The sequence below is a fragment of the Pholcus phalangioides genome, unplaced genomic scaffold, assembly GCF_987345545.1.
Source record: "Pholcus phalangioides strain wild (caught in Gottingen) unplaced genomic scaffold, Ppha-v1.0 ptg000011l_1, whole genome shotgun sequence".
Lineage (NCBI taxonomy): Eukaryota > Metazoa > Arthropoda > Arachnida > Araneae > Pholcidae > Pholcus > Pholcus phalangioides.
This window is the reverse complement of record NW_028301604.1, coordinates 56845119-56917207: the sequence shown is the minus strand read 5'-3', so window position 1 is coordinate 56917207 and position 72089 is coordinate 56845119. Positions and strand designations below refer to the sequence as shown.

Genomic DNA, 72089 nt, shown 5'->3' with positions numbered 1-72089 from the left:
GAATAAATTATTTTTATTATTAATCATTTTTAATTCTGACTTTCATTTAGAAGATGAATCGACTAATTCTGGTGATTGGGGATTTTTTTTCTTGAAGGTATGATAGGCTAACAACTTTTCTAGATTAGAAATTGAAAATGAAAGATTCGACTGACTGATAGCACTTTTCATCTCTTTGTAAAAACCAGGTAGCAAAACGAGAGAATTCTGAATATTCTAAACAAATATGACAATTTCTGTTTTATTGGAAGCATTTGACTTTGAAATGCTGATGGAACTGTCAATGTGTTACCAAAAAATATTTATTAGTAAGGCCTGGTGAGTTGGTTTAGAACGTTTCTCTCATCCATATTTGTCTCTACATCCTTATATATCCAATGGGTTTTATCATTTCAATTAAGTCATATCTTTAATTTGCAAGCTCATTTTCAAAATTTAACTAAAAATTCAGGCCAAATTTTTTGCAGATTGCGATTTCTTTCATTAAATTTTCAAAATCACGTAAATCGAGGGATACATGTAACTGTAATTCGTTATTGAGGTCTGACGATAGATGAAAGTTTTCGAGCTGCTCGGAATTATTTTTTTTTCCGTAACTCATATAACTTAGATACTTTTTTATAATACGTTTGATGAGCAGTTAAGTTATATTAAGATATGCAATATGACTTAAAAATATTTCTGATTCTGAAAAACTATCTAGATTACTGATACGGAAAGCACGTTGAGCAGTAGAAATGTGCTTACAGACAGACAGACACATGACCGCTGACCGCCCAGAGAGACCATCTTGGGATGGTTTGCGCTCTTTCCCAAATTGATGGACGGTCTCGGAGAGAAATGTGTTTACATAAACCCATGTTTATTTTACCATCGATTCATTCACACAGAACTGCTATGCATCATTTCATTGACAGCTGTTGATCAAAGATTGTCTCTTGACGAATTCTTGCACTAGGTATTGAAACAAACGTTCATATACGCTTGAATAAGGAACATTGTCTTCCTTGATTAAAACGATAGATACGATAGTAAAGAAAAAAAGTCGCGAATGATGTCGATTGTTTTTCTTGTGTATGGGATGGGAAAAAAGAAAAATGCACGACCTCTTTTGACACATACTGTATATCGTAATTAATGGTTTGGTGAAGGACGAAAATACAAAAATTTTAGACTCGAGAAAAAACGTTTGGATTGCATCAACTCTATTAAAACTCATGTTCCCTGCTTCAAACCTATTATGGATGACAACTAGAGTATATACAGTCAAATCTCGTTAGTGCGTCACCCGGTTAATACGTTACTCCGCTTACCGGGTCACTTTTTGTAAGTGCCAATTGTTCTCAGGCAGGAATTGGCGCAGCTATGGCTTACTCCGCTTAACGAGTCACTCCGCTTACTAAGTCATATTTTTGCTCTCCCAAGAGTGACTCATTAACGAGGTTTGACTGTACATTATATAATGAAATACCAAATCTTTCTAGAAAGTAGTGGTTTCTTTCTAGGAAGGTTATTAGAAAATATATATAGATTAGTTAGAAAACTGTAAAAAGCTTTTGTCTCACCATAGTCAGTGTAAAAATAAATGAGTTCAAATATTGCATATTCTTGAAAAAGCAATTTCTCTTTTGATCAAGTTCTTTTCGTAATTCATTCTCTTTTCGTAATGCCGAGTGGAAATTTGATTTGTTTGTCACCAAAAAGAGTACACAGTTTTCTCCTTTACTTTATTTCACACTGATTTGAAGATTATTTACGCTACAAAAATTTCTATTCTACGTTTTCACAACGACACAGAAAAAGAAAAAAAAAATGTCACGGAATCCATTCGGGACAGAGTAGAAAAAAACAACTTTCATGGGCATTTAATTGCTCATCAAATCTCTAAAATGTCAAAATGTTATCTGTGCTGGTTGCGATCCTAATTGGGTGAAAAGAAATTTACTACGCATACCTGTCTGAAGTAGCAATACTTGTTTTTCCGCTAAAACTTCTAAAAACTTTCTGCTTGCAGAGTAGAGTAAGTATCGGGTGATTTATATGTGAGGTAAGAATCGTGGGAAAACGAATCGCTCTTTGGCTTACATATGATGAGATTCTTTTTCGGTCTATCTTTCTCGTACTGTAGCCTAATGTCTGAAATGCTACTTCGTAGCGTCTTGGTTTCAGGAATTAGTGCTTAATAAAATTTCACAATTATAAACTTTGAACACATACTTATTGAAACTAAATACATACGTTTCTATTAAATGAAAAGTATGGATCACATATAAACTGAAGAGCCAAAAAAACTGGTTCAAGCATGCGTATGCAAATAAAGAGATATGGAACCAATCAAAGTACGGCGCTGCGGTCGGCAACGCCTATATAACACAACAAGTGTCTGTTATAGTTGTTAGATCGGCTACTGCTGCTACAGTGGCAGGTTATCGAGATTTAAGTGAGTTTGAACGTGGTGTTATAGTCGGCGCACGAGAGATGGGACATAGCATCTCCGAGGTAGCGATGAAATTTGGATTTTCACGTACGGCATTTTAACGAGTGTACCGTGAATATCGGGAATCCAGTAAAAAATTAAATCTACGACATCGCTGTGGCCGGAAAAAGATCATGCAAGAACGGGACCAACGACGACTGACGAGAATCATTAAACGTGACAGACGTGCAACCCTTCCTCAAATTGCTGCAGATTTCAATGCTGGGCCATCAACAAGTGTCAGCGTGCGAATCATTCAACGAAACATCATCGATATGGGCTTTCGGAGCCGAAGGCCCACTCTTGATGACTGCACGACACAAAGCTTTACGCCTCGCCTGGGCCCGACAACACCGATATTGGACTGTTGAGGACTGGAAGCACGTTGGCTGGTCTGACGAGTCTCGGTTTCAATTGCTTCGAGCTGATGGACGTGTACGGGTATGGAGACAACCTCATGAATCCATGGACCCTACATGTCAACCGGGGACTGTTCAAGCTGGTGGAGGCTCTGTGATGGTATGGGGCGTGTGCAGTTGGCGTGATATGGGACCCCTTATAGTCTAGATACGACTCAGACAGGTGACAGGTACGTAAGCATCCTGTCTGATCACCTGCACCCATTCATGTCCATCGTGCATTCGACTGACTTGGACAATTTCAGCAAGACAATGCGACACCCCACACGTCCAGAATTGCTACAAAGTGGCTCTAGGAACACTCTTCTGACTTTAGATACTTCCGCTGGCCACCTAAATCCCCAGACATGAACATTATTGAACATATCTGGGATGCCTTGCAACGTGCTGTTCAGAAGAGATCTCCACCCCCTCTTACTCCTACGGATTTATGGACAGCCCTGCAGGATTCATGGTGTCAATTACCTCCAGCACTACCTTCAGACATTAGTTGAGTCCATGCCATGTCGTGTTGCGGCACTTCTGCAGGCTCGCGGGGGCCCTACACGATATTAGGCAGGTGGACCAGTTTTTTTGGCTCTTCAGTGTATAAACAACTGCTGTATAACGCTGACGTTAAATAAAATGTTTCCGTAAAATGAACGTAACAAAAAGTTTCCTTGAACATTTTAGAAAACCATGATATAGTACAAAGTACATAACCTCCATAATTTTGATTTGGCTATATGATGTCACACGTGCCATCAGTAGGATTCAATAACATCACATGACATGATAAAGCATTGTGTGTGTGTGTATAACACCGCAAATTTTGGTATAAATTCGATATACATTCGAATTCATCACATTTATCAGCATTATGTGTAATCCACCAGTTCGTATTGGTATAAATATTATCAATAAATTACTTAAATTTTCCAGACATTTCACATTGTCGTTCGTACGAGACGGGGACAGGGGTGGAGGGGGGGGGGTCCCCCCATAATGTTAGAAAACGAATGATTTATATGGGATAACATGCCTAAATCTATCACTTTTTGGGCCCCCCCCCCACTAGAATAAATTTCTGGCAACGGCCCTCATTACACATAAACTTCAATCTGGAGTGATGGATTTAATCTGTGATGTTGGTTATATGTGCACATCTTAACGAAGAAATCCTTTAACTTAAAAAACTTTAACAAGACTGATAAAAAATTAATTACTTTTAAAATTACTTAAAAGTAATTTTAAGTAATTTTAATTAAAATAAAAAGTTTTTATTTACTTAAAAAATTTATTTACACTTATTTTATTTTAATTCCCTCCCACACTTTATTTGATTTCTTCCGTATTCGTATTTTATCAAACTTATCAACGTAATTTGCGAATTGCGCATAATCGCCGGTAAATGTGATAAATGTAGTGAGATTTATCAAACTTACCGAGACGGTTGGTGATTATGCATAATAACCGATTTATCGCATTTACCATTACCTATTCGCTCTTTATACGGCATGGCACCCCTAAAGCGATAGCTTTAAATGTAGGAAAAACCCCTAATATGGAATGTTAGTAAGAACTCCTTGAAAACAAGCTATGATCTGTCTTGACCCCGACAAAAGAAACTTTGATCTGAGGAAACGATGCGACGAAAAAGTACAAGAAAGCTTCCATTGTTGAAGCCTTTACGCACAAAATCAAGTACGCGTGTGGAATCTTTATATATACAAGAATCCTTCATCACATTCAGTTCGCTCATTGAAGCAGATTCTAATTGCTACAAATCCCACTACTTTTAGAAACCGCCAACTTAATAAAGTCCGCTCCATGTACATACCTTAATGATCACGAAAAATGGGAGATTAGTTCGCAGTGGTTATCGGCTTAGCACCACACAAGAAGCGTGATCTCCACGTGCTATCCAAGGGTAACAAAAGGCTTGTACTGAGGGGAAAGAAAGACTGTCAGTAAAAGGTGGGTGGCTAGGAAGAGCCCATGCTAACCCGTAGATAATAGCAGGAATTGTAGCAGGTTCTAGGAGTTCGTGAATTGGCGACTTTTCTAGAGTGAGAAAAAAAAATCGGTTTAGTTTTTTTTTTGTTTTTTTTACGAAATATGGGAAAAAGTTGAGAACTTTTTAAACTTAGTCGTTTAAATTCCTGATAAAATCAAAATATTATTCGACGCAGCCCCGACGCTCAGTATTTGCAGGTAAAGAGTCTAAGCGGCTATCACAGTGGCATATTTAAGCAATTGGTGATCAAGAGTATTGAATTATAATGCGAAAAGAGAGTGTGGAATGATGATTTGAATAGCCCGCAGTCAGCGAAGCCATGTCCGCCTCTGCCAATGTTAAAAGCACACAAAAATCAAATACTTAACAACATTAATAACATTCTCCCTGAAACCCTAAAATTAAAATTTTTTTATCAATGGCATGATGATAATAAATCTCCATTTTCCTATGCGAATAGCACTTTATAAATACAAATACAAAAGCCGCAACAGGCCAACTACTCAACGAGGTGGCTAAAAAAAATGGCCATAAAAATATGGATGTCAAAAAAAAGTTTAAAAACTCAGAAAAATTCTGTAATCCAAAAAAAAGGGGGAAAAACGTGAGGGTAAACAAGAAACAGGGAAATATTCATGGAAAAAAAACAACTAGATACAGTAATAGTAGTTTATTTATCTATCAATATACAGGGTTTAAAATCTTTCAACACCCTTTATCTTTGAGCCGTTGTTAATAAAAACATACCTCTAGTTAGAAAAAGTATCTCCATACAGGGTGATTCACAAAAACATCGCCAAATTGAAAAGACCATCCAGACATACGATAATGATCTCAAATCACACAGGAACATAGGTGTGCAAACGCCTACTACTAGGAGTTGTTGCGTCACTCACTTTTAAAGCAATCCCGAACTCAGCAAGCATGAAATCGCAATTTTGACAACATAAATACGTTTGGGGCCACGCGTACACTCAGAATACTCGTTCCGGCATGTACCGATTCGTTAAAAATTCTGCATGTACAGCATGCTTGCTACTACTTAACCGTACACGCATTCTCCTTTGCGAAATTTCTGACGAATCGGTACATGGCGGAATGCGTGTTCTGAGTGTACGTGTGACCTGTAAGGTATTTATGTTGTCAGAGAATTGCAATTCCGTGCTTGCTGAGCACGGGATTGCTTTAAATGTGTGTGACGCAACAACTCCCTGCAGTGGATGGATGGCGTTTGCGCATCTATGTTCCTATGTGATTTTGGATTTTTATCGTTTGTCTGAATTGCCCTTTCAGTTTGATGATATTTTTCTGAATCACCCTATATAAGGTGCTTATTTATTTTAGATATAATATTTCTTCTTCTAAAGGCCGCATATATTCTAAGATGCAAAATTTGATTGTCTATACGCCCCCCCCCCCGGCGTCCTCTAACTTTCAATTAGAGAATTCTTGGCCTGTCTCTCTTGAGCCCAACAAAGAAGTCCATGTATCTAAGTGCAATATTTTCTGAGATATTCGAATTCAAATATCGCTTATAATGAAGAAAAGCAGTATATATCAAGTGACAAACTCGAGAGAAAAATCGAAACATTCTTTTGCAGCTGCAGTCTATTAAAACTTTTCTAAATTCCGAGACGCCCCCTCAACATTCAATCAGCAATATCTCAGTGATTATTGAACATAGAAAAAAAAAGTATTTTTTCTTATTCGGCTTAAAGAGATACATCCAAAACTTTCAGAAATTAAAAGACGGGGGACCGTATATAAATGAATTCTCGTGTCTGAGTACATACACGACCCCTAGTGTTGTTATGAGGCATCTAAAATGAGCGCATTAATTGAATACCTTATCTGATCGAATATATGTTCCTATTTAAATAGCTCAATAACAGAAATGGGCACCTACGTGAACAAAAATGCACAATAAACAATGTAATATGTAAATGAGTATGAAAAATAGTCCCCCCCCCCCACCCAGACCAATGGAAATAAAATACATTTTTGTGTGGATGACCATGATCCCACGACGAGAATTTGAAACTGAACACTGTAGTACATAAAAGCGAATGTAGAAATGCAAGCCTGAATCAGTTAGGTGGTACATTTATTTTCTGTTCATCTTGAGGTAATTATATGAAATTCAATGGGGTTCAATAAGATAATGTTCTGAAATTGCATCTCGATTTGATAATATAAAGGGTAACTTAGTCACATTGATAATCATTAGGTCTCGGAATTTTTTATGACTGCATATTTTTTTATGTTTTTTGCATATATCCTTCTTTTTACGCGATAGCGCATTTTTTCAGCAATTTTAAGGCTTTTTTCATGTTTTTCAAAATTTAAAGCATACTTCCATATTTTAAAGCATTATTTCGCGTATCTCAGCAGAACAATGTGAAGAGGGTTTTTCCTCAAGCTCACTGTTTACTAGCTTTATTTCCCCATAATTGGCAACTTTTTGATGATATTAGCAATAATATTGACAATTTTACTTTTCGCATCTTTTTGACAATGGTTGCCAAATTTTTGGTGGTATTAGCAACAATTGGCAATTATCGTTATCATTATTACATACATGTTTGATGCGAGATAATTGAGATAATATTATATTCCTGAAAACCTTTTTGCTGATATTAGAATAGTAGTTAGTTGAAAAATTGACTTTAAAAGTAGTCTCTTTTCTTTTGTCGCGGGTACCAGTTAAGACCATATTGTTCGCAATGTTTGTTTTTAGGTCGAGGAAATCAGTTTGATTACTATCGTGATTAGTTTTTTAAGATTTAATGTGTTAGGATAAACTTGTTGACTGATTTCGTGAAAGTTGTTGTAGTTGAAGATTATTAAATCATCAGTGTATCTGAAACCTGTATTATTGTGAGAAATTACATTTTTGTTGTCAGAGTAATTTAAGAAAATGTTTTGCAAAAGCACCTGAAAAGCTGGTACCCATAGGAATTCCCGCGTTGTTTGTTTATATAAACTAATACCATTAAATAAAAATAGTTCTCAAAAACACAGAATTTTGCAAATTCATCCATTCGTTTTTCAATTTTTATGCATTTGCTCAAAGTTATTGTATAGATATTTGCAGATGTTTATAATTTCATTACGTAGAATATTAGTGAAAATGTTTTCAAAATCAAAAGTCTCAATGGATTTAATATGATCAGTTTGGAGAAGATCCAAAACTTTGATATTGTTATTAGTGATGAAACTAGACTTGCTGTTATCAATTTCTTTGAGAATTCTGCGAAGCATATTGAAGAATTTCAAACCAATTTCATGATTGTAGCTGTTGGTATTGCATGTCACAAATCTGAATTTAATTGGATTTTTGTGAAATTTGACTGTAGCAAATAGATATGGAAATTTAAAATTATCATTTTCTATTTTTAGTTTTTTAAAATTGTCCAAGTTTCTTTTAAAGTCTTGTACAGGGGGCTATTTCTGAAACATTACCAGTACACTTATTTCGTTTTAATAAAATCAAAAATCCAAAAAAATATTCGTTATGTTTAAACAAGAGATGCAGAACATGTAAATATGCCAACTAATTGCAAATTGAACAAAGCAGTATCAATACTTTTTGTAAAAATAATCACATCATCTATCTTATTGCATGCCTCGAATGCAATTTAAAATATATTTGTCAAACCAGCAACAATCTTAATTTAAGAATTAATGAACACAGATCAGACATAAAAAATTTTGGAAAGAATTACAAAAAAGATTTTTAATTACAACACTTCAAAACCATAGTTTTGAAAATATATACGTCAGTGTCATTGATGAAGAGGAGGATGATAACTCTAGACTAGATAAAGAAAATCTACATATATGTGAATATAAAACGCTCTACCCTTACGAGCTCAATAGCAAAATCAATGGACAAAACATTCCAGATCTTGGAAAAACCTGTGTCTATAATACTTTCAACACTCTAACTGAAGTATGCATTAAAAGAGGATGTGTGTGTGTAGAGGTAAAAGGTTAAAGAATAAAATCAACATTGAAACCATGTTTGACGAGATAAATTACAACACCTATGATCTTTATTTCATCAATTTCATTCGTAAAAAAATCTTTTCTTTGAACAAATAATTTGGTTTGTTATGAATAAGTTAGAACAATACAAATTCAATAATGAATTTAATAGATTAATCATACATGACTTGATGAAATACAAACTGAAAATTAATAGTTTTGATAAACCTTTTAATACCATACTTAAGCAGGATACTGAATACTGTGTTGTTTCTTTCCGTGATAAAATTTTTGGCAAATTGAAATTACCTTCCATTGTACATAAACATAAAGATATTTTTCCTTTGAATAAAACATGCACACCTAAAATAGCATATAAATGCACAAAACCTATTAAAAGTACAGTTTGCAATTACAAAAACTTCTTCAGCAAAAATCTCAATGAGATAGAAAAAGAGCATTGTTATTGTAACGAAGAAATATATAGACCAACATTGACAAAGAATATAAACATATTATTACAGGAGATTTGTCTCTGATCTGAATATGTACGTAACATCATGAATCTTGGCACTAAATTCAGATTAAGTAAGAAAATTTCAAAAATTAGAATTTACAATACAATCTCCAATGAAATTAATCAATTCATTTCAAAAATATCTCAAAAATATATATGGCCTATGGAAGACTTCATGCAATGAAAATTTCACATACTCAAAGATATAAAGACCTTTTTCAATAATCAATCGTGGATAAAAAATTTCTACAAGAACATGTAACTGAATTTTATTAATTAACCAATTAATTACAATTTTTTGTTGCAAATGAACACTTCAAGTGCATTTTCTGGTAATGCTAATACTGCCGACTTAGAAAAGATACCAGCAACAACATAAACTTGGTAGAACATTTTGGCATAAGTAATGTTACCTCTCGATGTAATGACAATCCGTCTACAACGATATTTTTTCTGGGTCCGCAGAGTATCGTTATATCAAGGTTTCACTGTATATTCAAAACAAAAGTGCATGGTCTCATCAAATAAAAAATTTATTTTTTATTGACAAGCATATGAAATTCATTATAACGAACCTTGGTCCTTTTGTTTTTATTTCGAAGTTTGATTGCATAATCATTTCATTATGTAACCAAAATATTTTCATTTTATTTAAATACAAACACAAAGCATATTGCCCAATGAGGAGGCTAAAAAAGATGCCTATAAAAATATGTATGTCAAGTATAACTAAAATGCAGCAACCCAACATAAGAGAAAAAACAAAATATACATATAATATATATAATATTATTATATATTATTAATGTTTTAATCTGCTCATGTGTGGAAAAGATTATGGTTGTCTTTTCTAAGTAGGCCTATGGATAGCTTCTCGATTTATCCCACTATGTCTACCTATGTTTGAAATAAAATCACGTAATAAGTAAAATCCATTAGATTTTTGCCATAATTACGCTATTATTACATATGTTCTCAGTTTGTCACACGTTTACGATCGAACCCGTTTGTAGCCTCAAGTAACTTTTCACCAACTGCAGAGATTGCAGATGATACCCTGTAAGGTGTGAGGAAGACCACCGGTTGAGTAGTCATTGGCCATACTAATAATCATCCTCTGCTTCAAAAGTTCTTGTGTGTGCGTGTTGAAAACTATATTTTCCATTCCAACTCTCCATACGGAAGGATTCCATTGTTCAGGAAGTGCCCACCCTCTGGTCGTTTTCTCTTTCTCTAGTGTTCCTAACCTTTTTCGCTCCTTTTTCTTTCACCCCCCCCCCAAAACTTTCGCCATCATTTTCTCAGGAAAAAAAGAAAATGTTTGCTTATTTGCAAAACACGTCCCTTTGTTGGCTAAAGGGAGACTATAGAATCGGAAAACTTCTGCTACGCGCTTATTTTTGCACTGGTGTGTTTGCTCGTACATTTGATTCGTGTACATCACTCGAGTTTCTATAGCCAAGTAAGTCAGGTGTGTTCACATTGGGCGAATATACTTTGGCGTGCACTCACTCAGTGCAATATCCCTTTTTATTTATTTGCTGCTGATATTAGCTGACTTATTTAAACAGAGGGAAAAAAATTGTCAACACCGAACCAAGCCATTCCGTTTGGCTCATTTTCTTCATTTTTCATGAGTTTTCTCCAGTACATATTTATGACATTTATTAATTTCAAGATTACGGGATGTTTCATGAAGATATAGGAATGCGAATTATACACGGTTGATTCTCTCTCTCTCTCTAAAATTAAAGTAAAATATGAGAAGTGATTAGCAAAAATAAAAAAAAATGAAATTCAACTGTGCACCTGCCCACAATAATGAATGATAACGGAATATGTCAATTAGAGTAAAATTTGCACCTGCACCTATACATTAAATCGCGTGATTTAATATTTTTGGATAAATTTGAAAGATATCGATGACTGGAAAATTTTTAATTTTTTCTCCACATACATACTATTAAATAGCACTCTCTCAAATATTTCAAAGCTTTAAAATGATGCGAATAGTGGCAAAAATAACGATTTTCTACCATAGGCGGAGATAGACTTGGAAGTCTGAGGGTGTCCCCTAGGTTGTGTGTGTGCGTGTGGATTGGATTAGTTTAGTCATTCTCTTCAGCAGTCTTATCAAGGTTCTTAAAATGTTGTTACCAGTTTTGGTGGTGTTAGTTCAATATTTTAATATATACCCTTGCTCTCAATAAAACAATTTAAGTTTTCAACTCATCTTGGAATAATATTTTTAGAATCACAAAGTGACAAGATAGAAACTACCATGTGTACAACTATTAAATTACAAATTTATAACCGCACGGCCTTGGTGGTTCAACAGTAACGTGATATCATGGAAACAGTAGCGTACAAAGGAGAGAGCATTCCTTTTTTACAACAAAAAACCACTATAATCTCGGCCTCAAGGAGGTTTGAATACCCCTCTCCTGCTTACACCAGTGCATGGAAGAATAAACTATTTTATTCCGAAACAAAGCTCTCAGCTATAAAGATCCCAAGTAGTGTTATTCGAAAATATAATATTGAAGAGTAATTTAATTCTCTAAAATTTGAAGGGGTATTTTTGTAAAGAGAGGGGTATTTTTTAACCAGTGAGAAATAACTCTTTTAAAAAGTATTACCTAAAATTTGAAGGAGTATTTGCACCCCCCAACCAAATTTGGAGGAGTAAAATTGAATTTTGATGTGTGAATCACGCATCTAGATGCGTATTGGCGAACACCAATTCGAATCTGTATTCATTATTGTATCTGAATTTAACCTCACATTTTTAATATGAAATGTTAAAATATTTTCACATAATAGATATACGCGCTCTAATACATCCCAGAAAGTGCGAGAAAGATAAAATGTCTAAAAATCCAGAAGCATTGGAAATTTATTAATAAGTTTGTTTCAGATTCGAAAGAAGAATATGCCTGAGCTGAGAAAAATGTGGGGAAAATGTGTCTATATTTTTTCTAGTTTGTCGTTTATATCTACTCACGTGAATGCGGTGGAGAATCATATTGAGTTGCTAGTATTTGTGTTGTCCACAATTCGTTTGAGAATTCATTTATTTATGGAATCATATGTTATTTTTTAATCTTAAATTCAGATGGCTAAGCAAACAGATGTCACGTTTTCTTATTTTTTCTCGCTTATTCGAACTTTTGAGCTTTATATATACACTACTGTATTAAATTTTCTGAAATTACGTAAAAATCTTGAGCGTTTCGAAATGAGAGGACGGGAAGAAATCTCCAATGAAATGTGATTTAACTTCAAGGCTTCGTGTTTATTGCAAGCCCCATGGTAGTCCTTAACACTTTCGAAGAAAATAAGAGGTTTCTTCCTGTTTAACTACCTCTTCCTAGATGAAGAGTTTATGAGAAGGATGTACAAGCTTTGGGATGTTTATTATGATACTAGTTCTAAAACTCCAAGATGCCTTGGGTCACATTAGTCCCTTAAGAGTAGGCGGAAACTCTTTGTAAATCTTCAGGTCCTCAATAGCCGATGTGAGTGGCCAAAAGCTTAGCAGGGAGGTCTGATCACAGGCGTGACGTATCCAGGAGTCTGGCCCTCTTTTTGGGTGGATCCCTATACATCAAGTAAAAAGAGGGGTAGCAAAAAACTACCTTGTAGGCAATCATCCTAAAAGTGCAGGGATTGAATTTCACCAGCACACACTGGCAATATATGAAGAGCAAATGTGATCGTTTAGCTTCATAAACTTATCTGTATTGCTACAAACAACCAATGTTTCTTATTTCGCTCAGACCCTTCAGAATAGGTTATGACTATCATCTCATCTGTTTCACGGATGCTAATTAATCGGTATTCTAAAAAAAAACTTCTCCCTGACTTCAATCTATACAGCGTAATATATATACAAAAGCGTAGTTTATTTTCACTTGTACGAAATCGTCTAAGGTGCGACAAATTTCAAAGAAATCTTAGGTGCATTCACACAACTAGTATCATAGAATGATATTCAATACATATCGCTCACAGTGTTGAGAATATTAATAGATCCGGTGTCTGGTTGAAACGCTTTTCTATTTTTAAGTTTGAGTGCTTGAGTATTATGTGAGATCGTCCAGTAGAAATATATTCAAAGAGCAAACATTAATGAAGTTGTGTGACTCGGTGAATTTTTATCCCAGTGGAAAGGCTACTAAATGTATTAAATTACATTCGAACTCCATTTTAAACATATGAAAAAAAATCTCTAGTCTCGCTTGCAGAGACATAATTGAAATAACAACTTCAAGAGGATTGTGATGAGGATGAAAGAAACAAAGCTGTTCTTTTCTCTATCTATATGTGCTTTAATCATAAGCCATGAAATCGTTATGGTAGGAGCATGGTAAGTTATTATTTTTTCATATAATTGAAATATGTTTAACAATTTTTTATTTCCATTAACTTCTGATAGATTGATTTAATTAAACTAGATATATAATATTTAATTGTGTACAAAATTAGCATAAAATACATATTCATCGTACAGCTTTTACATGTAGTTGAAATAGCTATATATATGTTATAGATATCTCGTATCTCACTGATGATTATACAAAAAATAAATGGGTTAAATATAGCGTCAATATTACGATCAAGCAGCTCAGCGATCAAAATTATTTCAACATTTAATTTCAACATTAGCATCGTTATAAAGTCTCAAACTTGACAAAAAAAGGGATTAAATTACTATTAACGTATTAGGCTAACCAGCTGCTGTTAAAGTTTGTGAACATGAAGTATGCAAAATATATATAAACGCTATTTTAGCGCCACGAGTGATCTTACACATTATTTCATACTATTATTTCTTTTCACTTACTTTTATACACCGTACTTTGTGAAATTGCGTACTAATAGCATTTTTAGGGATGAAGTTATTTCACCTAATTTTTTAGTAGTTCCGAAATTACCGTTAAAATCTCTTCGAATTATTCATTCGTAGATTTCACATATCACGATTTGAATTTTAAACTCTGTAATTACTTATTCTATTCAGTTCAAAAATTATGTAAAAACCAAGTAGAATAAAATACAGATCTATAAACTGCTTACATCATTTGGTGCAATTTGTGTTACTAAATGAGACAAACATTAAGAGATAGAATCAGGTTTTTATCCCCCCCCCCATTGTCCTTCCCCTCAAATTTTCAGTTACATTGAATTATACGAGGCTAGCTAATTGTCACTACCGGCTACCTGACACCACTAATCTTGGAGACTACTCAACGTTTCATAGAAAACTGATAAAGTTGAACCTTTATCACAATCAGTTATTAAAATTATGTTTTTGAGGAGTTTCAAATTTATGTGTCAAGTGATTAAGAACTAAATCTCCGTGCGTTTTGTATGGAATGTACGCCAAATCTATACTTTCTGGGTCTATGATATCGCGATTTCATCGCTCTGTCACTGAGACTGATTAATTTGGATCCATAGTTTATAAATTGTGTTTGTACAAGTCTTCTGACAAATTCTTCTTCTTCCATTGATGAAGGTCATGACATCAGCTATTAATTTCTTGCTGAAACTCTGAACCTTACTAATATCATTAGGAGATCTATATAGGAATGCATTGCATTATCCACGTGTATTGAAATAATTCACATGTTTTTGTATTTACACACATTTTATACATACTTTACATAAAGTGGTATCAACTACATCAATAAGTTTTGAATTAAAATTAAATATTAAAATTTTTATAATGGTGATTACTAGCACATAAAGGTTTCCGACAGTTAAATCGATTTTTTTAAAGATGAACGTTGGAAATAAGGAAAAAAGAAGCGTCATTGATTTCAAGGATTAATCCGCTTCCGGGCGCCCAAATGCACTTGAAAGGTTCTGTGAAGTGACCGACCGGATTTATATTTGTCTTCTTGTAGTCCGAGACTGTCTCAGACACTGAAATGTCCGACACGAAGGTGATACTTCCGTAGGATATTGCTCGGTTCACCTTTGTTGTCTACTGTGCATAAGCTAGGTGAGCAGGTGATCTCACGCGACAAGTGCTTGTGACTGGTGCTGGCGTTCATTCTCTGAGATGGCAGTCTCTGCACCACTAGATTTAGCTTCCCTCGGCAATGCGTGAGTACATATTTCATTTTAATACAATCATTATTTTCCTGTATGGAACCAATTCCAATTTAATTACTATTCAAAAAGAAAAATTATATTTAAAAGAAACAAAGCATTCAAACGGACTATTTTTTAGCTATTATCCATACTGATATTAACCAAAAACAATGATCATCAGCATGCGAATGACCTATAAAATATTCCGTCAACGCACTGAAAAGTTACTCAATCATCTGTCAGCAAATATAAAATAGCTGTTTGACTAAAATGTTTAATGGTTTGAATCGGAAAATTTTAATTAGTTGCATTTATGTTTTGGAGAAGAACGTTTAAGTGTGATACTCTCTTATTTTGTTTTTATATTTTATATTTTAACATATACATTTTTATTGTAACAATCAGCATGGGACTAAAGTCCCTTTGGTTGTTTTGTTATGTGAATGTTGTTTTATTTTTTGTAATGAACTGCCGATTAGTTTTTAACGGGAAAAAAATTATGATTCTAAACTTCAACCAAGAGATTTTTTTTAAATCTAATAGAATGGAAATTAATCGGCATCATTCAAAAAAATTACAATTTTTATTTTCTTATATAAATTTTAAAAAATAAGAGCTGTACGATTGATATAATTTTTGTATATACAGGGGATTCCGCTTATAATGTTCCCTCTTAGAGCCCTGCTTAAAACGCTTATGTTCGTGGCCCAAACTCTTACTGATACCTATCACGATTTTCGGTTTTCCCGCTTACAACCCTTTTCCATGGTGTTTTTTTTTTTCTTTGGAAAACGTTAGAAGTGGGATCCACTGTATTAGGAACATCAAAAAGTTGGTGTCAACACATGTTTATTGTTGGAATGAGACTTGAACTTATAGAAATATATCAATGGCTTTGAATCTCGTCTATTTTTGGACTGACAATTAAATGGATCTGCACTTCGTTATGAATGTTTAGCGAGTTTATTCAATGCAATTTTAAATAGTGACTTTTAACAATATCATACGCAGGATTTTCTCAGAGAGGAGGGATTAAATTTTTCTTTTCATAGGTTTTTTTTTCGTTTTTTAATGCAAAAAAACATAATGTCGGCTTGGGGCACCCCCTCCCCGAGCCGAGCATTTTGTATGCCAATTACTTGATTTATTTTTAAATAGTAGTAATTTTACTTTATTTTTTTTAACTCTTATTGCGTTTAATATAAAGAATAATAAATAATGCGTAGATATTATCCCGCACTTCGTAAATATTTAATATATTATTGTGTGCGAAATATATATAGCTTCCGTGATTATATATAGCATTTTCTTTAACCCTATATATATGGTTAACCCCCATAAATAATATTAAAAAGTTTTTTCTACAAATATGGATGTAAATGGGCGCTGTTGGCATATTTTAACTGAACCAATGCATCAAAACAACAATTTAATTAATTAGAGTGAATTCTTTAATTAGTTTCAATGGAGAATTAGAGATAAAATATATAATATTTCTTTATTTATTCTTGTTCCTTAAGTCTCTGAATACGTAAAATTTCAGTAGCTCTCAAAAAATGATACCGAAAAGGAATCAATTTTGAATTAAAAAAAAAGTATTACATATATATATATATATATATGATAAACTTATATATATAACCGTATTTTGTACTGAAACGGCACTGAAAGATGTACTTTCTAATATAACAAAAAAATTGACAAAAGAAATTAGTATACAAAGTTTTTGACAACGTATTTGCCATGTATATTCAAATATATACGAGGCCACTGAGGATTAAACTTATGTATGAAACCTCTCTAAAACTGATTAAAAATTCTCTATCGTCCTCTGTTGAGAAAGTATCATACGCATTCCTTATGGGAAGTGTTTCATAAGAATTCAAAAAACAAAAGAAAAGAAGAAAAAAAAGAAATACATGCTTAAAGTATATCGACGGCCCAATATTCTGAGGGGCAACTACTCAAAATTCTATGTTTTGCGATACAATGAAATCTCAATATAACGAAACTCTGCGGACCAAGAAAAAATATTGTTGTAGAGGGATTATCGTTATATTCAGAGGCAACTTCATCAAATTTATGTTGTTGTTGTCATATTTTCTGAATTGGCGTTGTTAGTACTACTAGAAAAATACCACTTTTATGCATTTATTCACCGCAAAAAATCGTAATTTATAAGTGAATTGATTAATAAAGTTCAGTTAGATCAGTGGTTCTCAAACTTTTGTCACCCGCGGCTCTCTTGCCTAATTCATGGTTCATTTGTGGCTCCCCAGAATAGTTTGGTAGGTATTTTTCCACAAAAAAGAACCACTTCCAAGCATAAATAGGTACACAAATCAAAATATCCAGCTCGCCGTGACGTCCCTGACAAAGGTGGCGATGCCCAATTTGAGAATCGCCGAGTTAGATACATTGTTTCCTATAAGTTGTTTACTGCGTTATACTTTTGTGTTATACATTATACATATATGTTGCTACATAGAAAGTAGCAATACGAATTACTTCCTTAGCGCTTTCGGTGATCCCATGGCTTGAAAAAAACGATTTAATTTGACGCATTGAGAGAACGAAAGCAAGTAACGAAGTTAAAATCAAATTCAAAAATATTTTGAGCAAATTATTAAAAAATTTTGTTGTAATGATTTTAATAAATCTCAAAAAATATCGTTATAGAGGGATTTATCGCAGTAAAGGATATCGTTGCATATCGAGAGGAGTTTAACATTAGACTACAGGCAATTCCAAACAATATTTGAAAAAATGTCGTTGTAGAGGGATTTATCGTTGTATGGAGTGTCGTTGTTGCGAGGTTTCACTGTATTTGCATTTTAAAGATGCGCTTTCTATGTAACTGTAGGAATCAACTCAGACTTAATTACAGTAGGGAGCTCATACGCAGAGTTGGGAGTTGTTGCAGTTTTGCAATATCTGGAGGCATTTTCCACCCATTCTCATTCTCATGGAGTGTCGGAAATGTAATTTTCTGAGTTGTGGCTTTTTTTCTGAACTGGGTCGTCAATATGTATGATTTAAATTCAAAGTAGTTAATATATAAATGAAAAAATTAAATAACTCGTTTATATGATTGTTTTCATTTTTTATTTTATTTCAGGTCATTTAGCAATTTGCTGATGAGTGGAGTAAGTATTGAAACTGTTTGTATATTATCCATGTAATAATTTTTAAGCTTAAAATATAGTGAAATTATTTTTCATGTACAGTCGAAACCGGATTTAACACCACCATTTATTTCGCGGAATTTTGACGCTATAACGAGTTTGGCGTTATATCGAATCACAGTTTAAAACGTGTAAAGTCTAGAAAAAGGAAGATTTGTTCACTGAAAATTTCTGGTGCTAAGCGGTCGCTATAACGGGGTTCGACAGTATATATTTTTTGAGACTAAAAAATTTATATTTTTCGCAAAAAAAGATTTGCATTAAGCTAATCGAAACTTTATAACGTGGGAATTATTATTACATAGGGTAATCATTGCTACATAAAATTGCATTGACTTATTTAAAATAACTTCCATAAAAGGATAGTAACTTAATATCTTTTAAGTTATCGGTGAATAAGTTTTCGACTAATAGAAAAAAAAATTTCAGAGGTAAAAAAGAGAAATGAACGAAGGAACTGCTATGGGAAGACTTTTACGAGAGAGAGAATATGTCTCCATTTCCTTTCCTGCCGCATCAGTTTCCTGCTCGTTACCCCTCTTGTCAACGGTACTCTGTATATTCAGCACTACTTTTCATTGTAAGGTAAATCCTTGCTGACATAAATCTACCCGTTTTCTTGAAGTGCCAAACAGAATGAACCCACGGTCAGCACAATGCGAACAGCGAGCATTTTGGCAAAATCTTGAATAGAGAACAGGGATACCAAAGCAAGGTAATTGAGAGCTGCAAAAATTCTTATTCCCCTCCTTCTACCTTTTGAGTTTAGCTTTTTTTTTTTGACCACCTCTTACCTTAACGGCTATAGAAATGTTTTTACCAGAACTCCCTGTTTCTCTCTACAGTCAGATGTCTCAATCGTGTATTGGCAGTTGCTTAACTTTGGGTAGATAGAAAAAGAAAGATTGAATCTGTGCTATATATATAGGACACACACGGAGATACTCATAATGAACAACATCGATGATGTAGATTAATTGACTTTCTCAAAAATGAAAATGATATAGAATATAAAAAAAATAAGCTTACATTTATAATAGTTATAAGAAAAAAAATGGATTTACATTCCAATTCATTGCATTGCTCAACATTGATTTTTTTTCTTCTAAAAAATATTTCTGTGATTTTGGCGTGTTTTTGGGGCGTTGATTTCGAATCTCATTAGATTTGTCAGATTGGCTCTAGTTTTAGAGATAAAGGGGAAATCAAATTTAAATGGTAATACCATAAGCAGCATATAAATGACATTGGCACTGTGCGTACAGTACAAATACAGTAAATCATAGTCAAAGTGATTTCACTGATTTTGGGACGCTGATTCCGAATCCTCATTATTTTGGTCGAATTGGCTCTGGTTTTTGAGATAATGCATACTCTCAACAATGTGGCTTGTATGCTGCTTATGTATTACCATTGAAGTTTAATTTTCACTTTATCTCAAAAACTAGAGCCAATCTAACGAAACTCAATGCCAGATTCGGAATCACCAGTCCCAATATACCCTAAAACCATTAAAATTTCCTTAAGAACATGAAATTTTTTTTTTTGTCGAGAAGTGTCATTTATTATTGAAACATTGTGAACATTTAACTTTAATCTCTCAAACTCAGTCTTTTTAACGAAAAAAAATCTCTAAATGATAATATAATCACAAATTTTTTTATTCATATTTATTGACTTGAATATCAGAAGAAAATTGATAAATACAATTGCCGTGTGAGTTTTTGACACTTTATTGTAAGTATGCTTGCTTAGTTGAAATTGTTTCAATGATGATTCATAATTTTCTTTCAGGTCAACCACGTTTTTTCTGACAGTGTAGCCGCAGGAGCACGCAAAGCTGTTGAAGAATGCAAACATGTATTCAAGTGGTCAAGGTGGAATTGCGCTGTGCCAAATTCACCAATGAAACAGCCTGGTATGTGTTCAATTTGATAAGTACAGTGTGTGTGTACAGGGTGCATAGAAAAGTGCTTTTATCCTCGAATAATTCGTGCACCGTTGCGTTGATCCTAGAAGCATACTTTCAATTAGAAAAAGTATCCAAATAACGTCTAGACTTCAGAAATGTCATTCATATTGCAAGGGGTTGTATAGTGTGTGTGTGTGTGTCCTTAGCCCGACAAAATAATTCCATGTTTTCAAGTGATAGATATATAAATTCGGAAACCGCTGAAAATGAAGGAAAGAACCCCATAAACGAAAGACACGCTCATCCTGAGCTTCATGTGCTGTATTTGAATACAGTGAATATTTTTCAAGTGGTTTTGATTGGTATATTATATTCATATTTTTCGTATTGTGCATTTGAAAAATTATATTTTGTATGAATTACAATTTTTCTTTTACTTTTATAGCAACTAAGGAAATGGCTTTTTTGAATGCTATGGTGAGTTCAGCAATTGTTATATACCTGAGTCGAAATTGCAGTCTAGGACACTTTGATGCTTGCGGTTGCGATGAATCAAAAAAGAGAGGAGCTGTCCATAAAAATGGAGGTAAGTTCTATTATAAGGTAAAGTTCGTTTAAAACCGTTCATATCTATGATCATAAATTTACATTAACCCTTTAAGTAGCAGTGACGAGATATCTCGCCGTCTTAAAAGCCTCTTATTTTAGCATTGACAAGCCCAGATATCTTGCTAAGTTGATTTCTTAATGAAATACTTTTATTATGACCCCCTTAGTTTGGACCTGCTGAAAATCGTAAGGAAGCCTAAACCTACTTCATTAAAAAGATATGTCATTTTAGGGGGGGGGGGGTTCAGTGATTTCTGCTGTGCCGCTTAAAAGGTTAATAGACATTCAGTTTGAAATTGCCATAATTCATAAGTGGTATTAAAGTAACAGAAATATTGTCAATGAATATAATGCGAAATGCTATTCACAAATAATCGAAATTCTCTGATAAAGAACTTTATTAGAAGCTCATATCGAGATTTACCCTTAAATGCATATTTTTGCATATGTGCAAAGGGTCCTTTAAACGTTTATTACTGCAGCCAGTTTGAAGATAAAAATTCAGAATTGCCTTTGCACACATAAGGTAAGGTCATATTCTTTCCATTTTATATTTTGAATTTGCTGGTAGATGTTCCAATTAACGAAAACAACTTTGTTGCAGAGCATGTGTGCATGTGTGGCTGTGGTTTCGCTAATTTACTAATATGCTTTGTTTGCATTTAATTTTTTCTCTTTGAGAGAGAGGTTTGCAACCCGAATTCTTTTTCTTATTACAGTTGGAATTACAAAGAACGTAGTTATACATTTAGAAACTAATATTTACTTTTATACATTTGTTTTATATGCGATTTTTAGGCTCTGTACGTCCTCTTTGGACCTGTATAAACAGTACAATTCTAAACAGATTTTTTAAATTATTTTCTGGCTTTCTGTACGCGTCAATAACTATGAAAAAATTTATCAGCTCGAAAAAAAAATCATGCATTCAAGGGTTAAAAGTTAGCAATCATTGATTTGAAATGATTGGAATAATAGAAAATACATTCAGTCAAAATCAATAATTCATAAATATATTTAGAATAAAAAGAAAGATCAGCATAAAAATTTGTTTGAAATACTTGCCACAACAAAGCATGTTTCACAAAATGCGGTTTCTTTAAGTTATGTATGATTTGTAATTTTCCTTTTTGAAAAAGAAAATTTGAAATTTTCCTTTGAAAAAGATGAATTTATTCCTGTATTTTCTAATTTAAGTCTAAAATTAGAGAAATAATCTATTTGTATAATTATCACTGCATGTTTATTTTTATTTGGGTTATTCAGCCATAGTCCAGACCAGTGATTCCCAACGTGGGCGTTAACGCCCCCGGGGGGCGATGGAATGTTCCAGGGGGCGGTAGAAGCTACAGGTATAACATGCGATCCTATGGGTTTGATTGTGTTGGGAGGCGTTGGGAGAAAAAAAAATTTCTCAAGGGGCGATGGGACAAAAAAGGTTGGGAAACTATAGTCCAGACGTTAGAACAATAGTTTTAGTAGTTTTTGTATGCAACTGCGCGTAGTACATCATTAGTGGGTATAACTTTGACGGTTTGAGCATTGCTGTGAACTTTCTTTAATTTTTTTTCCAGTTGGGAACTTTTAACTATTTTCTTAACTTTCACGAAAAGCAAAGTGTAATCTTGCAAAATCCACATTCTTGCATATGAAATAAATTGGATAAGATAAAACGAAAAGTAATTTTCATTAAAATAGTGTTAAAAGTAATTAAAACCCCAAACTTCAGTAAGAAAATCCTCAGAGGATTAAAATTCCTCAATGAAATTCTAAGTAATTTAAAAAAAAGAAGTAAAATATGTGGGATCACGCTCTATTTCTCAATAGACAAGAACTCCATAGGTACAGAGCAGTGTTCTCAGCGTGGGGCCATATGACCCTCTTGGGGTCCTGGGATATTCTAAGGTGGCTATGAATGAAAATTAAGTGAAAAGAAGAGCCAGGGCTATTTCAAGAACATCACGACTTCCTGGAAGAGTGATAAACTGAAGCCTGTAAGTTGTTGGAATACCAGCCCACCAAAATAGAGATAAGTTATTCTAGAAGAACAGCAATACTAGATATTATTATGGGGTCCTCCAATGCATTTGAGGCTTATGGGTAGTGCTGGCTCAAGCATAGCATGTACAAAACAAAATATGGTCAGAAGGGGGTATGAGCGGAAAAGAGGTATGAAAAATACTGATGTAGAGATAAATATAAGCGATATATTTTGGTAAGTCTTTCACAAGATTCTATCATTATGATTGAACAAAATAAAGTGAGTGATCACCACCAATAGTGTACACGGGATTTTCTTCGTGGGGGTTTGACATTTTGTCTTCTTAAGGAGTATAATTAAATTTTATTTCAAAAATACATCGTAAACTTGGCTCAAGGGAGGACTTAACCCCCCCCCCTCCTTCGTGCACACTCCAATGGTCACCACTGACTTGTCTATTTTTTCTTTTGCTCTAACACGAAAAATATTATCTTATATGAGAAGTTAATGATAGCCAACATAAACTTTGTACCGTTGAGGCTCAGTTACACACACAAACACAACAAATATACATAGAGTTTGAATTTTACATTTTTTCTAAGTCTTCATTAACTCGTTGACTACTGACGGTACTTTAAAGTACCACTTCCTTTTCACACACAACCCCCGTAACATTTCTTACATACTTTGTTGGGTGTTTTGAGAGGGTGTTGGGTTATTTGAAGTGTAATAGGCTGTATAACTACTTTATGATTAAAGTGTTCCCTAACAAATGTATAAAACAAATTATGGCTTTCTCTTTGATGATAAATATTTTCATGCAACTGTATCATTCAACATATGGTATTTTTTATTTTTATTGCAAGTGCATAGTGCTGACGGTACTTTAAGGTACCATGTTTATTAATTCGTCGGGTAATAAATAATTTTTTGAAAAAAATATTATTTTTGGGTTTTTGTTTTCAGGCTACAATCAAACTAAACTGACCTACCAAAAAATTTGCATGATAATTATTTCATTTTTTCATTAACGGGGTTGATAAAGGGTTATAAATCTTATAAATGATAATTTATTTCATTTACTTACGAAGGTTCCATAAATTATTTCTTTCAAAAAAACATTGTAATATTTCGAGCATTTAAGTTTAACAACTTTGGAATACCGATTTTTTTTTCTTATTGTTTGAAGCACTAAAGCATTCGCTACAGCTTGAATCATACTTATCTACATTTATGAGTTGAAATATCAATAACATTTAATACCTATGAATTATATAAACTAGTGAATTAAGGACGATATTCCATTTTACAGACCATGGATGGACATGGGGTGGCTGCTCAGACAATGTTAAATTCGGACGCAAGTTAGCTGTTGAATTTCTTGACATGAGAGAATCGGCTAAAGATTCTCGTGCACTAGTGAAATTACACAATAACAGGGTTGGAAGATCAGTAAGTCTATCTTTCTTTTTACAATTTCAAGTTAAAATAAAATAATCTAAACGATATTTTTGACCAAAAAGAGAAGAAAATTCACATAGCAAAGTGAATAATGCATTATTTGTAATTTTGTGAACTCGATGTCTTTTACAGCATTAATTCTATTTCATACTTGATTTTAAAAATTAGTGCAGCCTATTTGCTGAAAAACCCCGATCGAAATCTTAAACATAACGCTGAATTCAGTTTATTAGACTGAATTCGGTGTTAAAAGAGAGAGAGAGAGAGAGAGAGAGAGAGAATGATGTAGGATAACTACTAAAAATTCAATGGTGACAACATTTTGTTTCCATAATTCATGTATCCAAATGTAAATAGTTTGTTATTTTTGCCAAACATGCGTATCTTTTGACTTCTTACATTATTAATCATTTAATTTAATTAATACTTAATTTTCACCGTATAGGCCGCATTTTTGCTTTCTGTCGGGATTTCCATTTCTCGCAGCAACGGGCGTCGGGGTGCATACCAAGATAATAAATTACGATTTCAAAAAAAATTAAACTTGTAGGAAGTGTCCCGTGCTTTGTGCTTCTTTTTCTGACCCGATTTCTTGCACTAGCAAACAACGGAATGTTGCTAGGTGGATTAGAATAATAAATCAAAAAGTGAAAAAAAGGCGTACCACGAGGAATCCGTTCTAGGACCGTTGTTGTTTTCAATTTATACCAATTATTTTTTTACATTGAAGCTAAATGGAAAATTTATATCTTTTGCTGATAATACGGTGCTATACGTTGAGGACACTGAAATCTAAAGTCTCATAAAAAGTAGAGGACGACTTATATAAAATCAATTTATCGCTAATCAAATATAAACTGAAATTAAACATACAAAGTACTAATTGCATGTTTTTAAAAACCACACATCTGCATTAAGATCCCTATCCACTGTCAAATAACTACTCAGTGTAACTTTCAAGAAAGAGAGTGTCTGAATATTATTTTGGTATAATAATACATGGTGATTTGAAATGCACATTACATTGCGAGAAAATAATTTCAAAATAATACTTTAAAGCTTTTATATATAAACATAGATATATTGTCGATAAAAAATTTCTGAAAGATGTATTTTCTGCAGGGATATATTCAGTAGTGAATAATTACGGAATTTTTGCATGGGAAGGAGGGGCATTGTTCCCAATTTATTATCTTGATCTGCGCCCCAACGCCCCTCGCTGCGAGAAATAGAAATCCCGACAAAAGAAAAAAAAAATAGAGCGGGAAATGCTGCTTATACGGCGAAAATTAAATTTTGAAAACTTATTTGATCGCAATTGATTACCTTGGTATGCGCCCCAACATCCCTCGATGACTTCAATAAATACTTTCCTTTATTTGTTGAATGTAAAATAAATATTTCATTATAATACTGGATAACATTATTTCGAAATTTTCCACGCAATGACACAAATATGCAAATTATAATTTTTGTTTTTCCAAAAAAAGTTTTATCTGTTAAGATATTGGTATGAAAGTTACAAAATACTGAAAAAATTATCGACAAATTGATTTCTAAATTTTTCCCATTTGTAACATGTAACTATCTAATAACTTATTTATAACCAGTAGATCCCAACATTTATGTACCTAAGGGGAGTTTGGGGAGTTTGGTCTACTGTTGGCGTGCAAAAATACACAAATTTATTACATTATTAAATAGAATAAATGAAAAATGTGTAAAGTAGTTAAGCCGAAAATCAAGAAGAGAGCAATATCTAGACGCGTTTTGGAACTCTATGAATTTCCTAATCACAATAAAAAGGCAAAACCTCTTATAGTGGAGGTTACTCGCGAAATGAGGAAATAAAACAGTCATTTTTAATTTGTTACTCGATAAGCGAGCAACCTCCGCCACAAGAGGTTTGCATTTTTATTGTATTATTTTGGTTCATCAATTTCTTTGCTCTATCACGGGAGGAATTTCATAAACTTCGGAAGTGCGTTTAGACAATACTTCTCTATTTTGGGCTTGGCTACTTTGCTCCAAAATTTAATGTCAAAAACTGCTACTTCACAACCTGTAAGTTAGTTAATACTATTATTACACAGTAACTTCTTAGTCGTTTTTTGAAACGGAATTAATATTTGACGAGAGCCACAGCACCCATGCGCACTGGAATGGGGATCACTGCCTTAAAGCTTAATTAAGTAATATCCAATTTATATATATAAGAAACTTTTTAATTAAAAAAAACTATTTTCTGATACTTTCCTCTAGGTCGTTCGGAAATCCATGAAGCAAACGTGTAAATGCTACGGCATTTCAGGTAGCTGCGCCAGCCGTATATGCTGGATGAGGCTACCAGAAATAAGGACGGTTGCGAACATTTTGAAAAGTAAATATGACTCCTCGGTTAAAGTGGAATTCAATGGCCATGGAAATTTGCTTCTTGCCGGAAAGCACGCACGCCGTAACGAAGCTAGAAAATTGGTCGTTTCGAAAGAGAAGGTTTTTGCTCCGAGAAATAGACTCATTTATATTGAAAAGTCACCAACGTACTGCAACATAAATTCTAGCGCTGGTTCCTTTGTGAATCAAAAAGGCCGACAGTGTTCGAAACGTGATGGGGAACACGTGCCTGTCGATGAACGGAAAAGTTGTCAAAAGTTATGCAGGGATTGTGGACTCAAAGTGAAGAAAAAAGTTGTCAAAGTCGTTTCATCATGTAATTGCAAGTTTGAATGGTGCTGCCATGTGAAGTGTAGTGAATGCTCTCGTAATATAGTGAAATATGTATGCCATTGAAGTCTATTCAGACTTAGATACATATAGACAAACGTCGAATGAAATTTACGACACTGCGATAACTAAATGCATATTAGGACTAAAATATATACCTCAGAAGACAGCATGAAAAATAAAAATTGAAACATTATATTCATAGCTTTTCCGACCAAAATTTCCTATATATACAGAATATATGTTTTTATATATCAGCAAATATTCGTATTTTCTTTGAAAAAACATTCTTTGAATAAAAAAAGTTATATCGTTTTCGAAAGTATTTTACTTGATGTGACCAAAGGACACTTTAAAATTGAAAGTGTATGATTTAGAAAATATAATTTAGTCATCAATTATACGTACCAATTCATGGTATTATTATCATATATGGATTCTGCAATATACTAATGTTTCAGTATAATGTTTTACCTAATATACGTTCATGTAAAATACATGCAATTAATGTACAGTTATTATGAATATATATTTTTATTCACGAGTGTTGTTCAATTATAATTAAAATTGTTTTTCTCTTTATATTTGGCATCTTTTTCTTTGGTCGGATGTATGTATTTTTATTGGCTCTGATAATTTTACAACTAATTTCTTTTTCACGTATCATGCATATTTATCAAGATTCGAATTTTTTCAAAAATTATTTAATTGGCTAGAAAGTATTCAAAAAGTACTCACCCCCGTATTGTTCCTAAAAATGAAATCCGACTATTATCATATATAATGTAATAGTGTACTTGGAAAAAATGTGTACAGGTTGTCCTAAATTGTTTGCAGATATCTCTGCAACCGTTTGCAGATATCTCTGCAACCGTTTGCTTTAGAAACATACTTTCAATTACAAAAAGTTTTCAAATAACGTACAGTTACTTCAAATCTGAAAATTTGTGTGAAGGGTCGTATATATAAAAAAAATAAAGAAATTAACTTTTATATCCCGTGTGCTCAAAAACCCAATTAGAAAGACCGACCTTCCAGACTATCTCCCACAAGAAAATTAAAAATTAATAAAAATTATCAGTCGTAGGAAACAGGCTGCATTACTTTTCTTTCATGACAATAAAAGTGCAACTTTGAGATCAATTAACATGCATGCATTTATACTTATTAATTAATCTGTTTATCCATTTTCAATTCCATGCAAAATTTAACCTCTTGAATTTACTAATTTAAATTGAATAATATTTTATGTAAATACGCACGTGTGTTGTAAATTCAATTCAGCTGAGTGCTGATGAAATCATGTAAATTTTAATCCATCTGCATGTATACAGGGTGTTTCGAATTGTTTGCACAGCAGATCTCTACAACTGTTGACTTTAGATACTTTCAATTATAAAAAGTTTTCAAATGACGTGAAGTTACTTAAAATCTTAAAATTTGTTTGAGATATATATATATATTAAAATAAATTAACTTTTCTCTATACAGGGTGAATCCGACCTATTACGCCAAACAAAAGGGGGTGGTAGGCGTGACCAAGTGAATCATGAAACACCCCACCAACCCTGTCCTACTCCAAACCATTTTTGAGTTATGGTGGATAATCGATTATGGAAATAAATGCGTCAAGTCTGAAAAAACCCGAATCTGTGAAACGTTTCAGAGAACTACATGAAAACTAAGCACACATTTGGAATAGTAAAAAGGCTATAAGGCGGACCAATTTCATTGCAATATATGGTTTTAATGGCGGGCTACAAGCGCTGAAAGGTTGGTGAAATTCAAAATCGAATTGTCTCGCCAAACTTTTTAATCACCAATTCTGCAAACACCCGTCTAGCGATAGCGACAATGGGCGAAATTTGCCAAAAACTTGTCCATTCCACCAGTTTTCGAAAGAGCTTAGAATAGACCAAGTTTGTTATCTAGTTCAGAAGAAATTTGCGTTCGTCGAAGTAATTTTAGTAGGTTTTGGAGACAATTCGATTTTTCTCTCCACCGATCTCTTAGCGCTTGTTGCTCGCCATTAAATACGGATATCCTGTAGATAGAGGTAGTGTCAACTTATAGGATTTTTGTGCAAAATCAAATTATCGCCAACATCTGTAACCGCCAATTCCGAATTTTCGTCGAACATCTACTTCGACAAACGCTGATTTCAGTGATGTATATATATATATATTGCAAATAAAAGACTGCATTTCTCCTGAACCTTTCTTTATTTTAATATACGTACGACCCCTCAAACAAATTTTCAGATTTTAGATAATTGCGCGTCATTTGAAAGCTTTTGTAATTGAAAGTATGTTTCTAAAGTGAACGGTTACAGAGATATCCACTGTGCAAACAATTTGGGACACCCTGCATGTCATAGGCCAGTGTTCCTCAAAATGTGCGTCGTGGCTCCCAAAGACGTCGCAATGAAATGGAAATATTTATTTGTGTGCCTATTTATACTCTCAAGTGGTTCTTTTATGAATGCACACAATAGTTACTAAACTAGTCCGGGAAGCCGGAGATGAAACCATAAGTAGGCAAGGGAGCCTCGAGTGACAAAAGTGTGGAAACCATTGTCGTAGGTGAACTGAAAAATCTAGCTTATTGCAAAAAGCTTTGTTGTTTTTGAAGGCTGATTACAATAAGCCGGATTTTCCCATTAACCTAGGATATAATTCTAAGACCGCAACAGGCAAACTACAAGATGACTAAAAAATAAAAAAAATAAATAAAATTTTTGAAATTAAAATATAAACAAATATGAATGTCCATGATAAGATTCCTCCTAAGCATGTCGATTTATAATAATTACTGTACGTGTATAGCATGAATGAATGAACGCCAGAACTTTGCCACTGGACTTATCCCGTTGCCGAGATCTCTTCCAGCCTAGCTTCGTGGCAGAGTCTGGAACACTTTATTTAGTGTAAAAAAAAAAACATACAAACTTTTTTACAACATATTTTCCCCGGACAATTGGGTACTGTCGCGATCAACAAATTTTGTGGTGATTACAGACGAGATGGGATTAGGAGTTGGAGAAGTTTCGGGGTTTAGTTATATTAAGATGAATGTACACATATTAGGATGGAGGTATGTTTTAAAAGCAATTGAGCGCCCCCCCCCCTCCATGCCATCTCATCTGTTATCTTACACTTGCCATATTATATACACAGGATACAAAAAGAAAAAGAAATGAGAATCTTATTGTGAAATAATATATATGTATATATATATATCCATCGGAGCGAGTCATCTCGCTTAACACCTTATTGGTGAGCAAATGGGTTTGATAACTTGCGACTGGAAGCTAGCATCAGTTTTATTGGGTTGAGTTCACTCGCTCCGGTGGATTTAATGAAAATATACAAAATAGAAGTATTGTGTGGGGGAATATATACAATTAGGGAGCACCCGTGGCATCTCGCTTAGCACCTTATTCGGTGAGCAACATGAATCCGACAATATGAGTACGCACGTGTGTTGTGGACATGAAACGCATGGACAACTTGAATGGAGGAAAGAGAGAACTACACACATATACACACATTTATATACATATATATAACTGCCAGGTCGAGTCGTCTCGCCCTAAACCTATTTTGGTGAGCAATGTGGGCTTGATTTAAATGGGGGATTGTCTGGAGAGAGCCTTAGCTAAGGATCAGCTTCGGTCTTGGTTGACTCGATCTGGCTGGTTATATTTATATTTAAAAAAAAAAATGAATATATATATATAATATAAACTACATGTGTAATGGTTATTATGAAACCTTATGGCATATGAAAGACACTTGTGGTTATCACATTTACATCATTGTAACGGGAATGTCATAAAAATTCTTGTTCGGGTCCCGTTAGTACATGCTATATCATGTATTAGTAGTGGCAGTCATGTGGATTGTACGTGTATAGCAATAGCTTGTGAGATATTTGTCCGACTGGAATGTAACTTAACGTTCTGCGGTCCCATGTCGAGTCTACCTGGACAGGACCGCATGAGGAAATAACGTTACTTCACTTCATTGTTACAACGACCCCTGACAATAATAGGAAGACCCTCCTGCTAATTTGACTTTTTTGCGAGCTATAGAATTTTTATAAGCTATAGAAATAACGCAAAGGGAGAAATTTCCAGGAGCCTTCCTCATTGAAGAGGAGGCTTAACAAAGTGCGAACTGTTCCAACGAATTGCCGAAAAAAACCTCTCGATTTCCAAGGAAGGGTTAAAGAGAATTACTGTCGACGCTCGATTTTACGAATCTCTAATTTACGAATTACACGTTTTATACGAACGAATCTTCTAGTCCCAAATAATATATTATTCCTTTAAACGTCTGTCCCATTTACGAACTATTTTGCACGTCCGTACGGGTTCGGAAAAACGAGCGTCGATCTTATTTCTATGTTTGAGAAGTAATTGTGAACGCACGTTAAACCATAGGAGGTTACAGAGGGGGGGGCAGTCGTCTTACAGCTCCCATTCCCCCAAAACATTTGGATTATTAGCATAGGCGGAGGGAGGTGGAAAATCCGCCCTCGTTCACAATTTACCCCCCCCCCCGTTTACGAGCCTATATCCGCTCATGTGTTCAACTTATTGACGATACATGGTATTGAAACTATTTCTATATTAATCCACGTGCAGTATCTGCATGGACCCTATACAGGGTGCATAGATAACAGCCCGCACCGCATTTTACTGGCGAACCGTTGATCTTAAAGACATATTCTTCCTTCCAATTAGGAAAAGTATCCAAATAACGTGTGGATTTCAGATACGTCATTCATGTTGCAAGTGGTTGAAGAGTTATTAAAATAAAGAAACCAACTTTTTTCATACGGACACCTGTGTAAAAAATCCTAATTAGAAAGTTGTTGCCCTTGCTCTCCTATGTTAAAAAAAAATATTCCACGTTTTTAAGTGCAATATTTACTGAGATATATACATTCAGAAAACGGAGAAAAGTTGGGAAGAAACAGTATAAATGAGGGTTAAACGCTTTTACTGTTAGTTTTTGCTGTTCCCCCCCCCCCCAACTTTTCTCAATTTTTCGAATTCAAATATCTCAGTGAATATTGTACTTGGAAACGTGGAATTGTTTTTGTTTGGCTCAGAAGACAGAGGGCAACAACTTTCCAATGGGGTTTTTAAGCACAGGGTGCCGATATAAAAAGTTTATTTTGAATTAATTACTATACAACCCCTTGCAAAATGAATAACGTTTCTGACATCCACACGTTATCTGGATACTTGTTATAATTGGAAGGAAGTATGTCTCTAGGATTAACAGTTTGCCAGTAAAATGCGGTGTGGCTGTTGTATACATATATGTGGTGCCCTGTATATATATATGTTACTACCAAAGCCCGAAATTGCCCGATTTGCGACGGGTCAAGCCACTTCGCGAATTGGCCAATTTCGTTAAATATTGACCGGCCAGTTCGCGAAGTGGCCGGTGGTTCCTTGCTTAAGTCCGGTAACAAAAGACATGATTCGGGATCATCGTCAAGTTGGCGTATTTTTTCGTGGCAATTATGCCCACGTTAGTTGCGGCAACTCATCACCCCTCACAGTCACGATGCGATAATAATTTTTTCCTCCAAAACTTGGCAGAAAAATTTATATGTGTTTATATAATTATTTTTAGTTTTTTTCTCTGAAATTTCACTTTTTTTCCTTTCGTCACATGAAGCTAATGCAATACAGATGCTATATATAGACTACTATCACACGCTGGCGATTAAAAAAATGGATTTGGCTCCTACCGGACCGTCTTACATCAGCACATCGAGCTTTGGCCAGGAATTTCCGGAAAAATTCGCGAAATTACCGGCTAAGTCCGAATCATTTCTGCAATTCAGACTTCATCGAAATCTGTTAGCCGATTCGCAAAGTGGCCGGCCCCGTCACGAATTGACCGCACTTCAGGCTCTGGCAGTAACACAAGAGAATTAAGGACATTCACTTTTAATTGAAAATTATGAGTGCCTATTAATCCATAACTCTTCTTCTTTCAAGGTAAAAAATTATATAATTTTTACTGAACATAAAAAATGGGGTTGATTTTATATATTTCTCGGTTTCTGCACGAAAATGTCCTTTTTTTTTCATGTTGCTCCTTGATTGTGATTCAACTTTTTTTTTCTCAATGGCTTCCGAGTCCCACGAACATTAACTTTGTTTCAGAGCGTGTTTTGTTTGCTTATTGCGAGACAGGAACAGTGCTTAGTTTGAATGCTAAGCACACTATATTATTGCCGATTAAAATTTGTTCAGCTTGTTTTCCTTATGGAAAAAATGGCCACTTTGCGTGATGATAGGGCAACAAAAAGACTCTTTCGCAGATGGCATTTCCATTATTGCTCATTACTTTTGAAGTCATCATAATTTTAGGCAGAAAATTTTGGAGTATATCAGTGCAAAATGAGTCAGAAAATGTTTTGGTTATATACATTTCTTGGAATATGCTTCTTGAACGCTTTCTTCCCGGGAATTGACACATCGTATACATGCGACGACGAGGAATTCGCTTATATATTATGCAGTAAGTTTCAAAGCATTTTGCAAGTAATTTATATTTCTTTTTCGTGTAGGCGCGTTTCAATTTAATAATAAGTTTATGAGTAAGTTCGGAATTATGTGTATGTGTGAACTACTGCTGAAATCATTTCCAGGAATAATTGAGCTTACTTAATATAGAAAATCTCTCTTAGTGCTATTGCTCCGTATTGGCGTGGGTGATAATAACGCGATAAAGCCAAAACCGTTGAAGACTGGAAGTTTAAGAAAGGTAGGTACATTCTCTTAGGGGCGACTCCAGACAAAGTTTTCATCCGTGTGAGATATCGTTTCAGCGTTCTCTCCTGCCTATTAGCCGCACCAGTAAATGACACGAAAACGCACAGCAGTGTTCTTAGCTAAACGAAATGCATAAAAAAAAGTTTTCTCTGTGGAATCATTCCACGTAATGCAGTCATAGTTTGAATTTTACTGGCAAAACATATACATTTTCTGCTATTATTTTCTTCCTTTTCCTTCGATTCGGCACCTCTCTGGATACATTTCGAGGATCATTTTCATTGCACCATCTACTCAGAGATCAAAGCTAATTATGAACAGCTTTTTTTCCACAGCACTCCCGAAATTAGACCCAGACCATTTGAAACGAATGGTTCTACGCTAACGAGACTCAGCTACTAGAAGGAAAGTTATGTTGAAATATGCGCTTTGCAGCAAATGATTCAAATTAAGTCATTATGAATGAACATCTTTGATGATAGCATTCGAAAGCCATGGTGGAGGTAAAACATTATAATAGCCTATGTTTGGGGAATGAGAAATATATTCGAAATTAACGTTCAAATCCCATTAGGGAAATAACGATTTTGAAATTAGAATGTTGCTAAATCTGTAATTTAATAAAACACCGCGTCAATCAGGATCATGTGATCAAAGGAAGTTATCTGTCTCTGAAGAGTCTAGCACAGATATCAAGGAATGTCCTTGTACTACTTTCATTTAGCCTTTTCAGTACTACGTTATTAAAAAATTAAATAATTATCACAGAAAATTCTTGGTAAGTCATTTCAGTTCTAATCAAGGCCTAAAACAAAAACGAAAAAAATTCAAAAAGTATTCAGTACACAACGATTTGTACAAATTGGTAGTAATTTAGAGTACCGTCAGACGCTCCGACTTTGCTCATTGACACGACCCGTATACGGCACATTCCCTTATTTTGCCCTTCTCAAAATTTTCTTTAAAAATATTAATATCTAGTTTTTCCCAGTTTTTCAACTAAGCTTCTTTTATAATCCAGAATCTTCACTGAAATATGGTATGGAAGTAATTTACATAATTTTTAGTTTCTATTTATAATAAATATAATATTTATAAATATTCATCTCACGCATTTGCTATGTTCTTTTTGTCCCGTGAAATACATTTTAAATCACTGAAAACTTACTGAATCGCTGTATTTCTCACCAAGGGTTGTTTATGAGTACTATTGGAAATTTCGCCGACTACTGTCAACATTCTCTGGCAAGAATCGGCGATGTCCCGTATTTATTATCCCGATTTCCCCGTGTTTTTCCTCGATAAAATATGACCACCCTAATCACAATGAAATAATATCATGCACGGTATTTTATTTTATTTCATTATATTTTTCGTCAGAGAAAAGTTTTGAAAACATAGGCGTCGGTTGTGACGATACCTTGGTTATAACGACAAAATTTTGTGGAATCTCATCAGTCACACACACACACAAAACCGAACTTGACTATATACGTATGTGTTACTGCTAAAGCCCGAAATTAGTGAACTGGCTGGCACAGTTGACCTGGTCAATGTCTGAATTTCGGGCTTTCATCTAGATTTGGCCAGCCCCTATATATCGATCCCTATGATTCAGGGTCATCACCACGTTGGCGTATTTTTTTTTTTTTTTTTGTGATCATTTTGGTCATTTATAATTATGGTTAGCTATGGTAACGCTAACGATCAAAAGAACCGGAATATCAATATCTTAGGGAATGATATATGTGGGCCCGGCCACGTCCGGCGAAAGTCCGAAATTCGGACATTTGACGTGTCAACTAGGCCGGCCAGTTTGCAACTGGTCAATTTCGGGCTTTTACAGTAACATATATACAGAATGTAAAGTCAAATCCTTATCTACCCTATATCTTTTGAACCGTTGGTGATGGAAACATTTCTAGATAGATAAGTATCCGAATAACATGTGCTCATTTTAGAGATCGTGTCATTTATTTTGCTCAAGTTTTTATACGATTCCCCTATCCTCTAACTTCGAATGAAATTTGTTGCCCAGTCTCTCTCCTGAACTCAAAAAAAAAAAAAAACGTTTCTAATCGTAATATTAGGAAATATTTGAATTCAAAAATCTCTCTCTCTCTGAAAATGAGTAAAGAGCAACACAAAAATCATTGAGCAAAAGTCAGTGACACTTTAGGTGGAAAAAATGGGTTTGTAATGAGAAAAAAATACTTTTAAAATACAAACGAACATGGATAATTCGCATTTGGTTAATTTGAATATTAGTACAGTAGCCGCCGCTTATAAGAATCACGTTTTGTTTAGCGATTTTAATTCTATAAGCGGTTGTGTGATTCTTATATCAGGAAAATTTTTGCTGCTCTTCTTCCAGTTACCATTGAAGTACGCAAGGAGGGCCTTCAAACGAGATTATTTTTTTAATGTAAAAACCGATAAAACCTTGGTAATTTTTTATATTTCGATTTCTAAAATTTCAAATTAGTTTAAACATTTATAGCATATCGTTGTCTCTAGAGATCGTTCTTTGTCAATGTATGAAGACTAAAATGTTACACAGCAACTGTACTATTACTGTACTATTATCATGGCCCCACAAGGGTAGGGCTGACAGGGCTCCAGTCCTTGGACCCGGGATGATTCTCATCATTTTTTATTTTTTCACGCTATAAATTGACTATTGGGGCTCTTGTAAAGTGTGACCCGGGAACCCACAAAAGATTCCAATCCCCAGGTACTCTGCTCCAGGACTACGACTGTTGTTATATGACTGCCTGTTGTTGACTATGACTGCCCCCAACTCAAGCTAACCCATAGGATCCTATGTTATACCCATATAGCTACTTCACCAAACACCAACTATGGCCATATCGCTATACTGCCATTAGTGAGATGGGTTGGAAGTGAAGGTGCTGTCTATCGGTGGTCGCCTCGAGTTCGTTCGATCTTATCTATAAGATCTTTCCTATATCCTCCCTTGGGTTCGAACCCGGGACCCTGACAACAACCTTCACGATGGTAGACGAGCATCTTACCACCATGCCACTCGGGCACTACCCATATAGCTATCACCCCCTGGACCTTTCCATCTGCCCACTTTGGGAAACACTGTTCTAAATAGATTTGCTTATTAGTAACTCCTTTGACAAAAGACCAGGTTTTTTTTTAAACCATAAGCCTCTTGCGGATAAATTCTGTCATTCATGGAAGGAAGCTCACTTCACTGCAAAACTAATTCTCGATGGTTTGTAGGGGGGGGGGGGATAAAAGTCACTATGGGATGGTTTTATTACAAAGATAAAAGTGACAATAAGTAGTCCTACAAATAACCATTTGTGAATAATCAAAAGTATTCAAAAAGTTCCCACCGTTGAGATGAACGGTGGCAGTTTTTGAAAAAAAAATTTTTTTTTTGATTCTTATAAGCGGAAATCTGATTGTTATAACCAAAGATTTTCCTATGTTAAAACAACGTTTTGTTTTCGTTTTGCCCATTTGATTCTTATAACCAGTGATTCTCATAAGCGGTGGCTACTGTAAGTCCCTTTGAGGAATAATAATATAACATTAAATTTATATTTAATTTAATGTTGAAAGTACCTGTTTAATTCCATTTTCCCCCTAATGATTTGGATAATTCGAAGTTTGATTCAGATATGTCATCTGCAAGATGTCTCTTTTCTCTGAATTCCTGGCCAAACCATTTAGTAATCCTTTTAATTTTTTTTTCATAGTTTTCACTGATATTTTCCAGAATATAACATGTAGCCTACATTGAAACATTAAAAAAAATTACAATCGACAAAACCTGAATTTTGTTTTGGCTTTATGCAAGAAGCAATGATTCCGTTGCCAGTTCCACACACTGGCGTTTGTCTTTCCGTTGGCAGCTAGAGTTTCAGCGGATCTTAGATGAAGGCCATTACCCCTCAGATTACCTGCCAAAGGCAGATGCAATGATGGAACACTACTCAGGAAATGCGAAAGTTTATGTGTGTATTTGATAATCCTCCTTATACGTAATGTTTAAATGCTGGAGTGCCAAAATCCAAGTTTATTGTGTGGTAAAATGTGTGGAAAATTTGTCTCTCTAGCATTATTGCTCGTTTATTTTGGAGTATTGATGTAGCCAGGGCCGCCACACGGGGCCCCGATGGGAAAATAATTTTGGGTTCCTCAACCCATATTTCATATCTAATTAATGAGAGGGAAAAAAATCCCAGAATTGCTCAAAATTCAGAATTAAAAAGAGAAAAAAATTCCAGAATTGCTCAAAATTCAGAATTAATAATAGAAAAATTCTAGAATTGATCGAAATTCAGAATTAATAATAGAAAAATTCTAGAATTGATCGAAATTCAGAATTAATAAGAGAAAATATCCCAGAATTAAGGGGAATTCAGAATTAATGAAAGAAAATGTCCCAGAATTGATGAAAATTCAGAGTTAATGAGAGAAAAATCCCAGAATTGAAAATATATTTGATGTATATTTGTTTCACCTCAATTACGATAAGTGCGTCCTCTCCCCCAAAACAACCACGAAGCCCCGGTGCAACCGCACCTGACACCCACTCCTAAGGGCGGCTCTGGATGTAGCTTAGTAACATTTCTCATCATATCCAAACAAGGTTCATAGGCTTGTTCACCGCTAGAAAAGAAAATTGTTTGACTTACGGATGCGAACATTGGTGAAGAAGTAGAAAATAAAATCACATATATACATGTATATTGAATCTTCTCATGTAGATGACGAAAACATCTCAGGAAGCACAACTGTGGTCCATATTGTAAAACTTGCTGAGGGTATGGACATACTAGAAAAATTAAGGCTGTTCAAGTTCAAAACTTGCATCTTTCATTCTGTAAATAAACTTGAAGATTTTGTACATGGTATAAGAGCACAAGAGAAAACAGATGAAAATAATTACAATTTTACACAAATGAAATATTTTTCGTTATTATTTACTTTTATACAAACAATGAATGGATGAACGCCAGAACTTTGCCACTGGACTTATCCTGTTACTGAGATCTCTTCCAACCCAGCTTCGTGGCAGAGTCTGGAACACTTTTTGTGTCGAAAAAAGAAGGAAAAAACACAAAATTTTACAACATATTTTCCCCGGACAATTGGGTACTGTCGCAATTAACAAATTTTGCGGTGATTACAGACGAGATGGGATTGGGAGTTGGAGAAAAGTTTCGGGGTTTCGTTTTATACAAACAGTAGTTGCAACAGCGAGGAAACTGGAATAGTGTGTGATGTAGTACTCAATACATTTTTGTAATTATCAAAAATATTTTACTTTTCGTGAAAGTATTGTTATTATACATTGATGAATTGGATAATTCGAACTGTTTTTGTCCCCTTGAACTTCGATTAATCCAAGTACTTTGAACAATTAAAACAATTCCATGATTGTGTGCAATTCTGCTCTTATTGAGTGTAACATTGACCAACACAGACGCTTCCATATATTCACGTAGCAGATGATTGATTGCCCCTCTTACTGATACTGTAGTTAAGGACCGAAATTTCTTTAATCAAAAAATCAGTCTAATGTTCATTTTCACCTATTTCTGTCACCTGTCTTTCGTAAGTTAAAATCAATTTCTGACTGCAAATGTGCTCTACCACACAAAATAGTTTTTAGATCAGGGTCTAGGTTCATCATTTCAAGTTCTTTACTAACGGTAAGTTATGAAAGAGGTCCAATACTTTATGAATTGAGATAATTTTATATAATCATTGCCCCGTAACTAGTTATTATAAAGCGCGGTAATATATAAGAAATTCTTCCAAATCGCTTACACTTTAACAAAAAATAAATAAATAAAGAATTGGCAATTTTCTTTTATTGATTCAAACAGAATCAAAAAAGCTAAATTTGAAAAAAATGTTATCCCATACTTAATGAAATCTTATTATCATTATTTCAGCTAATTATTGCAAATACAGTAAAATGCAAGATGCTGAAACTGCTAATATTTATGACCCGCGTCAGCAATAAAATACATTTTTCCCCAAGACCATCGTTTTTATGAAAAGATACTGATCACCACAAAATTATTTATACACTCAGAGAATGTCTTGTAGAGAATGCTTTTGAAAAATTCTACAAAAATCAATGGATATAATGGATATTTAACTTTTTTGGTTGTATGACACCATAAAACACTATAAAATTATACATCCCGTTGAGTACAGTGAACTCTGAAGTTCGAATAGAAATTACATGTATACTGTATAAAGTAGATATTTATTTTTATTAGAATTTTTTAAATACAAGAAACAAAATATGACTGGCTTGACAGAGTTAATGAGATTATATCTAATATCTTTTCCGATTTGGTTAATTATTATATTCTTCCATCAAAACGTTATTTCGAACTTCAACAGTTTCAATTAATTTATTTGATACTTACCTTTTTTTTAGAAATAAGTTACATATGTATCTAATATGAATCTTATAATATAATATTTACTTGAAATCATTTTCATGTTAGCAAAATTATTGAAATCAACCGTTTGGTATTTTATTTTTTATTTATTTTTATTTTTATATAATAATATAATATAATATAATATAATATAATATAATATAATATAATATAATATAATATAATATAATATAATATAATATAATATAATATAATATAATATAATATAATATAATATAATATAATAATATATAATATAATATAATAATATATAATATAATATAATAATATGTAATATAATATAATAATATATAATATAATATAATAATATATAATCATAATAATATAATATAAATTTATTATAATTTTAAAACGCCAAACATTGAAAGTGCTGGCCTGATAAGAAAGTTTATGTGTGTATATCTAAGTTTTTGGATTACTAGAACACGCCATCATGGTTCTGATCTTAAATAACAAAGAAAAGAACTACTGTACACACAATATTTCATTGTTTTATTTTAAGTGCGCTAAGTGTTTTTATTGCGAATGTATTACGATTTTTATTTCCAATTAAAAACGCAGATTTTGTTCTTTTTTGACCCCAGAACACCTCAATTTAACACTCTATTTAAATAATACTTTGTTATATTGACTATCAAGTTTTTGGTTCTTTTTTTTTTAATTTATTTAATTTTTGATATTTTACATATAATTTGTACAGAATATCACCGATACGAATGCGTTCTCTGTGCTCAACATCTTCTGAGTGAAGTAAGTGTAATTAAGATTATTATTTTCACCATAAAAATATGGTTTCGTTTACTGGTGTGTTTCTGTTGTTTCTCTAAAATCGTACTGAAACGATTTCGCATCTCACTCATCTTATCCCATTTACAAAACTCTTGTTAGAGATAAACAAGATTACAAAAAGTAGAATAAGAAGAAAATGATAATAAATATAATGATCATAAAAAATAAATAATTATCATGTAAATTATTTGGTAGGTCATTTTAGTTCTTATTAAAGATAAAAAATAATTCAAATACTGTTTTTTCATATAATTAGTCAATACATAAAAAATTTTCTAACCCGGTACTTTAAAGCACGGTCGGTAGATGAAGGGTTGAACCTTACTATATGAAGTGATTCGGAGTATTTTACACGAATGTTTACAAGTTGTCTCATTGGGTTAGCAGATTTTTGTGACTCCGATAGAGATCATCGACACGAAAATTTTTATGTGTTTCGTGGGGGTCTCTGAATATAGAGTTTATAGCATGCTCAACCCATGGCACGAGGGCCAAATGCGGTATTTTTGCAAAAATAAATAAATAAATAACAAAACTGCAGCACTTTTCTTGCAGACAAACACGCAAAGACACCCGGCCACACCAGCGAGGAACCCAAGTCAAAAAAAAAAAAACATTGCATTGGAGATACAGTATTATAAGGACCCACATGGATGAAAACATAATTAAACATATATATTAACCCGCATATACAGGGTGATCAGCGAATAAGCCCTTATTTCAAAATTAAATATCTCTACAACAAAGATCAATAGAATTATGCGGTAAACGGTACGTTTATTAGCAAAACTGTAAGAATGTTGTACAGAAATTTTGAAAATTTAGTTTTTTTTTTAATTTTTCAAAATTTAAAAAAAAAACTGGAGATTTTGGGGTTCCGAAAATCTTTATTTGTGTGAAGAGAAACCACTTCATTCGCCTGAAGTTACTGCATGGGCTGCGGTATGCGCCACGTGTGCTGACAAATTGTTCCAAAATTGTAACGTAACCTTCAGTAGTAATCGTTTCTCGCACGAAGAAGGGGCCGATAATGCCTCTGGTGCATACCGCAGCCCATGCAGTAACTTTAGGCGAATGCAGTGGTTTCTCTTCACACAAATGAGGATTTTCGGAACCCCAAAATCTCCATTTTTTTTTTTAAATTTTTAAAAATTAAAAAAAAAACTAAATTTTCGAAATTTCTGTACCACATTCTTACAGTTTTGCTAATAAACGTACTGTTTACCGCATAATTCTATTGATCTTTGTTGTAGAGATATTTAATTTTGAAATAAGGGCTTATTCGCTGATCACCCTGTATATTAAACATATATAGTAACCCGATTAAATTTAAGTAACTTAAGTTCAATCACTTAAGTCACTTGGGCGCTGTTTCAGATCACTTAAGTGGTCAACGACACATTCCCAGATCAGCCCGCGATTTATAGATCACTTATGTGGCCCACGACATGTTTTCAAACCAGTGAAGTGGCTCGCACTCTCCAAAAGGTTGAGTACCTGGGTCTATAGATTATCACAGTTATATTAAGACTATGACGTTATATTCAGAGACGCTCCCCCATGTTAAGCTACATATCAAAATGCTCGTCTTGATGATCCCTATCGGTACCTGCAAAAATTCAACACTAAGTAGGTATCCATCGGGACACCCTGTATATTCACACATGTTCTAAATATCATTTATAGCATTTCCACGTAGTTATTTAACCATATGTTTTGCTTCATTATTATCACTGAGTCGACAAATATGGTAAAATAAAAACGTGATGTGTTGTGTTAAATAAAAGTACACTACCCGAAAGAGAAAATGCAACACCATGAAGAAGTGCATAAAACACGACGAAATTTGAGACACTGATAAAGCAACATGTTCCAAGTACCTGTGTACCTACCAGTGCGGTTTTTCAGTTGAAATATAATGCTGACTTTTACAAGCTTCTGAAAATATGGCTTTGTTAAAGACGTCAAACAGACATGAATAATTGTAAATTAATAACAATTAGACAGTTTCAATCCAATTCAGCAGAAAAAAGGTATTAATGAAAGCAGTGAAAGATGTACAATAGTAGGAAAATGCCTATAACATTTAAAAAAATTATCAATTGTGTTCTATTATTATTGTAACTATTTTTAAGGACGATGCCGGATGTGAACTATCTGTAGAAACTGTATCTGTAACCAGAGATTCAGAGTTACTGCATTACAAAACCACACATGCAACTCGTGAATTTTATTCTGAGGATTTTTTTTAATAAATTGGTGCATTCTGGAAAGTGTTGTGTGAAAACGTATGGTCCCTAATGTATTTATGATGTCTGCGGTATGTGGGGTCGGAATTAGTGGGCGGCAAATGAGGCAAATGCTCTGGGTGGCAAATGTTTGGAAAAGAGCAAAAATACCGTTATAAAATCATCGAATTTTACAGTGAGGGTCAGTAAAATCATATCCCCCTCGCGAAAATCCTAGTTATGGCCCCAAGCACAACTTATAACAAGCAGATGCAGAGCCTTAATGCAAATTGTATTAAAAGGATAGCTGTGATATCTTTCCTATAAGGCCGGGATTACACTTTAAAAGTTTTCTAAAAGCTCTTTTATAACATTTGAAATATTCAACCAATAAGATTATCGACTGCATTTGCTTGAATGTAACCTATGAGCTTTATTGGTTGGATTTTTCAAGTTTTATGAAAGGATTTTATCAAACTTTTATAGTGTAATTCCGGCCTTAGACAGCTCGTATGCACTGAACTGGACTGTACATGGACGGTCGGACCTAATTCAGACCAACGCTCAGAATTGCTGACACTGCCATCATTCAGTGCACACGTTCTCTAAGGAAAGATTGAGATATTTGTTGCCTTTGGGTCTAGGGCGCTCACCCGGCAAATGAGAGGACGTGAGTTCGATTTCCCGCTCTAGGGCAGTTTAATTTTCTTTATTTCCAAAATATATCTTCGCATCAGCCAGCTGTTAAAAACCTTCGTAAAGCGCTATAAGCGGGAACGTTATTGTTGGAGTATGGATTCAAAGACGGATGGTATTTCGTTCCACGCGGATGCGGGCTGCTTTCTTCATTTTGCTGAAATCCCACATTGAGGAAAGGGCCTACTCCTGTGGCGAAGCAGCTTGTGTCATCTACAACAGATGGCACCTTACACTCAGGGCCGCTTTAAAAGCATCATGGGCCCCGGGCCAGTGACTTTCCCGAGGCCGTATCAAATTCTTAAAATTTTCAACCAAATCTCATATTTGTGAGGCCCCCCGGGTTGGCCCATGTGTTAAGACGGCGCTGACTACACTATCCATTTAAACTTGCCGTACAAGAACGTAGTACAGTATTTTTCACTCCCTCTGGAATACTGAAGTATTAACAAGATGAAATTCACGAACACACACGTTAAAGATATTTTTATCCCAATTAATGCGTTTTGAACGGAATTGATACTTTAAATCAGTATTTCTTAACCTGGGGCCATATAGCCTCCTTACAGTACTAGAAAATTCTAAGTGGGCCATGAGTAAAAATCAAATAGAAGGGGAGACGTGACAGGTGGCCACAGAGATCTACCTCGTATGAAAAAAAAATTGAGATGTAAAAGTTTCAACTGAAATATGGGGGGGGGGGGAGTGTGATTTTAGAATTTAGCAGAACTGCTCACTGAATCAGGAAAATTTCAACGTATGGGCCAATCTGGGCATGACCTGGAAGCCACATTTCCACGGCCGGAACCAGAGGGGAGCAAAGGGAGTAACTGCCCTGGGCGGCAAATTTTAGGTGGAAACAAAAACATTGTTATAAAATCATCGAATTTTACAGCTGCGGGGGTGGTAAAATCATGCATACCCCAATCACTAGTCTTGGTTACTGCCCTGACGGTATGCATTTTATGTGTTCGAAGTGCTACTTACTATCTACCTACCTAATTAGATGTGAAAATGGCAGGTACCCGAATTTTATGTTTCTATAAGATTCGTAGCTACTACACACGCACCATACCAATAATCTAACGCGTGAAAATTGTTAGCACAACCTTTTTTCTTTTCTGAGGCCTTTAAAGTGGAGGTTTTTAAAGTAATCCACATCTGCATCAAAGAAGGTCTAAAAATTGCCTAACTCTCAAAAGATGTAAGGTGCTGGACAAAAGTTTAAGGACATCCGAAAACATTATATCTAGAAAACTTGTGCTTGTGGGTGGATGAAAATTTTAGAGTGACAACTTCATGTGGAACTAAACAGTTTTCATTAAAAATAATTTTCATGAGTGTTGCACTTTTTCAGAAAAAAAAAATTGAATTTATAGTACAAGTCTCTCAAAACCTGGAAAAAAAGACACGCGTGGTTTCTGACGTCGAAGAAAGAAATTTGCATTTTTCTCTTATTGGCGTAACAGCCGAGAGTCATGCACTGAAAAATAATTTTTTTCTGAAAGTGTAAAAGATGCCAAAGACAACATATTTATTGGAAATTTAAAAGGCGAAATACTTGCTCTCAAAGAAACTTCGATGTCTGGTCATGAAATGGCAGGAAGTATTTAAGACTGTTCGTAAAAGTTTCATAAATGAGCCCGAGAATCATGGGCTGAAATCTTACGCAAAAAGGCTTTATTCTCCTACCATTCGTCAGAAAAAGACGCACGCAGTTTTTACATGAAAAAAAATTCTCTGGTGCAATTCCAGAAGAAATACACCAGCCTTGCACACGTCGAACTGTTCCTATTGTGATAAAAAAATTGAAATATCTAGTTTTAAAAAATACCTCTGAAATGACCCCCCCCCCCCCATAAAACAGCTCAGATAAAATCGCCGTGAATCGGCCAAACAGCATGTATCTCTCAGTGTCTAGTAGGATGAGGATATTTTGTTAGGTGAAAAGCAATTTAGATGGACTCGATGATTTTAAATATTACTGATTTATGCAATGACAGAGCCATATCTTGCGAATGTAGGCATATATAGACAGTTCTGCCGCACAATTTCTATTTTCTGAGGCACCTCTCATAACTTTTAGACAGTTTTTGTTTCAACAGGATAATGATCCTGTAAATGATTTAAAATCTAAAATATTTTGGTTTGAAGCTAATTCAGTGGAACCAGTGCCGTTTTAACGCATGGGCTCAGTCGGGCACGTCTCGGGAGCCTCAAATGCAGAGAAGCCTTCATAAGAATGAGATCTGATTAAAAATTTTGAGATTAAACATGAAAATCGGTAGGCAGTCGTTCCCGGGGGCCTATAACGCTCTAAGTGGAACCCCTCTAGTAGTGATTGAGATTGTGTATGTGTGAGAAGTCCTTTTCTTAGTCCTATAGAACACTTGCGTGATATTTTGACTCACGAAGCGTATAGAAATGGTACGCAGTACGAAAACAAATATGATGTTATTGCTTTTGATCAAAGAAGCTAGCACGATTACTTACTAACTAATCATGCACGATTGCATGATTAGTTATTAATGACTTAAATCCATCAATGACATCCCGATATAAAGTAAAAATGTGTTTCTTCTGATTAAAACAAAATTTTTGAGCATAAATATTAGTTGTCATTATTTTTTCAGGTTTTGACCTTTACTGTAATTTTAACAATTTTTTTCTGAAAAAGTGCAGCACTCATCAAAATTAATTATAGTGGAAAATGTTCACACACTCAATGTTCATGTGATTTCACTTGTAGTTTTCACTCTAGAATTTTTGTCCAACTACAAGCGCGAGTTTTCTACATATAGCGGTTTTTTGGTTGCCTTTAAACTTTTTTACAGCAACTTAGGTATTTTCCTCATGCACAATCGCATTCTAATACTATAGTATGGTTAATTAAAATTGGTAGAAAAAACAATACGCACCACTCCGTATGTATTTAATGAATTTAAAAAATCGTTTGACAAATCAAACATGAAAATCCAGTTTGCCTAAAAAAACAGTAATATATATTCATTCTCGCGAATATATTTTTCATCGATGATAATCATGCCCATCCCGACACACTAGACAAAGATCCAGCCCAGCGGCTCAGGATGAATCCTATATATTTATATTTTCATTTTTTACACTATGTGCTATAGCAGGGGGCCGTGGGAAATTCTGGCATGGTAGTTCACCAAAAATCTCAGTTTATTGATGTGGATTCAGGTTTAGGGAGAGGTCTATGATTTTAATGCACATATTTTCATTAAAGTTTTGATAATCCATTTACTGTTTAGGAAGAAGCAACGTTTTTTGAATGTGCAGATGAGATGGATCTTCCCAGCGCAAATTGGATGGATTTGATTGACTACGTTTGCAACATGCGATGGAAAGCTCAAGTAATCAAATTTATGTACTTCGTTATGAATTAATAAAGGAGTTAAAAGTAAAAAATTAAGTACAATGAAATAATTTTTTTGTGTCTATATTCAATTTCTTCAGATTTATTTAGACATGATTAGCTGCTGGGAGCAAAAGAGAAATGAAAGCTTGTATTTACCAAACAAAGTGAGTATAAAATTGAATACGTGATCACCAGGGCTCAGATGTTGATGACATTTGCATATGTGTGTGTTGTTTCTGCATTTTTCCTCACAGTTTTAGGGCATATTTGGCATTTTTTGAATATTTTTTGACTCTTAAATAGTTTTCAGAATAAAAAAAAATATTTATTTGGTTTTTTATTTTTATTTTTTCAGAAAAAACATGTATTTGATAATTGGGGAAAAAATAGGCAAATTTTTATTTTTATTTTATTAAAAACATGCACTGCTTTCATTACTTCATTTGTATCTTTCTTTATAGATAGCAGGCAAAGTTTAGTACTAATTCAAATTTAATTTAGTATTTAGTAAAAATTCCAAGAGTGTTGGCCACTTCACGCTTTCTGAAATAATAAATGAAAATGAATTCAAGGAATTTTTTTTCTGATCGTATTGAGTGAGGATATTTTTTTTTCGTTATTTAAAAGGGTTGATTGGGAACATGAAGAATACTTGCATGGGCTACAGGGAAAACTTTCAAATCTTCAAATTCATTTTAAATGATTTTGATTCGTACGATGCTGCATGGATTTTGCAAGCTGTATTTGGGCAAGGGAATATTGAAGGACAGATGGCGTACAGCATTTTTTGGTTAACACAATTCAGGACTTACAGAAAGAAGGCATGCAGCTGAATAATATTATCGACTAAGTCAGTTTTAGGTGTGCTAAAAGTGTGGTAGGCCAATTTGCCTCTTCGAAATTAAACAAAGTTTTGATGAAAAAGAAAACGGTGGACTTTTTTCTTATGTCCTGACGGGAATGTCTAAAAATTTTGAAATTGAAGAGGAATTACCTTCAGATCAAAACTTTTTTTTTCACTTATCCCCAATAATATCTTGCTATTGAGAGAAGTTTATCTTGGAAAAATTCACTATCAGAAATTTTAATTATATCTTTCAGATTTCCTTAATTCATTCATAAATTAGAAATTGTGAATTTTTTTATGCACAATTGTGCCATTGTCAATTTTTGATGAAATAAAACGTTGAGAATAAGTATGCATGTGATTTTTCAATATACTATGAAAAAAAAAATTTTCTTTTTCACTTCAGAACACAACCGGTTTTCAAAAAAATTTGTTTTGTTATTTTAATAGAATTTATTTTTTTAGTTTGTAGGACATTTTTTTCGAGGGTTTAGGTAATTTCTATGGTCATTTTTTAAAAATTTTTAGGTCAATAATATCTGGGCCTTGGTGATCACGAAATTTTGATATTTTGACAGAGCTGACAGTCGTGCATAATTTTGTAATATCTCTGAGATGTAAAATAAGTACTTTACTATTGTTAAACTCAAATAGAATTTTTCCCCTTTCGTCTTCAAAGAATTATAACTAACTTTATTTTCTCTTTCATACAGAAACCGTCAAAGCCTGGGTATCCAGCAAAGCATTTTGTGAGTATGGGCTAAAAATGTCTCAGTATTATTTTCTTTCACCTTCCTCAATCGCTATTTTAAAACTTCGATTTCTCTTTTGCAACTATATCAGTATTAACATTATATCACTAGATCCCACTTATTACGTTTATCAAAAAAACGTAATAAGCGGGAAAATTCTATGAGTATTAGTAAGAGTTCGGCAGCAAAAATATGTCGTACTGAAGTTGGAATGTTATAAGCACTGTATTATAAATACTCTATAAATATAAATGTTTTAGAGGTGTAGTTACTCTTTTTTGAAACAATAGCCTTGTTGATATTAGAATAACACATGAATGTATAGATACCAATGTCTTCATTCACGAAAATATCATTATTAAATTAATTAAATTAATATTATAAATACTGTAGTTGGTGATTAAAATTTTTTTTTACATTTATTTTTGATTCGTTTAGGCCTGCAAAGCTAAAATTGGAGACATGGCTAAAGCTAAGTTGAAATGTAGACGAGGATATGATTGGCGGTATGTATTATACATATATTATGTAGTTATTTAATATAACAATTTTATTTTTAATCATCAGTTGCAGAGTGTTCTCTACCCAAAGTGGTTCTTCCTCAAAAATTTGACACGAAGATGCTACTCGCATCTTTGCGAGTAACAAGATGAGTACCCTCAGGTTCGAAACACTTCCAACACCCCTGCTCCAGGTATCATATATGAGCGGATTTTTGATACATTTTCTTACAGTTTAGAAGGGAATTTAACAACAGTATGAAGACTGAAACTAGTTTCGGGATCAGTCACTAACCTAAGCAAAGTTTCGCCAAAATGCAAAATACACAAACACATACTTAGGATGAGGACATAAGGGAAAAGTGGTATCATAACAATGCATCGATGACGTAGCTTTTTAGATATCGCGAGTTCCTAGCGATTTTCTACACAATAGTGAGGTATTTGACAAATCTTACTGTCATTTCAGTGGTGGCAAACCTGTAAAATACTGCTCACAAAAACTTTTCTTTAGAACAAAAGATAACAGTCAGAATTTCAGAAAAAAAGTGACTGATATACTTGCCATTAATAGAATTAGTTCATTGTTTTGTAAAGAAAAATATTTTTGCTTCGATAAATTTTTCACATTTTGTGATGGAAAGAGAGTTCCGTGATTTACGAGACACTGTACAATCGTAATTAATAATCATGAGAAAAGTAGCACTCTCACAGACAGGGCCGTAACTAGACGCTTGGTCAGCCGGGGCAATCACGCATTTTAGCGCTCCCTTGTAATGTTGAAAGGAGAGGTTAAACTATAACTGTTAGAGGGTTAAATTTGGGCCGCGTCTGGTCTGGCACCGGGGTACCTGAACTGCCTGCTGCCCCGCTTCCGTTGGGTCCCTACTCACCGAGACTGCATGCCAATTTGCTCTATACGTAGGAAATGGGCATCTATGTTATAACTAGAGCCCATATTTTGGACTTTTTTTAGCATTAATGCATATAAATGCATAAAATCAAAAAAAAAATTCAGTATAAGTGCATATATTTGAAGGTTTATTTAAGCTCACACAATTTTTTTTATAATTTTCCAATTAAATATTGTTCGTAATATTTTCATTACATTGGTTTTTTTTCCCCGCAGGTGAAAAATTTAGGGAATTGATACATATTTATAAAGTATTTTACGAATACTAATTGTTTTATTGTAAGGCTATTTCTAGAGGTATTTCAAAGTGTTACATTTTTTAGAAATAGTGTCGCAATTCTTTTGTTACTGCTATTGTCGTTATTGAGCAGCTACAACAAACTAAAAATTAAAAAATGCCTGAATAAAAAATATGTAGAAGTTATTTGCATATGCGGTATATATATATGAAGGGATATTTTTTGTAAATGAATTCATATGCACTAAGAAATGAAAAAGATGCATTTTAAAAACACATCTACTTTTTTTTTGCATGGGGATTTTTTTAATGCATATTTTCTCATTTTTTGTACATATTTCGGAATTTTTGACTTTTGAAGATTTCTAGTGCAGAGTCTGACGTGTCTAATGCATATTTTGGCATTTTAAGTGCACATTTTGGGATTTTCAGTGCATATTTTGGCATTTTAAGAGCACATTTTGTATTTTAAGTACATACTTTGCAACTTGTTTTAGTGCATATAATCCGGGCTCTAGCTTATAACATTTCATTCACACCTCACCATATTTAATTTAAAAACTATTTTCAATAGATGGCAGCAGCAGAATAGAAAAATCATGGTGCGCGCGCGATTGCTGTACTGCAGGGTAGACCTCCTTGAAATGCTTTATATAGTTAGGCGTCTCATTGCAGGCATCTCTTTACCCAGAGGCGTCAGAAGCAGTGCCGTCCTAACGCATGGGCCCACCCGGGCACGGCCACGGCCCGGGGGCCTCAATAGAAGAGGGGTCTCAAGTGGGTGAATTTTTTAAAAATTTGCCAGGTAGAGCCTCAGAAAAATCACTTCACCGGGGACCCATGCTGTTCATAACACGGCCCTGGTCAGAAGTACAATGATCTCTCACTTATACACCGCTGGCTTACACGTTTCTCTCAGTTATAAGACGATTTTCTTCACTCCCGGTCAAAGATGAAGCATAAAATGCTATTACCTTATACGCCCCTCTCACTCAGGGCCGCCCTTACCAGACGCGGGGCTTGGTGCAAGAATAATAGGGAGCCAAAGGAGTATTTACAATTTCGAAGCCCCTTAGCCGGATTTTATATATTCTGTGGGAAAGAGGGAATCGGTACATTCAAAAAAAATTCTTACATTATAACAAAAATATACGGGAATGCTGAAAGATTTCAATACAAAAATATATATAAACACAATTAAATTTTAATTAACACAAAACAACTTTATAAAAATTTCTCACGGCAAAAATTTTTAAATTGAAAGAAATAATTTCAAACTAATTAAAATTGGGACTTAATAAAAGAAATTGAGAACTAATGGGAATTCAATTGATCATTTTTGTCGCATAACGGTCATTTTCTGCACACGAAGGCTAATTAGACCGGGACCTACAATTTATTGCCGATTCCGAACGGCAGCCTTTTTTATACTCACTGAGAGGTTGGTGCTCTAAGCCCTCGATGTGGGACTCCCTGCGGTAGCAATTTTTTTCTGGGGTCATGTCGCCATTTTCGTTGTACCCCTGTTCAGGAAAGTTTTCTGACAAGGATGAACTGGTATCGAACTCGCGACATCTCTAAACATCCTTAGTTCCATTCCACGTTCCAAAGTACAATATTCGCTGAAATATTTGAGTTCAAAAATCGGAGAAAAATTGGAAAAGGACAATAAATGAGAGAAACAACGATTTTCCGTAAGTTTTTTTAATGTCGTTTTTCCCCACTTTTCTCCGATTTTCGAATTCAAATATATTTCAGGGAATATTCCACTTGGATAAGTGCTTTTTTTTGCTCTCAGAAGAGACAGGGCAGCAACTTTCTAATTGCGTTTCTGAGCGCATGGGGAATGTATAAAAAGTTAATTTCTTTATTTTTCCCTGTATTTTTTGTGTTTATTTTTTCCCCTCAAACAAATTTTAAGATTTTAAGTAACTGCACGTCATTTAAAATCTTTTTTGTAATTGAAAGTATGCTTCTAAAGTCAACAGTTCCGCAGAGATATCAAACAATTTGGGACACCCTGTATACATGCAGCCATATTAAAAAGGTCAGGGAAGGGGAGGCAAGATTATGATTATGTCAACATATACGTACATGTAACCAGGGCCATCTTAAGAGCATCATGGTCCCTCGGGCAAATTGATTTTTCTGAGGCCCTACCTGGAAAATTCCCAAAAGTTCCAATTAGTGCTCATTTTTGTGAGGCCCCTCTACTCTTGAGGCCCCAGGGCCGTGTCCGGTTAAGCCGTGTCCATGCGCTAAGATGGGACTGCATATAACCCCCCCCCCCCCGTATCTACGCCCATGATTGCGGAATGCGAGAATTTCATGCCGAGTCCTACCCTCAAGGCTATAACGGCGGCTTACAAAAGGCCTGGCAAGCTGAAATTGATGTTGAAAAATTGCTAAAAAAGCTGCGGAAAAATAATTATTGTAACTACCGTTATATACAAAAACTTTCCCATCTTTTGAATAGGAAAGATTCATACAAATTGTTCTCCGTTCATTTCTTCTTCACTAGATGACACTACGTGCTCTCTGTTTCCATCAAAATTATTAAGAAAAGATAAAATGAGTTCGATTAATTTATGAGGACATGTCCCAGTGATGGTAACTCGTGGGAAATTTCCCATATTCGTTGGAAAAATTGGCCAAAATTGGTCCACATGGGAAATTTCTTGGCGTTTGTGGGAAATTCTGAGAGGTCATCAAGCAAAAGAATTTTTGTTGAAAAAAATATATAAATGCAAAATACACACTCACACACAAATGCTTTTCCAGTCTAAAATAATTGACTACATATTTCCACCGATAGATGGCAGCACAAATTTCGGAATGTGTAAAAAAAATTTAGTAAAGAGGGAAATTTTGCTTGACGCGGTTACCATCACTGACATGTCCTTAGGGCAGCGATTCTCAAACCGGTGCTCCGTATGCACTCTCCAGGAAAATATAAACCAGTAAATTTGAAAAAAAAATTATCATATATATTTTGAAATACAGTAATAAAAATATGTAAATGTGATGAATAAATAAAAAATAGGCCTATACGGGGCTCTGCCATAGAATTTTTTTACCAGATAGGGCTCCGCGAGTCAAAAAAGGCAGAGAACCGCCAGTGCCGTCTTGAGGCATGGGCCCACCCGGGCATGGCCCGGGGGCCTCACAAAAATGAGATTTGGTTGAAATTTTCTGGGAATTTGCCCGGTAGGGCCTCAGAAAAATCACTTGGCCCGGGGGCCCATGATGCTCTTAAGACGGGCCTGAGAACTGCTGCCTTAGGGTTATCGGATTCAAAAACTCAGAAAGGTGGACCCCTGTGCTTTCACCATGGATGACATTTTCCCAAATTCCGCAACAGATGGCGCTACTTTTCTTCCAAAAAAGAAACCCACCAATACGATAATTTTTCTTAATTAAAACAGAATCGCTACATATATGTTACGGAGCATTGATAAATCCGGTTATTATACATAACCACCGGCTGTTATGCATGGTTAACAACCATTTTTGTATATATAAGTTTAATAATATTTTTTTTCACATTTACCGGAAATTGTGTATTCCCCAGCTCGTATTGCTAAATGATAGATCGTTAATATAATAATCGTCGTTTTGCTCAAATTTTAGTCTAGAATGATGGATTCGTAAGTGATGTTACTTATATTTAAAAATGTTGGTAATTGTGATATATGTTGATACATCTCTTAAACTTTTTTGGCAGCACTACACATAACAAGCATTACACAGAAACAAGCTTCACGTCAGGTTCACAACACATACAGACACATTCCAACATATACCAATTCGTTGGAAATTCCGCAGAGGAATATGGACGAGGTGCATGTGTGGTTTAGTAGTAGTAGTAACTTTTTGAAGTGTACGAGCCACTTCATTAGTTTGAAAATGTGCCGCGGGACAATCAAGTGTTCTGGAAGTGTGCCGCAGGTCACTTAAATCATCTGGAAATGCACCGTGGGTCACTTAAGTGAAGTGAGAATGTGTCATAATGATCCATGAATGTGCCGAGCGCGGTAGCCCAGGTCGATAAGCTGCTCGCCTAAAGTACCAAAGTATGTTTAGAGGTGTCGCGAGTTCGGTACCCGGTTCGTCCTTGTCAGAAAACGTTCCTGACACGGATACAACAGAAACGGCGACATGACCACAGGAAAAATTGCTACCGCAGGGAGCCCCCATCGAGGGGTTAGCGCACCAACCCCTCGATGAGTATAAAAAACAAACCTGTGCCTTTCGGAATCGGCAATAAGTTGTAGGTCCTGCTCTAATTAGCCCTCGTGTGCAGAAAATGACCGTGGTACAACAAAAATGATCAAATGATCATGAATGTGCCGCAGGTCACTTGAATGATCCATAAATGCTCCACTGTTCACTTAAGTGGTCTGATAACGTGCCGTGTATCACCTAAGGAACATCTGGTTATGTGCTGCGTTGTTAATTTTTGCAAAATTAAGTTTGAGGTTCGAGCTACATCAGATGACTCCAAGGGTCACAATTGGACCGCTTTTATATAAAAGGAACCAAACGCCATTCAATCAAAACTGAGAAAAATCTATTTCAAGTTATCTTCGATTCAGTTATCTCTTCAATTTGGTAGTTGGTCAAAGTGCACACAGACGGCATCGCATCCTATAGGTCACTTGGTTCTATTTAGATAAAAAATCCCACGTCTTTCAATAGTTCAGATGTCGGTATATCTCAAAAATGTTAAAAATAGCGCTTGATTCCTTTTATACAAAAGCCGTCCAATTGGCTCCGGGCCATTGGTTGAGCATATATGTTTCAAGTGAAATATGGTCGGGAAAAGTGTGACAACTTTTGAATCCAACAAAACCAGTCATAAAAGCAAGTTCATCTTGAGTCCCCCCAAGGATGACCCCTCCCTCTATTTTGAAACAGGGTCCCTGGGTTGGGGTCTTTTTCAATCCTCCTGTCAATATTTTTCACTCCCTATTAAATTTATAGAGTGAAAAAACAAAATATTTTGAAAATCATATCGGGCACCCAGGTTGCATCTCTTTCAGTCCCACTCTTGTGAAGGGCCATGCCTGGGATGCGGGGGGGGGGGGGTGCTCGTGTCTGTAAGTGACCTCACTTAATGATGTTTTGTACAGTGCAATATATGAATTTTGAAGATGAGTGGTAAATATGTAGGCTGTGTTACTTCCAGCTAAGTATGGGACTACCAATACATCACTTAGCTAGGGCTTGCTTAGGACCCATGATGTTGAGACGGCCCTAAATAGAACTTGGACTAGAGGGGAGCTCAATAAATTCTAACCCAGTGGTCTGCAGACCAATCTTATTTACAAAATTTTTGTTCAGTGTAAATTTACTGAAAAAATCATTTCAATACGTAGGAAGGATCTTGTTTCTGGATGAGGACTGGAGACCCTGGGTGAAACCGGGGAGCCACGAGAGAAAAATATGGTCCAGAGGGGGCCACGGGCAAATAAAGGTAAAGAAACACTGTTCTAGAATGTCCAGACTGTTCAGCTTGATGCTAAGATCAAAGCTGGGTAGGAGTACTCTTTAATCAGCTTTGGCAAAAGTTTTGCACTAAAAGAACGCGTGCTCTCATAACATAGGCTTTTTTTTCAGTACATTTTCTATATTACCTGAATATTTCATTTTACATCAAATGGTTCAAGAACTTTCAGAAAGAGAAAGAGAGGTGTATCGGGAAAGCGATTCTGAGGTGGACATGAGTTGGATCTGAAATTCAGCTCACGATGCGGCAGTTTTATTTTAGCGCGTGCATCCGTATTAACGGAAATGTTCGTTTTAGCCGAAGCAGGCGTCTTCGTTAGCCGAAAAATTCGTAGGCCGAGGCGTTCCTTAGCCGAGGTACCACTGTAACTGCATTAATTTGATGTTAATGTAGAAGCTAATAAAACAGCTCCTGGACCTGCACCCGCTTAATTTTTACATGAATATTAAAAAAAATAAAATAACCGCATGTTTATTTTTAGATTCCCAATCAAAACAATAATATGAGCAGCATTGATAAAAGTACATTGGGAAGAATTATTTTATTGACTTCTGTTTATGTAACTAAAAAACATTCTCTGCTACACTTCTTTTTCTTTTCTGCTGGTTTCTATTTTTCTTTCTTGTAGACAACATGGTCAGGATGGTCGCCCTTTTGACCAGCCAACAATCTCTTCTAACATACCATTCTCTTCGTTCCGTGATAATCGGAATCGTACTTCTCAACGCAAAAAAGAAGAGGTAACAATTCTGATTTACCTGACAGAAATGTATATTGATGGAGTGGGAAATTTTCAACTAATTTCCATACGCTATATTCCTATTCAAATTTCAGTGAAATTTGAAAATCCTAATCTCGATCCTGAACAAAATATTTATAACAGTTTATGGACGTTACGCAGATTATCATCGTGCTTTAATGTAACATGAAAAGTTAACAAGTATAGAGAGTTTTCCTTACACCGTCCATATGATATACATAACATGTAGGGAGAAATTGACGAATTGTTTGTTCATGGATGATAAAAGCTCAATTTTTTTTCAGAGACTACGCCCGTCTACGTTGAGAAGAAATCGAGAACGGGAAAGCCGCTTAGAATCAAGGAGAAATAGGCGCAGAAAATCTACTCCAGAGACAACATATTTTGATCCTTAACTGCAATATATTTTGGATAAGCGAAAAATAAAATGAACTTTATTTACTTCATAAATGCTTATTTCTTTCTCGATAAAATATGTTAGGCAAAAAGTATAACGAGAATGATTTTATTACCTCTAGCAGAAAGTGTTCGTTCACCCACGAAAACACTAGCAATGCTACGTTTATAAAAGGCAAAAAAACAAAAATAAAAAAACTATTTTCTTTTTCGACTGAAAATTTTTGTTAAAGTCAATCATTTTGAATTCGGAATAAATGAAAAAAATCAAATTTTTATTACAATTTGACCATGAAAATCAATTTATAAACTTGTAATACCCGAGAAAAATTCACATCCCGATCACTTCAGTTTGAGGAAAAAAAGTGATCGATTATGGGATCTAAAATAATAAATATAATATTTCGTAACTCCACCTTTGGCCCGGATGACGGCTTTCATCTTTTGGGGCATAGAAGCAATAAGTTGTTCGCAGTACGAAGGAAAAATTTCTTCGCAGTGATCTCTAATTGCTTGCTTCAGTTCCATGTCGTTATTGGGCCTTTTGGAGTCTACCCTCTTCTTCAACTGGTACCAAACATTCTCGACTGGGCTTATATCTGGACTTTTGCAGGCCAATCCGTCGTTGAAATATGTTAGCACTTCTTAGATACCTCTCAACTTTTTTACTGCAATTTCAAGAGGCATTGTCGTCTTGAAACGTAAATTCAGTCGAATCCCCAATATTGTCAACGCTGGGAATCAAAAAGTTTTAAAGAATGTGCATGTAGACTTCTGAGTTGACTGTACGCTTCACGATGCTCAGTTCCCCCTAATCCCTTAGCTGTCATACAACTTCCCACGGTAAACGAGTGACGAAATTTAGTTCTTTTATCAATGCAGTCATCTTTAAACTTTTCTCTTGTTCTTCAATAGGCGAATTTGCCCAGTGGACGTGGTTTCTACACCATAGCAACCGAGCCCTCTTCCGCTGCCAAGTTAAATAAGGTTTAGGTGTTGATTTGCAGCACCTGAATTCCTTCTCTCGGAAACGATTGCGTACGGTACGGTTGCAGATACGAACGTTACTTCACCCTTTCCGTTTCGAGGTGGCACGGTGATTTTTCTTGGCAATTGCGATCAGTTTTCTATCATCTCCCTTTAAGGTACTACGAGGGCGACAACATCCCGGCAAATTTTCTACACCGTCAGTCCCCCGATATTTCATCCAAAGTCAGCTCACCGCCCTGAGTATAGCTGAAGACTCCTGCAACCTCCCTCTTTGAGAAACACCATCTTTCAACGTAGAAACTATCAGTTTTTTAAAATGATTAGAAAGATAGCTTCTAGAAGCCATCTCTTACACTTCAAAAAAAATTGCGACTATAAAACAAAATTTATACATTGTCTTGTTACTGTGCGCTTGCGCGAACAGTTTAATTTGCATAATTCAAGTCAACACATTTGTTTGAAACAGTGATCGATCACTTTTTCCCTCAAAACTGAGGTGATCGAACATTTTTTCTCGAGTGTTACAAGTTTATAAATTGATTTTCATGGTCAAATTGTAATAAATTTTTGATTTTTTCATTTATTCTGAATTCAGAATGATTGATTTCAAGAAAAATTTTCACCCGAAATTTTTTTTTTTTTTGCCTTTTAAACGTGTAGCGTTGCTAGGGGTAGCACACTTTCTGCTAGGGCTAGTATGGTTTTATTACTCACAAACTATATTATCTTCAAGTTCAACTCAATCTCTGATTTGTTCTGAAAGAGTTCTTACTAACTAGCAGATATTTGGCCCCACGCGTCTATCATTTTTATAATCTGAAGACCATCTTTCAATATCGGTCTCTAAATCGACTCCGCTCTCTTCAGAAAAGCGTTGAGAAGCGAAATTGCTGAACGTTAACGTCCCCACCAAAATATTTGGCCCAACAAAACATCTTACGCAGCAAGATGTAATCTTAATATATCATCACTTAACATACAGACACGTTCATGATTCGTGTAACTTTGTGGGTGTGTGTGTGGTTTGGAATTAAATCAAACCTCTTTTTCGTCAGGGATTTCGCCGTGCATTTCTGAAGTCGGCAGCAATTTATGCTGTGCTGTGAAAGAGCTTTTGGAAAGTAAGGCTGAGGATATATCAGATGAATGGGTGGGCAGTTGGGGTGTTCAAAGGCAAGGGCCAAATGTGCGGCCACACACACAAATGCTCAAAAATATATATATATAGACTACAATTTTTCCCGATACTCTTTCACACCCCTAATAATATGAAGAAAACTATTCTATATCAAAAACACTGAAAGTAAAAAAAAGGTTCCGTCTTATTTTATTTATTTTTTATTTTTATTTTTGTCCAGAATGTAACAGTTCGTCAAAAAATGTGGGTACGAAGGACAGAAAGTCCTATTTTTAAACAATCGTCGACAGCTGAGGACTTCGAATGGTTCGATAGACAGGGGCGTCGAAAGTGTTTCAAATCTGCTGGTACTTGTCTTGAACTTTATACAGCAAGTTTTGCTTTCTGAAATAATTTTGGGGGTGTCGGACCCGTGCCACAAATAACCGTTGGTTGTTGAGCATCCCCAGCATTCCCAGCTTAGACGCCACTGTTGATAGGCTTAGAGAGAATGGGGAGGGCGGAATGCTGCTATTCCGAAGCAATCGTAGGTGAGGTTGAATGACATATTCCATCACATCTTCCAAGAATGACAGATATGCCAGTATAAGTACATGCAAGTTGATGGGATTCATTTATAAAGAAAAAGATTAAATCAAAAAGTGGACTTTTTCTAATTTAATTAAGTCACAGACAAAATCATTCTCATTCTCTTTCACTCACACTCGTATTACATAATTCCATTTTCGGAAAAATAATCAAACTTCAGCAGAAAATCCACATAAACTTAGACATTTCTATAAAATATTAAGAAATAGAATTTTTTTTGTTAAGTGAAAATTGATAGTAATTATACTACCCGCTAAATAGCTGGCCTATAAAACCTCTGATTCAACAGACGGAATGCAAGTATATTAGTGTATGACGTTGTCTGGCTGTTCGATTGTGCCTTTTTATTGCAAGTACCGATCTCATAAACCCAATTGAAAGCATGATCATACTACGACGAAAAAATAAAATAAACAAATTGGTATGTTTGCTTATTTCATGTCCCAAAATATTTCATTAGCTAGTACTTGCTTTACGGGCGCGGTAGCCCAGGTCGATAAGGTACGCGACCCAAGTACCAAAAGATGTTTAGAGATGTCACGAGTTCGTTACCAGGTTCGTCTTTGTCAGACACTTTCCTGACACAGGGTACAACAGAAACGGCGACATGACCGCAGAAAAAGATTGCTACCACAGGGAGTCCCACATCGAGGGTTTAGCGCACCAACTTCTCGGTGAGTATTAAAATAAGGCTGCCGTTCGGAATCGGCAATAAATTGTAGGTCCCGGTCTAATTAGCCCTCGTGTGCAGAAAATGAATGTGGTACGACAAAAATGATCAAGTACTTGCTTTGCATACAGTCATATTGCTGACACCAGGAATCTCTTGTAACGAAATCACGAAAACATTGTTTTTAAATTGGTGGATATACTACTATATAAATCTAGGAGAGCTTAAATTTACAAGACATTTTATTAAAGCGTATTTATTCAATATATATATCAAGTGAATTCCTACACTTTTCTTGAAGTAAAATTAATACTAGAAATAATCTTTTGAATACTACGGAAGAGGACTCGCCGTAATCGTTACGTTATTGAAAATATTGAGAGGGCACACTCCCAATATTTTTATTGGTATCATGGAGATGGGCAAATATTTGGGGGCGGGGTTGTATTGTCCAATACAAGTTTACACCTATGGGATTCAGGTATCATAGTTTCGGAGTGTTTACGTCGAGCTTAATCAACTAGTTTGACATTTGAGGTCACGAGAGTGAAATCATTTCCTGAAATGGTCATGATAGTGAAATCATTTTCCAAATCAACAAGGAAACAAAAAAGCAAACACTTAATCAGAAAATTCTACTAAAAAATAAATCAATGTTCTGAAGGAAAAATTTACCTTAAAACTCATTTCTAAAAAACACAGTTTATATTTTGCACTCTCATGTCAAGGGTTATATGTAGATATGTTTACGTTATACTCTCTAAAACAATGCTTACAAAGATTATTGTTGTTGAGCAGTCACGAAAATTTTATAGGATATGGTTTCTATCGTGGTTGCAAGGAGTTGAAATAAGCGTTGCTATAAAAGCTAAAGTTTTCATGCTTTTTCTTTTTTTGTTATACCTTCACAGTTTATTTATCTATACAGATTGATACCATTAACAGAACGAATGAAATTTTCACTTTCGGTTAAAAAGGTTTTCAAATTTGATTTTAATAGCTATTGGAATGAAGTATGAAAAATAAACTGTGCAAAACATAAGGCCGGACGTAATTTTAAAGCATAAGCATGAATAGGGAGAAATGAACTTATAGCGTTTATCATAATAAACATCCAGTTCAAGTAGAAATATTATTCATATGCAAAAGTGGAAACAAGACATCATTGGTCGTATGGGAGCACGAAGTTCAAGTTATAGTTCAATATCATGACGATATGCAAAGGGTGGATGAAGAGCGTTCGTTACAAGTCGAAGGGAGTAAAGGCCGAAACGCACTACATTGACGTCACGTGATTTAACGTCATGTCAGAGACGTTGTGAATCCTGATTCATGGTGACGTGATTATCGTAACGTCACGTCAGTGTAGTGTGCTTCGGCCTTTATTGTAACATGCTTGAAAGAAACCATCTTGAAGATTTTACGCGTGAGAGAATCGTACATCAACCAAGATATCTCTCCCTTAAACAGGAAGTGGTCAATCTTTACAAACTTCATCTACAGCTCGGTAACATTGGGCTACTGGATAGGATCATTACATTCGATAAATCTTCACTTCCACGTGAAATTTAGTCAGAAGCACAGGGGTAATCGGGATTTTGTCGATCGCTTTTTCAGGACATCATAACTGGCAGTTTTCACAAGACGTTCAGTTATCATGTTTGGTAGTAGAAGCTTGTATCTGATATCCTCTCATATTATATATTTTTATTTGCTTTTCCTCATATGACATATTTAGCTTAAAGTTTTCTGTTGTGTTTTTTTTTTGGAATTTCTGTTTGATTGACTATTTCCCCAGCAACTTTATCAAAATAAAATAATATTCCACCCAGCACAAAAAAAAAGTCTTATTCCGTAGGAAATGTCCTCTTCCACAGATGTTTAAACCATGTACGTCTGTTTTGTTGTTTATGTAATGCAGCCTCTGCAGTTCTGTCAGCGAATTCGGAAACCAATGCGTCATCATTATCACACCGTGATAGTTCACATTATGTAATGATCACGAACATACACTCGTTATTTATTTCGATCACGAGAACTGTAATATTTTTCATCTTCGTTGTAGGAAGGGGAATTATTTACTTGTTTTATTTTGGGAGGCATCGTGATTTACCCGTATTATGTCAGATAATGCACTGCTTTCGAGCGTTATATGTCACTTCAATGAGGACCCGAATAGATGTGTAAAATTTTTCACCATTTTCTCCTTCCAACAACATATTCACAAGTGAAGGTTTCCTGAATACACTGGTTCAAATAACTTTTCAGTACACAGCTGTAATGAATAATAAGAATTTGGCAACAAGATATCATTGATCATTTTTGTCGTACCACGGTCATTTTCTGCACATGGGGGCTAATTAGACCAGAACCTACAATTTATTTCTGATTCCGAATGGCAGCCATTTTATACCCATCGAAAGGTTGATGAGCTAACCCCTCGATGTGGGACTCCTTGCGGTAGCAATTTTTTTCTGGGGTCATGTCACCGTTTCTGTTGGGGTCATGTCACCGGTATAAAAGCTTGATTTGTTATTGTCTACGCAAATATCTGCACAATTCTGGTCGAACTTTTGTGGTCATATCTTGGAGTTTCCCCTTCTTTCTGGAGTTAGCTTTACCTCATCGAACACAGTCTCGGGCAAAAGGATTTAATTTACATATCTATCACTTTTTCGGAGGTTATCTGGTATTAAAACTCTGTTATCTTCTTATCACTAGGATATCTCTGAGAAGGTGGCAGGAATTTTAGTTTGATCAACGGTCCCTTTATCAGTTGTTGTCTTTATCAGCTGTTGTTGTCCCTTTTTCTTTATTACAGTTCCTTAGTGATCTACTAATAGGTTCCGTCGCTTTAATGATGAATTAGTTCTCTTCCGCGAAGGGATCCTTTGGTTTCTTGCTTCTGATCTATTCAAAAAGGTAGATACTCAATTCGTAGAAAAAATCACACCATGTAATTTCAGGTCTTCTTTTTTTCTTTATATTTTTTTTGTATTTCGTCAACAACAGTAGAAACGTACAAAAACAAGTTTATATCTCTTGAGAAAAAACGATTTACTTGAAGTAGTTGTTGTTTCCTTTTAAATTTCCATTTTCACTAGAGATGTCTTGCGCTATACCATGATGTAACAACATTCCGATTAGCTATGAGACCAAGAGACCTTCTTGATTTTTTATTTCTTCGCTTGTATCTCGAATAATAACAGGTGAAGGATTATTCCCTTGGAGCCAAACTTATGCACGATATTGCGCAGTCCTACCTTTGATATTGTTGTCAAATCTGCTGTGTAGGTCCACACCTGCACTATTCTTTCAAATCCTCTTATTTTTCAGTTACATTTTCTATTATTCGAATTATATTACTTTTATTCGAAAATTATCTTTCTTGGCTTTTTTTTAATTAGAATTTCTTCACCATAATCTTTGTTGTAAGACTTTTTTGTGCTTATAGCAATTTTCAGTTATTATAATTTCATATTCATATTACAACTTCTAGCAACCTATGATAAGAATAATTGAGTACATAATTGAGTTGTGATTTAAGGTTTTGAGTTGGGCATAAAAATATCCAAGGGTCTTATGATATACTGTATATATATCATAATCAATAGGTTTTCATTTCATTTGTTTCCGATTTGTCTCTTTTTTGATATCTATGAAATTATATCTAATATAGAGATAACTAATGACAGGTGATACTCATTTTTAAGGGAAACATTTTGACAAGAGAAACTGAAATTAGTGTGTGTTCGTATAATTTTAAGACAAAAGGAAAAAGGCAGAAAGTAATCTCATATTCTTTTCTTAAGTAATCACCCCTTTCAGACACGCACGTTATGAAGACATAAATAACCATGACTCATATTCATTTGATCAGAAAGTAATAAAATTATGAATCATTTGGATATGCATTGTTCTTTTCTCATTGCTCCCTCTAGAAGCCCTGAAACGTGTGTAACATTTGCTACCATACAAAATAGATTTTAGTGTACTGATTTATAATTTTTTCTGTAACAACTGAGCCCGTTGTGATAATACTTAACTCGACATAAGTTTTGAATTTCAAAACATGCACTGTTCTTTTACTAATTAAAATTTAAAACATGCTTGGAACCAATGCTGGTATAGAACTGCTCTAACACTCACAATGTTTAGAACTACATTTATCAAACCGAATCATTAAGAAAATGCGCAACTTGTACTGTTTTTTTCTTCTCACAGATTAAATTATTTTTTAATTTTTCAACTGTTCAAACTGTAGATCATCATCTCAATTCAAAAAACTAGAAAAGAAAATTGATCTACTATGTATAACTTTTTTTCTATGTGAAACCGAGCCAAAGAAAAAATAACAATAAATTTATATGCAGTGAAACCTTGCTACAACGATACCCGACGTGTAACGATTAATCTCCATACAAGGATATTTTATCAAATTTTGTTTGTAATTGCTTACAGTATAATTAATGTTAAACTCTCAAAATACAACGATACCCTCTATTGCGATAAATACCTTTATAATGATATTTTTTGATACCGCTATAATAATTTTTTTTATATCTCTAAAAATCGTCTTCCATATACTTCCATACCATCCGTTTTTGTTCTTCCGAGGGCATCTAATAACATTCGTATTTTATGTCACATTGGGGATCACTGAAAGTTTTAATAAAGTTGTCGGTTTGCTGCTACTTTCTGTGTAGTACACAGAACTATAATTCTGTGTACTACACATTTCTATAAATAAAAAATAATAATTGATTAATTATTATAAAACTTTTTTGCGGCAAAAAAAAAACTATTTTACAGTGGATTTTGTGGTGGTACTAACAACGCCGATTCAGAAGAGCATAAATTTGATGTGGCACGTGATGATAATTCTGATCTTCATATTACGATAAACATTTCTACAACGATATTTTTTTATGGTTCTCAGGGTATCGTTATATCAGGCGTTCACTGTATTTCGTACTTATATTTCACGTCTATGCTGCTAGTACAATATTTTCACTCGTCAGGGGGAGAATTTCCGTGCACCAACTATATCGAATGATAAGAATAAGAGGGTTTTTTGAATGAAAAAAAAAACTCTTCATAATACACAGCAATGTTTCTCAAAGTGGACGATATTTCCCCACTTGAGGCGATGGAATGCTCTGGATGGGGGGGGGGCAGTAGAAGCTATGGGGGTCAGTATAGGATCTCATGGGGTAACTTGAGTTTGAGGGCGGGTGATCAGAAAAAAAAAATTGTAGAAGGGGGTGATAGAACAAAGAGTTTAGGAAACTATGATATATAGCGAAACCCCGATATTAGAGTACGGCTTATTACGAGAATCTCACTACTGCGAGTGATTGTGAAATACCGGATGTCAAAGATACAAAAATATTCCATCACAGCCGCATTTTTTTACCTTCCCTCCTGTTCATATTTTTGGCTTTTCTCTTTATACACACGGGATACGTGACGATTTTACTCGACTTTTGTCTCTCCCAGTGACTAAGAGATCACGATCATTGCCGGGGCTTATTTGACAGGAACTTACCGTGTTTAAAGTCGTTTATGAACGGCTGAACAAATCGTGTTAAAAAGTCTTTCTTATTAGGAGAAAAAATTTAACAATCTCTCTTTCTCTCTTCATAAAGCCATGAAAATTAGTTGTGATATAACAATTGAAAATATAAATCGTTCGGTCAATCTACTAAATCGTTTTGAGAATGCGACATTCTGTGTACAAACATCTTAGAGAATCAACTCACTAAAACAACTGAGACTAAAAATTTATATTGCGACTGGAGTCGGTGGTATTAGCCAGCACCTCCTAGAGATAGAAGGCCTCCGCAGTCTACTTGTGACGTCAATGAGTAGTCCATTTTCCCTCAGAAATATTCAGGGAAAAAAATTCCCTGCTCTTGCCAGTATCATCATTGTGACGTTGTACAGAAAAGAAATGATCGGGCTCAGAATTGGTGATTTCTATGGCCCACATCCAATCACTATGCGGTATTTGTGAGCCAATCAGGAAGATTCTACGCCAAAATAAGACGAAACGAAATGGGATGCTGTGCTTCAAAATGTGGCAAACTTGCTATGTAGTCTGAATGACGTTTATGGCAAACAGTGCAGAGGCTTTCTATCTCTAGGAGGTGCTGTATTAGCGCATCATTCGGAGAAGAGAATTATTTAGAACAGCTGTGTTTCCAACGTAAAACTTCTCCTGGAACCCTTGATAGTTATAAGATTGTTCCGTGGAACCCTTCATAATAATGAAGCTATTCTACGGAACTCAAACAAATTTATGCATATTTATCCAAAAAAAGTTTACCTACTGTCGTCTCAACAGCATCATAGTACCAAGGCAAAATGAAAGAGGGCCTAGGCACCTCCTCTGAATTTACATATTTATTGTCATAAATCATTCTACCAGATCTTACCATGGAAGCCCCTATGCAAATGAGGTCCCCGTACCGTGCCCGGATGAGACCCGTGTTACGATGGCGCTAGGTATCCCATAAAGTGCACGTAAACTCTGCAATTCAAGAATCCTCAGCTCAAGTGGATAAAAAATTTCCCACAAAAAAACAGTTTTTAAAACGTAATTCCCTGATGAAAAAGGAAAGGAGATTCATGAACTTCTGGAGCTCCTGGTTCGAATTCGATGTGAAAAAAATGTGATGTTACTGTTTCTAAGTTTTTTGTCGATACAGTGTCTGGATTTTTATTAAACGACACTGCATCGGTAAAATTCAAAATAAAGATCAGCTTTGCGAGTATTAGTAACAAGAAAGTTTTATTTTTTGAAAGCTCTCCGGGTACCGGGATTTTTAAGGGCTCCGTGGTGTTTGATAATGCGGAACCCTAAAGAAGTTGCCACGGAACCCCGGGGTTACACGGAACTCCAGTTGTAAACCCATGCTTCAGAATTATTATGCGGTAATATTAGAACAAAATGATTTAAAAGATGATTAAAATGCAGATGAAGCAGGAATTTTTTACGATTTGTAATTTAACAGAGAGAAAAAAAATGAAATTCACTTGTTATGAGAGAAGTCCGTTATAACGACAATTTTCCCCGTAACTGTGAGCTCTCGTTATAATGGGCTTTCACTGTATTTTGATGTGAAAATTTATTTTATGCAATGCTTTTTGTAACTGGCCATCAAATTTCTTATCGATTGTCCTGGTTATAAAGAACTACTTTTACTTACGTAACTACTTTCTTCGCCCTTGACTCAACTGGTAATGACCCATCATCTCTTGGCCCACTTTACGATGACGCCACACTCTTATGTAAAAAGAATTAAAGGTGAAACGGCCACTGGAAGAAGTGATCAGGTCAGGTCAACAAGCGAAAGTTGCTACAGCCAACAAGACCCGCTTCTCAGTCACAAAAAAAAAAAAAAGCGTCGCGTTTTCATAATTAAAAAAATAAATAATACATTTATAAAGTCGTTACATAAGAAAAGTGATTCACGAACAAGGCCATCAAATAGTTGTTCGCTCAGAAAATTATGGATAGGTATCTTTCCAATGTCATTCACGAAAGAGGTCGAATTAGATAATCTCATTTTTGAACAATGTATCTAGAACTTCAAAATTTGAAGAAAAAAGTGAAAGTCGTTATTTATAATATGTATTTTATTTATTTAATTTTTTTTTCAGAAACATAATTGAGAAAATTTCACTGAACAGACAACGTGTCTCATGGTGCACCATGGTGAGACTACTCGTTCAATATACAAAATTTCAACACCAGAAGTTATTGACTTTTCAATAGGTTGAATTTTATTTGTTGCAACATAATTATGTGAAATTAAAAATAATCAGAAAAAAAGCATTACTAACAAGAAATGAAACCCATGCTTTTGCAACAGAATATCGTTTTTGCAACCAGAGACAAATTGACCTAGTCCGGAGTTCTAGTTTATGCACAGAATGCCGCGGTTCCAGATTAAATAACTGGTTATAGTCAAACTCGGTTATAACGGCATCGGCTATAACGCCAATAATTGGTGGTTCTGATAATTCCTGGATAAAGAATAACGTTAATTAACCTTGCTTACAACGTCGATAAAAATACGACGACCTCGATTATAATGACACATCTTTTTTTCGCTTTTTCTTTCGTTTTTATGGCGTTTCCCAAGAAATTCCTAGAATTAGAGCTCATTACACTGAGGTAATGTGTATCTGTTATTCTATTGATACCTACTAACGATCAAAAAAATAGTTCATGTTTGACACTCCGACTTGCTCGTTGACATAACCTATACAAGACTTCTATATTCTCCCGTAATTCTGCATGCACTTCCTAACTTATTTTTTATCGAAAAAAAGTCAGTTTTTTTAACGAAAATTTTACTGTAATTTACAATCTTTACTACAATCAGAGGTAAAAGTGGTTTGGGTAATCTATGAATTACTGTATACTGTATGATGAGTGACAACACAAAGATTCATCCAGGGGAAATTGCAATATCAATTAATTAAACATTAATTCAAGTGCTCAGAATTGGTTTTGATCATTGGTAATGAACCAAGCATTTTCTAATAATTGTTTGTTTATAGAGTACGAGAAAACTGTGGTTGAATGAAAAGTTAATTTCATCTTGCAACACATGTGGTGGATAGGCAGCGTATCAGTGACGTTGAAAATTTTTCTTCTTTCATTTTGGTTTTTTTTTATCCTTTATTTTTTGGCCAAAAAATACGGTACCTGAAGTTGTTTTCGACGAAATTTGACCATCATGATTTTGACCTGACTTGGGAAGGGACGTCAAAGTTAGGATTAGGGCATTGGATAAGGCTGGGCACACACCGGCTAAACAAGACAGCTTTATAGACAAACTTAGTCATTGTCCTTCATGTTGATTTGTATGGCCCAACGCACACTATTTAGTCAGGCAAATTGAAATGTTGCGTCATACAAACCAATGTGAACAAAAATGACTAAGCTTGTCTAAAGCTGTCTTGTCTTGTCCTCTCTAACCGGTGCGCGCCAAGCCCGAAAATGTATGCGGGATATCATTTTTCAACTCTCGCTTGTAATTCTTTTCATCCTCAATCGCTAAGCCCTTCCGAAGATGTAGACAGCTGTTTCAACAATTGGAATATTATGAAAGAAGTGGGATTATCGTCTTATGTGAAAGTGGTTTGTCGTTCAGAGCATAAGCGTAAGATTATGGAAAATATTTTGGAGAGGGGGGGGGGGTCTCTCAAACACAATATTTCCATAATTACTATGGAGATGGCGCTAAATATTGGGATGCTCAGGCCCATGGGTCCAATACAAGTTTATGCCAAAGGGTACAGAAAAGCTTACCAAACTGATGCCTATATACAGCACTGTTCATAGAATGTGGTAGCTGTTATGTTGTGTCAGGCACAAGTACGCATTGAGAAGGCCTGACAGACTACGTTCAAAGAATGAACGAGCTGATTTCCAATCCTGACGAAAGGCATTGAGACAGGTTTGTTACTATGCAGTATATATGTGTTACATCATCGTCCTTCACAACCCGGAATGCACGAAATAGACTTCTGCAGTTTTATTATCTGCGTGATATTATCTTCTAGCATAGAGTTCATCTTTCCCACCGATCCACAGACGGTATCATCTGCAATGGTATAAAGCTTCAAGCACCCGCCATGTTTTATTCCAATATGGAAGACAGATGGCAGCACATTTCGAACGCGAAAACACACATGGTTCGAAATCATGACTACATTACGGATACACATACATACACGATATTATTCTGGCATGCGCTAATTCATGTAATAGAACAAAAGAAATTGGAGTGTCCGACAATTGAGAAATGTCTAGACAGCGAGCACGACGCTTTCCTCACATTGGGAAGTTTATTAGTTTTTCATACCATTAATACTTAAGATATACAGGCTGTTTCATTGAATTGACCGAAAGGAATGTAAATTCTATGGTTCATTTTGAAATTCAACAAAAACACGAAAAATTATCAGCAGAAAGAACGGAATAATTTATCTGTGATAGTTTATCCCCCCCCCCCAAAAAATCATTATGGAAAAAAGACAAAAATTAAAATTCTGTACACCCCCAATCTAAAAAATATCAATTAATAAATTTTGCACCTTTCTCTATGAAACTCAAAAAAATTTACCCCGTAAAATTTGGTTCGAAATTCATCGAGATATTGATAGTGAAAACTCGTGATTTTTTGGTACTTTTCAAGAAAAAATTTTCCAAGTTGATTCAGCCTTCTGATTCAGAGACATCTCCACGTTGGCGTATTTTTTTTTATACTTTTACTACATTTTTTGCAATATGGTTAGCTATGGCAACCCTAATGATCAAAGAAATCGAAATATCGATATCTTAGGAGTGGATATATTTTTGGAATATATAGGGGATCGATATATATATATACAGATGGGGTGCAGTGAAAGCCCGACATTCGGGTCTACTGAGTCTGAACTGGCCGATTGCGGGCTTTGGTAGTAACATATACATAGGTATAAGAAAATAAAAACGTTTTGCGTGTTTGAACTTCTTGTTTTAAATTGCTAGATTCTTATGAAATTCTCATATTTCGTGATCTGAAATGAGTTATATTATATAACATTTTATTGGTCATGTGTTTCTATTGTCCATACAATTGTCTATTGTAACTGCTTTGGTGTTTTTTTATATATTTAAAACGCGTGTTTCCTCATTCCACTATTTATTGTTTTCAGCATTATTTTTCGATTGATATTACCTCACTACTATTTTATTCTTTTAGCTGTTTTTTTTTACGCGAAAGCCATAATGTCATCCTTCTTTAGTGGTTAATATTTACTTATAATCTTGCGGCCTTTAAAGCTTGACAAACACGCGACCGTGTCTCACCCAGCAAATCCTACGTGAACAGGTCAAGTCTTAGGTACCCCAACTATTACGTAGTCATATGTAACAGGTCACAGATAGAGTTGTTGAGTTCATTGCGTACCTTGACCTCATTACTGTAAAAAAACATATTTTTTTCTGATGATTCAAAAGGGGTGTTTTTCTTTTCTCTTTTATGAATTCTGGCGAGT

General features: G+C 34.8%; 2 protein-coding genes across 3 annotated transcripts; both read left to right on the top strand.

The window, feature by feature from the left end:
- The first annotated feature begins 13073 nt into the window (after positions 1 to 13073).
- Positions 13074 to 27950, top strand: LOC149080611 (protein Wnt-8b-like). 2 transcript variants are annotated; one of them, XM_089238672.1, is made up of 6 exons: positions 13074 to 13764; positions 18616 to 18643; positions 20477 to 20600; positions 21040 to 21180; positions 24497 to 24636; positions 26908 to 27950. In XM_089238672.1, exons 1-6 carry the CDS (start codon positions 13679 to 13681, stop codon positions 27433 to 27435), a joined length of 1047 nt encoding a protein of 348 aa, XP_089094798.1. In that variant the 5' UTR covers positions 13074 to 13678; the 3' UTR covers positions 27436 to 27950. The 2 variants fall into 2 exon arrangements, with proteins under 2 accessions (XP_089094798.1, XP_089094797.1); XM_089238671.1 differs by lacking the exon at positions 13074 to 13764 and adding an exon at positions 15394 to 15509.
- A 5788-nt stretch (positions 27951 to 33738) lies between these two features.
- LOC149080610 (uncharacterized) lies at positions 33739 to 57664 on the top strand. The gene is made up of 7 exons (XM_089238670.1): positions 33739 to 33917; positions 41336 to 41385; positions 47624 to 47725; positions 47829 to 47894; positions 49291 to 49326; positions 49768 to 49835; positions 57534 to 57664. Exons 1-7 carry the CDS (start codon positions 33797 to 33799, stop codon positions 57553 to 57555), a joined length of 465 nt encoding a protein of 154 aa, XP_089094796.1. The 5' UTR covers positions 33739 to 33796; the 3' UTR covers positions 57556 to 57664.
- Positions 57665 to 72089: the final 14425 nt, after the last annotated feature.

Bases quoted from the DNA above. Each gene is read 5' to 3' on its own strand.
- LOC149080610 (XM_089238670.1), top strand. From the start codon at position 33,797: ATGAGTCAGAAAATGTTTTGGTTATATACATTTCTTGGAATATGCTTC. The intron at 33,918-41,335 runs GTAAGTTTCAAA...TAATTTGTACAG, and splicing joins ATTCGCTTATATATTATGCA to AATATCACCGATACGAATGC. The intron at 47,726-47,828 runs GTAATCAAATTT...CAATTTCTTCAG, and splicing joins ACATGCGATGGAAAGCTCAA to ATTTATTTAGACATGATTAG.
- LOC149080611 (XM_089238672.1), top strand. From the start codon at position 13,679: ATGAGGATGAAAGAAACAAAGCTGTTCTTTTCTCTATCTATATGTGCT. The intron at 18,644-20,476 runs GTAAGTATTGAA...ATTTTCTTTCAG, and splicing joins GCAATTTGCTGATGAGTGGA to GTCAACCACGTTTTTTCTGA. The intron at 21,181-24,496 runs GTAAGTTCTATT...TCCATTTTACAG, and splicing joins AGCTGTCCATAAAAATGGAG to ACCATGGATGGACATGGGGT.